A 72,089-nucleotide genomic window follows, 5' to 3' on the forward strand; every position below is an offset into this window, starting at 1 on the left:
GGAAATTACGTTAACAATGCAGCACAAGTTTTTTCCACATTTACTTTAAGAGAAAGCTTTCTTTATCCACAAGGAGAAGATTCATCTCACCACCTTAGTCTTCTAGTACATTCTCCAAAATACCCTCAACTGGGCATTTGAAAAGCTTCATAAATTAAAATCCATTTATTGCAGCTGATCTAAGGAAAACTATGCCTTTTTCTATATATGTGGATTCATAGATAAACCCTAATAAAATTAATTTGAATATTGTTAATTTCAAACTTAACGCTAACTATAAATGATGTTGAAGTTAATTATGTTATCGTATGTAAATTCAATAGTGCATAGAATTCCAGTACTTATGTTATATTCTTCATCTCCTCCAACTTCATATTTATTAGGGATATTTCAGAAAATTCAACCAAAACCCTAGCCGCCACTCCATCTCAAGCTTATGCAGCTAGGGTTGCTTCTAAGAGTTCCACAGCTGATAAAACACTAGCCACTACACTCAAGAAGGTTTCTACAATTGGAACTCACAAAGACTCTAACCAACCCAAAGAAGAGTTTGGTACATATTACAATTGCTACAAAACCCTGGTCAATATTTTATGCAAATCTAGACACTGTAACTCAAGGAATCTAGAAGATCACAACTACAAGAGTCCTAGAACACTGATGACCAATGATTCTGTCTCTATAAAAGGAAGCCATATACACAACTCTCAATATAGTGGAAAATATCTGAAACTCTCCCATGGACGTAGGTTGAATCCAACCGAACCACGTAAATATTAGTCTCTTGCCCCCCCTCTCTCTCTCTCTCTCTCTCTCTCTCTCTCTCTCTCTCTCTCTCTTCATCCACGGTTCTAGCATGGCATCAGAGCACCAAGTTCTTTCTCCCCCCTTGCTTCGCTTCCCTCCCTCAACAATCTCCTGTCATTAAGCTCACGGACAACAACTACTTACTATGGAGGTCGCAAATTGTTCATCTTGAAGACTTATGAGCTATTTCCTCCTATGGATGGTTCCTCAATATGCCCTCCTTGAACTATCATCAGTGAAGAAGACTCTAGTTCTGTATGCAAACCAAATCCTGCCTATAATTCATGGATTTGTTAGGACCAACTTCTTATGTGTTGGTTTATTGCCTCGCTCACAAAATTTGTTCAAGCTCAAGTTGTTGGGTGTTCTACCGCCAAAGCAGTCAGGCATCACCTTGAAACTACTTATCAAATACCATCTACAACGAAGATTACACAACTTTGTCTTTAGTTACAAAACATGAAATGAGGTAATAATACGATACATGACTACCTTCTTCGCATTAAGCATACTACCGATCAACTTGCGGCTGCCGATAAGATTGTTTCAGATGATGACATTTGTCTTCATGTTCTCAAGGGTTTGGGCCTGGATTATTCATCTTTTGTTACTTCTATAACCACTCGTGGCTTCCCTATCACTTTTGCTAAGTTAAAAGGAATGTTACTCACTCAAGAAATTCATCTTAAGGATGATTTACCCTATAAATCCTCTTCACCTTTGGCTAATCTAGCTCAGATAGGCAATGCTCGCCCTCCAACAGAGGAAGATCTTTTCGTGGACATTTTTATAGCTATTGTTTTCCACTTCTTGCCACTCCACCTTCACCCTCTACTGGTGGTTACAAACAACATCAGCCGTCTCTCATTAATTGCCAAAATTTATGATCGTCACGACCATAAAGCTCATGATTGCTATCAACGCCACAATCATGCTATTCAAGGTACAACCAATGCTCCCCCCCCCCCCTCGTGCATGTTTCTGAATTCTTTGGAGGCACTTATGCAGACAAAACTTGGAATCCTGACTTTGGGGCTACACATCATATCACCAATGCCCTTGATAAACTTCAAATTACTCTTTGGATCAGGTATTAGTAGGTAACAGTACAGGCTTGCCAACTCACACTAGTAACTTTTCTATTCCTACAAAGCATTCTCCTGTTTTCTCAATAAAGTTCTTTGTGTTCTTTCCATTCAGAAGAATTCATTATCCGTTTCCTAGTTTAATCGTGATAATAATGTTATTTTTGAGTTTAATCCTGACATATTTTATGTGAAGGATTGAGCAACAGGGATTTGTTTTCTCCAGGGAAGCCTTAGGAACGGGCTTTACCAGATGCACTTGGGCAACTTTTCTCCACAGACTTTCATTGGGGAACGAGCTTCTGTCTCCCAATGGCACTCCAGACTTGGCCCTCATGCTTTTAAATTAGTCCATAGTATTGTTCTCAATTTAATTACTATTACTTATGAGAAAGTTCAGTTTTTGTGTGATGCTTGTCAAAGGGAAAGAGTCATAAACTCCCCTTCTCCTCTTCTACTTCAACTTTTCCAACACCTTTGGATTTGATATATTTAGATGTGTGGGACCTTCTCCAATTGCTTCTATTGATGGATTTCGGTATTATGTTATTTTTTTGGATGCTTTTAGTAAGCATACTTGGTTGTATCCTATGCATCTAAAGTCTGAGGTTGTTGGGATTCTTCAAAAGTTTAAGATACTTGTTGAAAATTTATTTTTAATACAGACTAAAGATTTCAAAGTGATTGGGGGTGGCAAATATCGCACTGTCTCTACTTTCCTCAGTTCTTGTGGGATTAATTATAGCTTTCCTTGTCCTCACACACATGAGGAAAATGGGGTTGTCGAGCGCCGTTATTGTCATATTATTGAAATTTTAGCCTATTCGTCTTACCCTATAAAATTTTGAAACTACGCTTTTGAAACTGCAGTATTTCTCATCAATAGGACTTCTACCCCTGCTTTGGGTAATGTTTCACCCCACTCAAACTCTTTAAAGTCCATCCTGATTATGCCTCCTTAAGAATCTTTGGTTATGCATGCTACCCTTACCTTCGCCCTTACAACAAACACAAGCTAGAGTTTTGATCTAGCATGCATATCTTTTGTTAGGTACAATCCAGGCACCTGTAGCTATAGTTGCTTCAATCCTCAAACAAGTAAACTCTTAATTTCCCGTCATGTTATTTTTGATGAAAAACAGTTTTCCTTTCATTGTCAATCACCCACTAAGGTTACCCATCCATCTCAACCCCTTTTACCCTTTCTACTTGGTCCTCCTCTTGTGCTCCCTTCCCCTACTCCATCTCCTCTACCTACGGTCCCACCACCCCTATCCCCACCCTTGACGGAATCCCCTCCCCTCCCCAACACACACGTGAATCTTCCCCTGGGCCCCACACCTCACCTCATCCTTATCCTCTTCTCCTTCTTTGGATCTCGTAGTTGATCTCCCTTATGATCCTCACCCTCCATCTCCTTCCCCACTCCTCCAAACTCTTTTCGTGATACTCACCTCATGGTTACTTGCTCCAAAGCTCACCCTCTCCCTAGAGCCCTTCTTACATCAATCTCTGATAACAGCCAACTTGAGCCTACTTCTTTCACTACTACCAACAAATACCCTCACTGGCGAACGGCTATGGATGAAGAATTTAATACCCCACAAAGAATGACACTTGGTCTCTTGTTCCTCCTCCTCCTCAAACAAATGTTATTGGTTGCAGGTGGGTGTTTTGAATTAAAAGGAAGGCTAATGGTTCTATTGAAAGATACAAAGTCAGTTTGGTGGCTAAGGGGTTCAATCAACAAGAGGGTCTTGACTACAATGAAACCTTTATCCCTATTGTCAAACCCACTACTATCCGCCGTGTTTTATCTCTTGATGTCTCCCATTCTTGGCCTATTCACCAACTAGACATACAAAATGCCTTTTTACATGGCTTTCTTAATGAAACAGTGTACATAGAACTACCACAAGGGTTTGTTGATTCTCTTTATCCTAATTATGTCTGTCATCTTCACAAATCTCTTTATGGTCTCAAATAGACCCCTCGTGCTTGGTTTGACTGCGTTAGTTCTTTCTTATTAGAATTTGGTTTTGTTGGATCTAAAATTGACACTTTTCTTTTCATTCATCATGGTATTTTTGGTACACTTTATATCTTAATTTATTTGGATGACATCATTGTTACTAGAAGCTCTGAGTTGTTACTTTCTAAATTCATGATTGCTATTGCCTTCGTGTTTGCTGTAAAAAATCTTGGTCCCTTACATTATTTTCTTGGAATGTTTATATCTCCATTCTCTAATGGTCTTCATCTTTGTCAATAGTAATACATTATTGACCTTCTTCACAGAACCAACATGGGTGATTGCAAGTCTATTACCAATCATCTTTCTCCTTCTACGCAGTTGAGCAAAATTTTGGGGGAACTAATGGCTGATCCTACATTGTACATAAGTATTGTGGGGGCTCTACAATATGCTACTGTGACTCGCTCTGGCATACAATTTGCAGCCAACAAGATATGTCAGTTTATGCAAAGTCCGACTCTTGATCATTGGTCTGCTGTCAAAAGGATTTTGCAGTACTTAAAGGGTACGATATCTCATGGAATTGTGATCAACAAATCCTCCAATATGACATTAATAGCCTTTCAAATGTTGATTGGGCTAGTTGCCCTGACGATCGTAAGTCTACCTGTGGTTATGTTGTCTTCTTGGGGCCCAACATTGTATCTTGGAGTTCTCGAAAACAATCCACTGTTGCTCACTCCAGTACGGAGTCTTAATATCGAACTCTTTGCTAATGTTGGTGCTGAACTCACTTGGCTACAATCTCTCCTTCATGAGCTTCATATTTTTCTAAGTGATGCTCCTGTCCTCTGGTGTGATAATATTGGTGCAACCTATCTCACTTTAAATCTTGTCTTTCATGCTCGTACCAAACATGGTGGAGATTTGACTTCCATTTTGTTCATAATAAGGTTGCCAAAGGAAATCTTCAAGTCCGTTTCTTATCTACGAAAGATCAATTGGCTAACATCTTCACCAAGCTGCTATCTACTCCACATTTCAGCACCTTGCTGGCCAACCTCAAGGTCACTTCACTTCCCTTGAGTTTGCGGGGGCGTATTGGGGATATTTCTGAAAATTCAACCAAAACCCTAGCCGCCCCTGGCTATGGTTGCTTCTAAGAGTTCCACAACTAATCAAACACCAGCCACTACAGTCAAGAATGTTTTTACAACTGGTACTCACAAAGACTCTGACCAACCCAAAGAAGAGTTTGATAAATATTACAATTGCTACAAAACCCTGGTCAATATTTTATGTAAATCCAAACATTGTAACTTAGGGGATCTAGAAGATCACAACTACAAGAGTCCTAGAACACTGATGAACGAGGACTCTATTTGTATATAAGGAAGCCATGTACACAACTCTCAATCTAGTGGAAAATATATGAAACTCTCCCGTGGACGTAGGTTGAATTCAACCGAACCACGTAAATATTGGTCTCTTGCCTTCTCTCTCTCTCTTCATTCCACATTTCTAGCAATATTCTTATTGATATAGGAATTACATAAATAACACATAATATTTACTAGGTGGTGAAGATTCATGCCACACCATGCCAGGATTTTTAAGGTTCCCATATGTTCTCCAAAGTATTCTCTCATAAGCATTTAAGGTTTTGCTAAATTGAATTTGTTCATCATGGCTGAAGGAAAATTCAATCCGTATTAGACAGATACATAAACCTAATAATGTTAATTAAAACATCCTATTCCAAAACTTGCATGTACATTCATCCGATGATATCAAAACTAGCAAAGCAAGGATAACGTACTTGAAAATTTAACGGTGCAGAGGTTCCATAATACTTAAGAGCAGCTAAATCATAGGCTCTAGCTGCATCGTCTTCACAATTGTATCCTCCTACTCAAAAAAAATAAACAAATAAACAAACAAATAAATAAAAAATAAAAAATAAAAAGGAAACAAAGAAGAACTAGTCATGCTTGTGTGAGGAATATAAATAGTACTAGTAGCCAAGATTAACTAGATTTACTTACCCAAGTATACTGCAACACGCAGCCAGTGTCATGGTAACAGAAAGAATTAGTAACACCATTCAAAAGATTATGTAAATGACATATAGAAGATGAACCACTGAAGACAAATGCTTTACCTAGGCGACCTTTCCTTGGTTTTCCTTCAATTCTGACACTACTATCCCATAAATGAGCTTCATACCTTTTTGAAACTTTATGCCTAAAATTACACCATTGTTAGTAGTTTAAACATGCAAAAACCCTAAAAATGGAAAACATAAGCTTAAGTAAAGAGAAATCTATTCACACAAGAAAAAAATGAAGTTTCCACCTTGTAACACCGCGATGTACCGATACTTTATTCCGGAAAATCAATTCATTATCATCGCTATTTTTACATGAAGATAAGGGAAAAAGAAGTGAAAAACACAATCTTAATTGAAAGAGAAACTCTATTCACATGAGAAAAGGATGAAGATATACATATACCTTCTTACAACATTAGCACTACACTTTTTCTCCCGGAATTTCCTTGCAGCTACTGGTTGGTCTGGAGCATTAATACCACTACTGACCTCACTAGGCAAGTTCTCAGTTGTATCCATGGGCACTTCTGCCAGTGACTCAAAATTGTTGAAACTGCATGAAGAATCATGCTGAGTAGTAGTGGTAGCCACCAAGCTCTGTGCTTCCTGTTGATTAGTACTAGATGAGGAGATAAGATGTTCAGACTGATCATTTGCTTCAGTTTCATCTAAAATTGCAAAATCTTGGGGGACATCAGATTCAAGAACATCAAGAAAGGCTGCAATGGCTGCAGAATAATTAGTAGTTAGTGCCAAAGCTAAATTAAAATAGAAAACTAGGGTATGAGAGACAGCTTGTATTCACCTTCGATCTGGAAAGAGGGATCAACAACACCATTCTCTGATCCTGGTGGGAACTGAGAAGACTGAAGTGTATGTAGATGGTCATCTGAGGTAGAGTCAGGAAGAGGAGGGAAAGGCATCCCATCGTCTGAGTTCATCGAGCTCATCTGTGATAGACACTACAATTATCTCAAGTTTATCTGCAAACCAACTGGAAAGAATGGAAAAATGTAAAATGTGTAAGAGAATTTTAGCAGACATTGTGAACGATCATCAGTAACCCTAAGTGGTCAGATCTTTGAGCTTACAAGCTACTAAGATATTATGGCAGTAACCAAAGAGTAAAAGATGGGTTCCATGAAAAAAAAAATTGTAGATGATATTCCTGCAACAAATATGACACTCAAACCCATTGAATTCACCAACACACTAACACCCATTCAAATATCGAATTAAAGAGAAAGCTGTAATTTTTTCTTTTTGGGATAATTAGATCTCTACACGAAGTTTACAGAACCTCGTCTCACTTGTCTTAAATCGAAAAGATCTACCAATGAAAATCACAATCCCCTCATGGTACACATGCATCTCATTTGAGGGGTTTTCCTACAAGAAGATGACAAAGATCAGAAGCGCCTCACAGGAATTGTGTGAAAAGGAGGAAACTTACAGTTTTACTGGAAAAGAGTTGAGGAAACTCGATTGGTGAAATCCTGCAATTTTGTTACATCAGGAAGTATATATGAAAAACAGCAAATTCATTTGATTTGTTCTGAAATTGAAGAAGTGCAGAAAAAAGCTTACCGATCTGAAACTGAAAGTGAAGACAATTAAGTAGAAGAGATACTGGTGGATTATCAACGTCTCTTATCTGAGTTTTAAGTTAAACTGGATTGGATGAGAGCGAAGGATAACACGAGATGGTATTTCGTAAACAAAGAAGAAACAAGATGTGGTTGACCCACGACCCTTACTGTCAACAATTCACTGACCACAAGGCACCAGCCATTCCCTTCAGACACTCAAAAGCCCATTAGGGTTTTCTCTTGTCCTGACAAAAAGAAAAAAAGGCAAAACCAGAGCAGCAGCAGAAGATGAATCAATATGGGAATAATAGCAAATGAAGAAGAAGGAAAATGGAGAGAGGTGTCAGCTGCAACCTCGGATTCGGAGTCTCACCTGGGATCTGATGCAATAGAAGAAGGAAGGAAAATAGAGAGACGATGCTTGTAAGGATTGGATCCCTCTTAGATTAATTAGATTTTATAATCTTCCTGAAATTAATGTAACAGTCACTTTTTTTGGGTAGTTTTTAGTTGATGATCCATACTGAGCATGCGTTACTAAATAAGCAAAAGTTTAAATATCTATGAGGTATGGGATGCAGCTAATACCAGCTACATACTTTTGAAAGGTGATATATGTCCATGCCATCTATCTGAATGAAATCTGTTTTTATGAAAAAAAAAGGTGATATATCCAATCTAATATTGTGCACTAGTCATGTCCAAGAATCAATATTTATACCTATTTTTTTTTGTTTTTTTGTTTGCACATTATCCTTTCTAAGTAAAATTATGATATGTCTTCATTTAGTATTAACAGATGAGACACATAAGTGTCGTTTCTTTCGGCAAATTCTAACATGATTTTATTTGCGATAACTCGTCACTTAGTTTGCTTCTTTTGTATGGGCATGTCGGAGTTTCTAAGAACTCAATACACGAATCTAACTTGACGAATTCATGATGGACTTCACCGTTAGCCACAACCCGACCTGATGCCCTTAGTACGGTACAATATAGATGACACCCAATACCTGGAGGCAAAATCTTGACCATTGGATGCTTGGCCAGTGAACAGCCTTGTTGTAGAAGATTTGGATCTTGGAGCTGATGAACCAACCCCGATTCAATCCAATAGTAATCTGCGAGCACCCTTTTGATTTGAATTAGAAATTAGACACAAAATCCATGAAAAGTAGAATCCTTACTTGAAAGCATGAGAGCGTTCAAGTATTCACGAGGGTTGTGCTCTATTCACACTCCTTTACCACATATTTAAGAATGGTATCATTATTTAAGTATTATTTATGATCTTTCTATATTAATACTCAATAAATGCTTAGAGGTGGGCTCCATTCCTTGATATATGGTGGAGGAGTGTAAGAGAAACACAATCCTTGTGGATACCCAGAGCTACTTGTGCCACCACTCCTTAATATGGGTGATCATCGTTGGCAATTCAAGTGAAATGATTCGAAGGGTTCAAATTGAGTTGGGTCAACAAAGTATTAAAGCCGGTTCAATGGTTCAACCTTATTTAACTTCTACTTGGTTTTGATATGGTGTAGTAGCATACAAGAGAAATAGATGAACTTGTGCGACGTAGCAAGATGGAGTTGGACAGCAACTTCTAATTGAGAAGGAGTTCAATAAGTTTCTTATTTATATATGACCTATATATGTAGCAGCAGGTTCTATACGTGAAATAGGATCAATTATTAAGTGGAATCTAAAGCAGCTTGAGAATAGCAGAATCCAATTAGAAGATGAGAACCGTGGATATTGTTGACTAAAGGTTTTCAAATCAAAAGCAGAGACCTAATGGAAGAAGGGAATCGTGTATTTGGATTTACTGAATGCCGCCATTCACTCTTGAGTACAAATCAAATGACAAATCTATTAGAAATACGAATTTGATTCCTATAAAAACTCTTAATGGGTGCAGCTGATTTTTTGTTATAAGAGGTTATAAAGGGGATATCCTTTGGCAGAATATTGAGATTCAAACGATTGCAAAAAGAAGACTTGGAGAGAAGATAAGTTGGGTCGTCTGCTGATCATTTGTTACCGTGTATTGAACGAGCACAATTACGGACTATCTTCACAAAATTAAGTCCATTGTTGATTTTTTAGCGACAATCAATGACAAGGTAAATGACTCTGACTTGGTTGCATATACATTAAATGTCTTAGTCCGGATTATCTCACTTTCATCATCACTGTGGAAAATATTACCCCACCCAGTTACCTTTACCGACCTAAGGGCCAAACTACTTACTTATGAGCAATGGTTACGCCGTGGCTATGGGAACACTCAACCAATCTTAACCGATTCCCATTCCCTACCTGCATTACTTGTTACAAATCAACCTAAATTTAATCGACCTAATACTAGTATTAATTCCTATCCACACAACAACTAAAACCCACCTAGATCTTACTTCTGAAAATCATTAAATGGCCCTCCAAGATCTTAAAATTCTTATAACTGACCAAATCAAAACACCTTAAATATTAATTCCTTCAAATGTCAAATATGTGCTAAGCAAGGCCATTCGGTCAATAGATGCTATTTCCGTTATGCCCAGAGCCGAAATAATCCTAATCCACCACCTCACATTCCTTATGCTAGCTTCCATGGTACAAAATACCCAACACACTACACTACAGAATGATGCACAATGGATTTCGGATTCAGGTGCTACCAACCATATGTCATTTAATCCAGCTATACTACAGCGATTTGCCACTTACAAAGGAGAATATCAGGTTTCAGTAAGTGATGGTAAGAAATCCCTATAATTCATATAAGCTCCTCAACTTTGAAAAAAATTTCAAATCCTTTATTTCTTAATAGTATACTACTAGTTCTCCAATTATCAAAGAATTTAATTTTCATTTCTCAGCTTACACCTGACAATAATTGTTCTATTGAATTTTTTCCATGGAGTTTTCTATGTTAAGGATTTGGAGTCAAGCATAACTCTACTGAAGGGTCCAGTCAAAGATAAATTGTATTCTTTCTCAGCCAATGCTGTGCCTCCTTTAGCTCTTTATGGAAATAAAGTTCCTTTTGGTATTTGGCATCGCCAACTTGGTAATCCTTCTTCTGCAGTACTTAATCATTTGAGAAATAGTGTCTAATTTAATTCCTTTGAAACACTTAGATCCAATAAAATTTGTGATGCATGCCAACTTGGAAAATATCACAAATTACCATTTTCTATTTCAGTTAGTAGAACTACTCAACCATTACAGTTTATTCATTGTCTAGTGCTACATGCTCGCACAAAACATATAGAAGTGGACTACTATTTTGTCCGAGACTTGGTTCAGAACAAAACCCTAAAAGTGCACTTTGTTCAGTCAGATGATCAAATTGTAGATGTGTTTACTAAGGGCTTAACATCACAAGCTTTCTTCAAGCATAGAGACAAACTTTTGCACCTACCAATGCGAGTTTGAGGTGGGGGGATGAAAGACCATAATAGATCTGTTATGGTTTGAATTTAATTTTTGAATTCAATTTTCGAATTCAATTTCTGAATTCAAGTTTTTGAATTAAAATTTGGAATTCAAGTTTTTAAATTTGAATTCAAATTTGAATATTCTCTCAGCTAAATTTTGCTGTAACAACTCTTGTATAACAGCCATATTTTTTTAAAACTTATTTATAAATACATAAGACTTACCCATCAAGGTAAGCAACATACTTATCAAAATTAGAGTTTTTCTCTCCATTGTTTCAATACTAGTTATAGATTTGTTGGAAATTCTTTGCTTATTCAAGATGTGTTGGTGGTACCTTCAATTAAGAAAATTTAAATTTTACTAATTCAGGGTTTTTTTGTTAAGGATTCAATAACTTAGAAGATACTTGGGATCGGGAGTAAGAAAGAAGGACTTTATGTGTTTGATGATTCTTCTAATATTTCTAGTGCTGGGGCTTTGTTTTCCAATCGTTGTGTTGCTGCTTCTGAGGATAGATGGCATCAACGTTTAGGCCATCCTCATTCAAGAAATTCTGCGTTTTGAAGTCTAATGGGCTGATTCAATTTTCTTGTCAATCTTGCTTGAGGTATTTGAGTTATACCCAACTTATGTTGAAGTACTCAAGTTATACCCAACTGATTGTTGAGGTATTTGAGTCATACTCAACTTATTTTCTAATATGAGCCATCAGATTACTTACGATCTAACGGTGTAATGGCCCTTTGTAGGAGAGTCAAATTACCAATATAACTCAGTATTTATTCTATAAATAGTAGCTGGAAGCAGCGGTTTGGGTATTCCAATCTAGATACTCAGGGTGTATAATGGTTTAAACAACCTTGTACTTAAACACTAACTCTAACAATCTTAAAGCATTACGATATTTGTTTGCGAATTTCGTTTCGTTTGGTGAAATTCTGAAAGGAAATTGGATTTTCGAGATTCGATTAGTTTGTTAAAGCGTGACGAATATTTTGTGGATAGAATTCAAGATGTCTTCTCTGAAAAAGAAATCCAGCATCGTTTCGGGTAATCACTTTGAATATACGTTTCTTTGTTATTTCGATTTTTTTTCTTTCCCTCAAAAGGTTCTGCAAACCAGAGAAACCATACATTCTTTCAAAGTACTCTTCCAACGTTAAGTTACAGATTTGTTACATTGTGCTTTATTCAATTTTTTTGAGAGTTTTGTTCAGTGGAATTCATGTTGGTGGATTTTAGTTTCTCCGTATTGGGGAGCATCCTGAAACGTGGTCATGTTACTCTCACTATTCTTTGTTTTTCTTCTCAGTGAGGTCCAAGCTTCCAATTTCAATGGATTTGATTAGACGATTTATTAGATGAGAAGGAATCGTTGACTTCGTCTGTGAGAACATTACCAAGGCAGAGCTATTGCATCCTGATGGGCTTAGTCTTTTGGTTTTGGCTTTTCGGCCAAGCAGAGAGGACCAAGTACCAAGCTTTGGGCATGGACTCTTGATTCCAGTAAGACAAAGCTGATTCCAGTGGCGTTTTTTCGCTTCTGGATATCGCTCTCAGCCATGGGCCACTTTCGTGGCAGCGGCAATAGTTATGGGATAAGATGGCAGAAAGTAACAGTATGCTTGTAAAGTTTTGTAATGGAGAGTTGATGGGGAAGAAGCTCAGTCTCAATCACCTTCAACGTTAGGTAAGTTGCTTAGGCCTTACTTTTGCAAAACTTGAATATTTATATTTATCATGGAAAACTTTTGTTTCAATCTGAGGTCTAAGTTTTTGATGATGAGATTGATAATTTAAAGAAAGAAAAGGAAAGTTAAAACCAAAGTGCCTTAAAACTTTTTTTGGATTATTCCTATTCTTTACTTGATTTAATCAATCCATGGTCAATTTTTCAAACTGGATTCATTCAAAAAAAGACTGAGAATATCTGTTTTCTTTCCGATAATGACATGATTATAGTCAATTTTTTACATATTTTGACAAGATTAGAATCAGTTGATCAAAATTTGTGGGAATTCGACCATTGATCATCAATCAATTTTCTGAAAGATTAGTGTATTGAGATGGGAATTGTTCCTCTCTCTATTTTTTTCTCCTTCGATTTACTTTTATATTATTTTTATGTATAAAGAAATTGGTTATGAAATCTAGAATATGATTTCTCTGAAGTGGCTGGGTTTGTTAGTTGATCAAAGCCCCTTCTTGTGGTTTATATGCATGGTATATTAGATGGGTAACATTTAATTGAAATACCTCAAATTGAGCCCTTAAACCATGAAATTTGAAATAGGAGACCCATCTTGTTTGGGTTGCAATTTATTCTATGTTTCTATTATTAGTATGCAAAAGAAAGGATTCGATTAAAGTGAACAAAGTGATGGCTTTATCATTGTCGCAATCCAGAAAGAAACTGCCACTTACTCTCTTCTATTAATAATTTTTTTTTAACATTTTTTTTTTGAAGAAAAAAAGGAGGGGAAGAGAGAGAACACCTGAATGGATATATGCGTCCAATTAACATGACCAAGTTAGAGACCTTCATTGGGTCTAAAATCAATGCAAGAAAGAGAAAACAAAATTGTGGATGAAAGGATCTAAACTTGTTCTATGAACACTAATGTGTTTCAGTCTCATGACTCTTGTGTCGTTGATTCTTGGTCTTGTAAATAAAAAGGACATGTATCTAAGTTTTTTTGTTTCATATCAAGTGATTCATATCAGTTTTAAATTTTTTGGATTCTGATCGAGTGAATAATATGAATAAAGAATATATTAATTATAAAACCTACATGAACAAACTTGAAGGGTATGTCATGAAAGGTTTTGAACATAAATACTACAAAATAAGCTAGTCTTTTTATGATCTTAAATAAGCACCTAAATTATGGCACAAAAATTTGACAAAATAAGTAAAGAGCTTTGGGTTTCAAATGAGTAACTTTGATAAATTCTTTACGATAAGTCTGTGTCGAATAATGTCATAACTATTTGCTTATATGTAAATGACATGTTGATTCTTGGTTCTGATCATTCTGTAATGAGTGATATCAAAGAAACTTTAGCTAAAGAATTTGACATGACGGATCTTAGTGTTGTAGACATCATTCTTAGGATGAAAGTAAATTTTTCTGGGCAAGGAATTACCCTTAGCCAATCTAGTTATATTGAAAAACTACTTTTTGGATGGGGATACAATGGATGCAAACCAATAGAGACACCATATGATTATAAAAGCCTATATCGAAATATGGTAAAGCTGTGAATCAGTTAGAATATTCTAAACTGATTGGTAGTCTTATGTATGCAATGAGTTGCACTAGGCTAGACATAGCCTATACAGTAAGCATGTTGAGTCACTTCACATGTAATCCTAGTACAGAGCACTGGAATGCTCTCAAAAGGTTAATGACATATCTTAAGGGTACTACAAACTATGCTCTTCTTTAAATTGGACATCCTCAAATTTTGGAAGGATAATTCTGATGCATTTTATTACTCAGAAATAGAAACAACAAATATACTAGTGATTATTTTTACACTAGTGAAGTGGCTGTTAAAAGAAAATCCAATAGATGAACTTGTATTGTTTTGAGTTCTATCTTTTATAGAATCAGAATTATATTTTCTAGCCTCAGGAGAGATAAGGCAGAGAGTGGATAAAATATCTGATCCTGAATATTCCTATGATTAACTTGAAGTTTGTTTTGTGATAATCAAGCAACAACAATGATAGCTAATACCTTACTTTTTAATGGTAAGAAGAGACAAATTAGGCTAATGCATGTTGTGCTGAATTATCTAATAAAACAAGAAGTGATCACTTTAGTTGATTAATATAGAACATGGCAGATGCCTTTACAAAGGGATTGAAATACAAATCGAACATTCAAAATTGTGGGGGAGATGGGGTTAAAGACCATATAGATAGATAGGTCTTAATCCAATTATATGTTATTTTGAATTGTTCGAATTTCATCTAGTCATAGTTAGCATTCATGACAATTTGCAGATTTCAGATAATTTGGCAGCATTGTGGAGTATAAAGGTTTGTGAAAAAAAATCATTCCACATTGATGATATAACAGCCTTTGTATGAAGCTTGATTATCTTATTATTCCATTCAAGGAATATGAAAATAGTTGATATGTTTTGATGATGTTATTGTTATCTTTATATTATTCCACATCTGATGATATGTCTTCCATAGAAAGGTTTATCATTCCAAATTTGATTACATAACCAATAAACTATGTTGGACACGATAACTCTAACATTCCAAATAGAAGCATGGAATGGTTCTTTGTAAAAGAAATCATTTAGATCTTGTTCTTGTAAAGAAACTTGATGAGAATGCAAATTATGTTGAACATGATTCCAAATAGAAACATCGAATGGTTTTTTGTAAAAGAAACCATTTAGATCTTGTTCTTGTATAGAAACTTGATGAGAATGCAAATTATGTTGAACATGGTTCCAAATAGAAACATGGAATGGTTCTTTGTAAAAGAAACCATTTAGATCTTGTTCTTGTAAAGAAACTTGATGAAAATGCAAATTATGTTGAACATGATTCCAAATAGAAACATCGAATGGTTCTTTGTAAAAGAAACCATTTAGATCTTGTTCTTGTAAAGAAACTTGATGAGAACGCAAATTATGTTGAACATGATTCCAAATAGAAACATCGAATGGTTTTTTGTAAAAGAAACCATTTAGATCTTGTTATGGTATAGAAACTTGATGAGAATGCAAATTATGTTGAACATGATTTTAAATAGAAACATGGAATGGTTCTCTGTAAAAGAAACCATTTAGATCTTGTTCTTGTATAGAAACTTAATGAAAATGCAAATTATGTTGAACATGATTCCAAATAGAAACATGGAATGGTTCTTGTAAAAGAAACCGTTTAGATCTTGTTTATGTATAGAAACTTGATAAGAATGCGAATGATTTTTCAGTCATCATGTGGGTTGTACTAAGTTCTTTTAATTGAGCTAGATACTTATGCAAATGATTGAATTCATATATTATGAAATTCATATTTTGGTAGATACTTAGTTCTTTTGATTGAGCTAGATACTTATACAAATGATTGAATTCATATATTATGAAATTCATATTTTGGTAAATTTGCAATGGATGGCGAAAATGGAAGAGTGAATCCAATCCTCTGGCTTGATGGAAAGATTTACTTGACAAGTAAAATCACTCAAAGCTGTCAAGATGGATCTTGATAGGAAGTATTAACTTTAAGAGTAAATCGTTCAAGGATGCAAGGAGCAGTTGTATTGTTCTTTGGGAGAATAAGTAATTCAATCCAAGAAGAATTTCTAATTAGATTGGGTTTAGACTTGTTCTAAAACTCATGTTTTGATTCAAAGTGTTCTTTTGGATTTTATTAAATACTATTCTCTTTTGGAAAGTTATGAATGATTCTGTATTGAGTTTGAACATTATATTTCTGGGACTAATGCAAAAGTCATATGTAGAACATAAGAGGAGATTGTTGAGGCATTTAAGTCATACCCAACTTATGTTGAGGTACTCAAGTTATACCCAATTTATTGTTGAGGTATTTGAGTCATACTCAACTTATGTTCTAATATGAGCCATCATATTAGTTATGATCTAACGATGTAATGGGTTTTTGTAGGAGAGTCCAATTACCAATAGAACTTAGTATTTATAGATTCTATAAATACTAGCTGGAAGCAACGGTTTGGGTATTCTAATCTAGATTCTCAGGGTGTAATGGTTTAAGCAACCTCGTGCTTAAACCCTAACCCTAACAATAGTTGCCAGTATAGTAAAAGTTCTCATCTCCCTTATGTGACTTCTTTAACTAGAACAACTGCTCCTCTTGATCGTATCCTTTGTGACTTGTGGGGATAAAGCCTTTGTTAATAGTGTGCAACATTACAAATATTATGCGTTGTTTGTAGATGATTTTTCTTGGCTTTATGTGGTTGTACCCTCTTAGAAGAAAATCTGATTTCTTTTCAATGTTTCTTACGTTTTCAATCTTTGGTGGAAAGATAGTTTGAATCCAAAATTAAGGTGTTTTACAGTCATGGTGGGGGATAATTTTCTCTTACTGCTTTTCAAAACTCACCTTCTGTCCGATGGGATTATTCATCAAGTTTCTTGTCCCAAGATATCTGCATAAAATGGTATTGTGGAACGTAAACACAGACATTTGGACTAATTAATGTAATAATTTGGACTCTTCTATGGGCTTTGAAAACACTTTGAATTCTGTTTCTCATTTGGGCTCAAGGTCCCATTTGAGTTCTATTAATATTGATACAGTTTCTAATCCTTTTGGGCCCATAGTGATTCAAGTTGATGTTGCTGTTTTGCCCACATCTAGACCATAGATTGATAGGTTTCTCATTGCATGATTACTCGAGCAAAGGCCAGGATTCTTAAGCCAAATCCCAAATATGCTCTTTCAGTTTCCACTATACCAGTAGAGCCACGTACTATTAAAGTTGCTTTAGCTCATCCTGGATGGCATGTTTCTATCTTGGAAGAAATGCAGTCCTTAGCCAAAAATAATGCTTGGTCTTTGGTTCCAAGGACTCTTGATATGAATTTAGTAAGTTGCAAATGGGTTTTTAAAGCTAAGTAGAAGTCTGATGGGTCGTTGGAACGTTTAAAAGCTCGATTAGTGGCTAGAGGTTTTACACAACAAGAGGGTCTCAATTTTTATGAGACTTTTAGTCCTATCGTTAAGCCTAGTTCCATTCAACTTGTGTTGAGTATTGCAACAATGTAAATTGGCCCATCAAACAACTTGATGTCAAAATGCATTTTTGCATGGATTTTTAACTACCCCAGTTTATATTAATATGGGAGGCAGAGGCCTTGGTTGTAGAACCTGCCTCAGGTGCCTTGGAGGAAACATCCTTGGAGGTCCTACCCTCAATGGTGACCCCGGGAAATTACTTCCCTAAGGCTCCTAAAGGAGCACCTCCTAGACCTTTGCTAGAGACAGTAGTTGGAGGCGCAGAGCCACCTGTCTTCGTCACCTTCTCCTTCCCTTTATTGATGGAAGGTGAACCCAGGACGCTTATGACTCACTCTGGTTTCCACGTCCTCACCCTAAGAAGTCTCGTGAGAAGTAGTAGTCGGAGCCTTGTCCTTTCAGCGGCAACCTTGGCAGCCTCCTCCTTCACTTCTTAGGCGACCTCAGAAAGAGTCTTCATCTATGACTCTGGGGGGATCCTGGTGACGGGGCTGGAGGGATGGCCCAGCTCCACTACCTCTTGTCTTCTCACTCTCATTCCTCATAGCAATTTGTGAGTCTCTATGGCGTTGGAGGAGAGCTTCTCTACTAATGGTCATCTTGAGATCTACAAAGGACAAAGAATAATTATTTAGTCAAACAATTTAAGGCAGAGAATTATTTCTTGAAAATGATTTTTTTTTTTTCTTTTTAACTAATTTTAGAGTTTTTTTTATTGGTGGCCACCTTAAGTAGAGGAGAAAGGGAATGAAATATGCATACTTCTAACATTGTGGATAGAAAATCCAAGCTCATGCCTAAAGTGGCCTGGATGGACCCCAATTTAAAAAATAAAAACAAACCTGTAACAAGACAATTATCAAAAAAAAAACATAATCTTGTCCCTTGTCTATTGCACTTTTTGTCTTCAATAGAAAAAAGAATAAGACTCCTTTTCACCACGCGGAAAGACAATTATCCACTGGAATGTAGCAGCAAAATCTGGGACGTATGGAATGATCAATCCACAATAATTGAGACTATCACAATGAAAATAATTGTTGTAGACTTGTAGGTGAGAGTCATGAAGATGATAACTAAACAATAGCTTATGATTAGTTATAGTCACCAACATTTCTTCATTACACTTGAGAGGATAGCCACCCACAATTCAAAGACCCGTGGAATTGAAGATAGTAGCCAGGGAGGGCTTTGGAGGAGAGAAATCGAAACAAAAACAAAATGCCAAAGGCGAGCTGGACCTTGCATGCTAGATGTACTAGTCACAAGTAATAGTTGGGTCTTGAGAAAATTCTTTTCTATTAGTCCAGAAGCTAAGAGGAGGAAATTGGCAAACTTAAGGTGGTTAAAAGAGTCTCGCACCTACCAACGGGGGTTGGTCCAAATGGTAAGCAACTTGGTCTGCTTAAGCAAAGTTCTGGTATCGAAACCTTGTGGATATAAAAAATCCCCACTGGGAGACTCACCCACTACAGCTAAGTGTGTGACCGGGTCGAACACCGGATTAATCAGGGCAAAGCCTTGAAAACCGAGGTTGGCAAACCAAAAAAAAAAAAAAAAAGAATCCCACACCTGAAATTGACTCCATAAAAAATGAACGATGGTGAATCGGTTGTGCAGCCCTAGTTGCAATAGCAGTATTCTTCTACCCTCATTGACAATTTCATCATTGGAAAACCCTATTTGCTTTACCATTCAAATTTTCTTGTAGTCTTAAGAAAATTTTGATTAGAACACGTTGTGTTGTGATATGTTCATGTTAATGTTTGAGATTTTGTAGAGCTATTGAAACTCTAAATCGAGGTGATTTCAGAAATTGTTTAAGCATGAATATCGTTACTTTGGATCTTCATTTTATAAAATGTTTTTGATGAAATGGACATGTTATTTACTCACTATGATGGCATTATTGAACAAATGCTGCCTACCTATGCAACATTTATAGGGACTAATTATAAAAGACATTTATGGATGCCGTCATTAACCACCTATCGTGGCATTTATTAAAAATGCCTCAAAATGTCAACATACATGGGCATATGCTATCCATTGCTAAAATATGTGTAGTTATGTGTAGTTAAAAGTCAAATGTAGACCATCCACAATTATATTTCTCATAGCTATAGGGTAGCCGTAGAATATCTACAGTTATACTTTATGCATCCATGTGATATATAGCTGTGGAATCATTTGTTGCTACAATATGTATAGCTGGAAGTTAAATGCGGAACATTCGTAGTTTTATTTTTCATAGCTATGGGGCAGACGCGAAAACATCTGCAATTATATTTTCCACAACTAGAGGATATATAACTACGAAAACTCCGTCGCTATAACATGTATATCTAGAAGTTAGATGCGAAGCATCTTGCAACTAACAATTTGCATCTATAGATATAGTTACATAAATACATGTAACTAAAAAAACCCTAGTTATGAACAACATTGTATATGTGGTATTTTATGTGTAGCTACTATGCTTGCGATGGAACATGCAACAACGGATAGCAAAGTGCCAGTAATCCGCTATTAAAGGTTATTTCTATAGATTTGTTTACCTTTTATTGTAAAAAATTCCATAGTTATGTGCATGGAAAGTTATTTCGGCTAGTTTCGCCCCCTGGCGAAATGAAACCAAGGGGCGAAACGAGATATGCAATATATCGCCGAGATTTTATTGCCGAGATCTCGGCGAAATCTCGCTTTTTTTCGTAGAACTAGCGATTTCCGGCGATAAAAGCACCGTCTCAAGCCAAGTTGCAGGTTAAACACCACCGTCCATGGAAGATTTTCAGACAAAAATGGAGGAAGAAGATGAATAATAAGAAATTTTGAACCGTGAACCACACACGTGGAGACTACAAAATTATTAAAAAAAAAAAACTGACATCTCTTACCTTGAGTTGATGAGTGAGTGACATGATCTGACCATTAAGCATTATTTTTAATATTTTAAAACGTTTGTGTCAAGTCATCATTAACGTTTACATATTTATAATATATATTTATGTTATATATTATATATAAAATTGATTATATATGAGTATGATTTGACTAATCACTTTACCATATATTATTTTATATATTTTTTAAATCTGATGTTTGACGTTTTAGGGAAACAATTAATTTACCTGTCAGTGTCATTCGTCAGTTATTAAATATTTAAAACTCATAAACTATAGTGTCATATCCCATACATTCATACATTTTTAACAATTTAAATTTAATACCAATTTAGGGCGAAATATCGTCGAAATTTCGGCGATATTTTGCCGTTACGAACAAGATTTCTTTCCTTGGTTATGTGTCTTTTTTGTTGTAGTTGTTTTTCGGTAAAGTTAATAATATTCCAAGATCTCCTATCCTGATTCTCTCTTATTTATTGTTATTTTTTTTAATATTATATTACGAATTTCTTGAAAAATAATTTTTAGGGAGACAGTCCTTTTGTGCATGCACCGTACAAGTTAAGTCTAATGAAAAGACAATCGGATGAATTTTGGATTGAACTAGACAAATCCGTCTAATTACATAACTGTCACATCAATACAATGAACTTTAAAAGTAAACATAAAGGGTTAAAATATACATATAATCATTTTATTTTTTACCCAAAAATTCTTTTTATTTCATTTCATGGAGGTATACAGCGTGGCAATTTTACGTGATCTTATAATTGGATGCAAGTGCTACACAAAAATAGATAGTTTGTCTTTCTCCATTTTGTAGTGACAAAGGAAACAAAAATCATAATGAGGAGATATTAGCTTTAGATGAAAACGATTGGTAATAATTACTATTTTTTCTTTTATTATAGCTTAATTACAAGTTTATTCTCTATAAATTATTAATTTAATTTTAGACTTTACCTGTAATTACCGTGGCCCCCTACCATTAAACTCAGTTAGTTAAGTGATGAAATGGCAATTTTAATTTATTTAAAAATTCCAACATGACCTAAAGTTTATTCTACGTATTTTTACTTTATATTAAATTATATTATTACCTTAGTAATTAGGAAAAACTTAACCCTAATTTGGTAGTTATTTATTTTTTAGTGTTTTTATATTTACTTTTCAGTTTGGTGTTATTTTTTAGTTTTTATTTACTTTCCAATTTGACGCTATCAATTTTAAGAGGTTGTTACTTCTTTTAGGTTTTCATTTATTTACTATATAATTTGGCGTTATCAATTTTAGAAAGTTCCTTTTCTTAGGTGCCCTACAACAACCAAAAATAAAAGATGCCCTACAACAACTCTAACAAGCTATTGTTGAATTCTCCCCTCCCTCCCCACCAACAGAAGCCCGAAATTTATCAGGTGGGAACCCCCGGTGCCAGGACAATTCAAACTCAATGTGGATGGCTTCTATTTCTTTGATACGGATAGATCTGGCATTGGCGGAGTGGCACGGGATCATAACCATCAAGTGGTCTTTGCTTTCGGACAAGGAATGGGTTGTCTTGTATCGGAAACACTTGCCATTAGAAGAGGTCTTACTCTTGCACGTGAATTTAATTTGTCTCAAGTATGTGTGGAAAGTGATAACCAAGCGCTGGTGCTCTCCTTACAAAGCCCAACGTCTCGCCACAACTGGAAAATCACTCACTTAATCACTAACATACTACAATTAGCTACATCTTTCATTGAATGCACTTTCTTGCATATTCCCAGAGAGGCTAACATTGTGGCGGACATGCTTGCCAAAACTGTAGCAGTCTCCCAAGATCGATTTGTGTATCTACATTCCCTCCCCCCCCCCCCCCTTTTTATCTTGGGTCGTACTCTTTGATTTCCTTATGTGTAAGCTTCCTAGAGGTTTTCTTTTGAATCAATAAAGTTCATTTTCTTACAAAAAGAAAATCTCTGCATTTTGTGCAATCTGCGGAACCACAAGGGAACCAAAAAACAAGAAATGGAAAATAATTTGTTGACTACCTTTATTTGATACTTTTGCACATTTATTTCTTCCCTATCTGTCTATGTATCTACCTTTCAAACTTTTAAGTTATTCCCTAATTTTGAATTCCGGGTTTTGTACTCAAGGGTGTGAGAGGTTACCTACCTATTTGTGATCCAGCTTTTTCAGAAACCCTAGTTTTGCTGGTACTAAGTCTAAATGGACTGATGAAATGGAAATGGCACATGACACGCCGAGATGAGGGGTTTAAGCGGTGGGATTGTATCGTTGAGAGTGGGTTCGTCAGGTAAGGTCATGGCGTTGGGTGCAAAATGGGTGATTTAAGTTGGTGGAGGAAATGCATGTAGTGGTGGTGGTGGTGGCGACGGTGGTGCCGTCAGAGTTGAGAAACAACGAATCGAGAGAATAGAGAGAAAACAATAAGGGACGAAAGTAAAATTGAAATTATATAAAAATACTTGGATAAAGAAAGGTTTTACAGATAACTTTCTAGTGATGATATCATCATTTTACTTTAATCTTGAACAGTAGGGGAAGTTTATAATTGATTGTTATCAGTAATATATAGTAGATGGAATTGATTATAATTTCAAAGGGTCTTATATAATTTGTCCAATAAATAAATAAAAACATATTTTGAATCTTAAATTGTTTTAATTTTAATTTAAAACTTTCACAATCCTTGCTAAAAATTACTACATGATGGATTGGCACCCTTATAAGAAAATCCACCACTTATTTATGGACTAATTACTAACAACGGCACACCATTACTAACGACTCTCCCATAACCATCCAATATTCCACAAGCTAATACACGGTTGCCTGAAATTCATAGATAGAAGACCTCCTGGCCTGAATATCTTCATACGCTGAGATCAATTAACAGCACGTACAGTAACCTAAAATTCATAGAAAACCTTTTTGAAGATATTCATATGCTGAGGTTGCAAACGGATGGCCAAAAATAAGCTCCCATCATCGGTGGGGCTCGGTAGAATAAACATATGTCCATTAAAATAGATGTAACTGGGGCCCAGATATATCGACCGGCCCCACCCAAAATCTGCGTCGTAGATTGGCAACGATGCCCAACTGATGATCCAGAGAGGGTAGATCATTGGAATCTTAGTAACACTCACATCTGGATTCAGCTTCAAGTAATCAATCATTGATCTCAAGTAATCATCATCCATCCGCATCACGGCATCATGGATTTTCTCTGCAGCATACGATAGTGGATTCTTCATCAACTCTCCAGCAATGGCAATAGGTGTGGCAGGGAAGACGACATTGCCAAGGTAACCAGGGGGAAGCGAATGGCGTAATCTGGACCGTCCATCAACGGGGATGTAAATCTTGTCTTCCAAATCTTCTGGGTAACCTCGTGCCTTACACACAGATCGCCATAGATGTCCACTCAGAACTTCAAAAGTGGTGTAGTTTCTTCTTGTGTTCACCTCTTCCTTGGACTGGAATTGGAATTGGTATTGGAATTGGCCTTGGCCTTGAGGATGTTGAGCTGGTCACGGGTGATTTTGAGCATGGCTATCGTATCTGGGTTCTCTGCAGGGGTTTGCTTTCCTTCGGACAGGGTGGGAAGCCTGAACTCTACGTCGTGGTCGAATTTGGGAGTTGGTGGCGCCCTTGCTCGCAAGGGAGTTCGGTCGATGAAGGGTGGAAGAGTGACGTGGATGCCGCGTGCCACTTCAGACCATGACTTGATGAAGTGCAGAGACGCCATTCCATCTGCCAAGATGTGGTTCATTCCAACACCTAAGCAAACTCCACCACATTTGAAACGTGTCACCTGTTCATAGGAAACAAAAAAATAAATATTTTTTAAAAAAAAGTATTTGAAAACAAATAATTCTTTTTCTATTTGGATTCTCATACATTAAATACATACATACTTGTAAGTATGAACCACCTCTTTTACTACAAAATTAAATACGAAACGAAAAGAAAACGTCTTAAAATGTTGTTCCATGCATATTATCGAACCTACGTGCCTGCAACATGAGTAGAGGATGAGAAGAGTCGTCGGAGGAGTAGTCACCGATGGCCGGAATAAGGCTGTTGAGCTCTACGGAGGGTGTAAAATCCCCTAAATCATCAATAACCAAACTGGTCTCAGCATCCACAAACAACACGCCCTCTCCGTTGCAGTTGATATCCATGCGATCATTTTCGTCACGTCTCAACCTCCCAGCCCATGGATAGAATGCCACCAACACCTTCCTCAGAGCCTCCTTCAACACATTGGCGTCGAAGAAGTTGGAAGACCCATCTGGCCTATAGAAAGAAACATTCCTCGGATGAACGTCGCGTTGTAACATGTCGATGTTGGAGCTCCAGAGCACCTTCTGTGGTGTGTCTTGTGCTGGTCTCACCATAGTCGACTCCCTCACCTTTATCATCATCTTCTTTTTCTTCACTAGCTCACACCTGTATAATATTAATCAAGAATTAGAAAAGATCAATCATTCAATTCTCTACAAAACAGATGGAATGGAAGCTCACCTAAAACCGAGAAACAGATGATGGTAGGTTTTTCATACCATCTTTTCAATTTATATAGGACTGACGAGGTGATCTTACCTAATTCTCTTGCTATTTAATTTGAGTGTATGTCCCTCCCGTCTTTCATCCACCTCGTGCTATCACTTTTTTAATATATGAAATGTTGCTCCATGCAAATTATGGAACCTATAATATTATATATTTTTTCTCTCTTTCTTTCTTTCCACGGGCATAAACCACTCCATCTCTGATTCTCTTTCTCCTCTTTTCTTATTTCTCTTCTTTCTATTCTCTCTCCTCTCTTTGGCTTTGCGGCCACGGGCATAAACCACTCCATGCATATTATGGAACATACGTGTCTGCAACACGAGTAGAGGATGAGAAGAGTCGTCGTTAGAGTAATCACCGATGGCTGGAATAAGGCTGTTGAGCTCTATGGAGGGCATAAAATCCCCTAACTCATCAATAACCAAACTGGTCTCAGCATCCACAAGCAACACGCCCTCTCTATTGCAGTCGATATCCATGTGATCATTCTTGTCACGTCTCAACCTCCCAGCCCATGGATAGAATGCCATCAGCACCTTGCTCAGTGCCTCTTTCAACACTTTGGCATCAAAGAAGTTGGAAGACCCATTTGGCCTATAGAAGGAAACAGTCATCGGATAAATGTCATGTTGTAACACATCGATGTTGGAGCTCCAGAGCACCTTCTGTGGGCCTCTTGTGCTGGTCTCACCATAGTTAACTGCCTCACCTTTATCATCATTTTCTTCTTCACTAGCTCACAACTGTGTAACATTAATCAAGAATTAGAAAAGATCATTCATTCGATCTCTGCATGTATATGGAATACATCCATTACCTACAAAACAGATGGAATGGAAGCTCACCTAAAACCGAGAGATGGATGATGGTAGGTGATACGGGAAAAATATATCTGAACCGGGTCAACCCATGGTTCGATCGTCGACTCCGGTCAGGGCCGGCCCGATCGGTTTAGTTCCAACAAACCGGGTTCTGAGGTTAGCGTGCGGAGAAAGAAATCTCCATGTTCGTCAGACGAGGACACGTCCAGAAAACTCGGATGTGCGTGATCCATCAAAGGGAGCAGTTATCCATGCTCAAGTCAATGATCAGTCGTGCAGACTGGGATAACCGCCACACACGCAGCTTGGGATCGTGTGATCTTGCGAGATTGTTCATCATCCCACGATTGAGTATAACCGCCACGATCGGACAGTCACCGAAAGAAGGCACGATCGAGTTCAACAAACGGGATTAGAAGTTAAACTCTATATAAGTCATAACCAACGTATCAAGAAGGTAACTGAATCGTATTCCCAAAATTCGTATTCATACTTCGCTATGCATTCAGTCAGAGCCTTTGTGATCAGTTCATTAACTGACTTAGCCATCGGGGGTGGACTCCCGACCCCTACAGTCGGGCCACATCTGACAATTGTTTTGCAGGTCATTCTCCAGTGATCTAAGGGCTAAGCAAATTTTGGATGCATCATTTGGCGCCATCTGTGGGAAACACTTCAAAAAATCATGATTACCAGATCAGCAACAACAGCTGCTGTGGCTCAGCAAGAGCCAAATGCTGGTATACTGAGGGGGGGGTGATCCAATAGATATCCCTGAAGGAAGTAGAGCCCAAGAAGTTCGTGAAATTGGAGGGCAAGGAGGTAACGATCAAATAAACCCTCCGAATCCTCTCCAGCAACAGTTGGATCAAATTCAGCTCCAATTTCTGGAGATGAACCAAACGCTTCATACGTTGGTCAAGCAAGTGGTGGCGCCACAGGCCCCTGATTAGCGAGAAGTGAGAAGGCGTGCAAGACAAGACGAGGAGGTGTTTACACCACCTCCACGAGGGCATTCCCCACGAGGAGAGAGAAGGCTGCCTGAGGGCCAAAATTTTGGTCAGAATTCCAAGGAAATGCCCGGAGACAAGGCTGACAATCGAGAAGAACTGGGGAACTCCCCAGAAGAGATGAGCGAATTGAACGGCCAAAGGCGAGCACAACCCGTTCAACAACGAGGTTGGGAGTAGGAGTGCGAACTCACTCACCAACCTCAAGGCGTATGGGTCGGGACGATGTTCGGGTCACCGATGGACCTTCGGCGCATATTGGCCAAGAGCTGGGTAATATTAACCAAAGGCTCGGACAATTGTCCAGAGGAAGAATGACCGAAGACATATATTCGGTAATCAGGAGATTTTGCTTCAGGATATGCCAACGACTCATGCCGAACTGGTGCAAAAATGTCAGAAGCAAGCGGAGGTGACTGAGATTCTTGATGCTCGCCAGGGGGAGAAAAAGACCTCTACTAAAGAATAGAAGGCTCCCGAGAGAAAGCAGCAGCTGAAGTAGCAAAATCGTGATCGGGCAAGAAAGCCGCGTCCGACGTGGAGGCAACGTTCTCCCGATTAAAGCGAGTATACACCACTGAATACTCCTCGGTCAGAGATTCTGAATATCATCAAAAAGCAGGATATTCTGAAATGGCCATCGAAGGGGATGTCCAAGACTGGAGAGCGAAACATGGAAAGGTATTGTCGGTTCCATAAAGATTATGGGCATTACACTAACGATTGCAAGCACCTGAAGGCCGACATTGAGAGATTGATTTCTCAAGGTCATCTCTCCAATTTCATCAAAGGGTGACGAATGGAGTCAAGAATAGCTGCTGAGAAGAGAGATCGATCGGTAAGCCGAGAGCGTCGCTCAGAGGATGCCAAATCCAAGAAAGGAGGTGGTCGAAGCTAGTCGATCCCCAATCTTGACAATTTTCGGTGGACCCGAACCGGAGTCTCTTCGAAAGTTGAAGGCCAAGGCCAAATTTGTTGGCACGGGAGAGGCGCAAAAGCGAAAAAGACCGAATGGTGAGAGTTCGATCACCTTCGATGATGAAGACGAGAGAGGTGTATGTACACCTCATAATGATGCCATTGTCATCAAGGTAGAGATTGTGCGTCGGGAGGTGCATAGAGTTTTGGTCGACATAGGGTCGTCGGCAGATCTCTTGTCCTACGACTCTTATCAGAAGTTGAGGATCGAGAAGGATTTGATGGAACCATCGTCCACACATTTGTACGGCTTTGCTGGATCGTCAGCAATAGCCGAGGGATCAATACAACTAGACCTGTTAGTTGGAAATTTCCCAAAAGAAGCTACTATTCGAGTGAATTTCCTGGTGGTTAGGGAGCTTCCTGCTTATAATGTCATCCTCGGTAGGCCATCTCTGACAAAGCTGGGAGCGGTGGTCTACACAAAGCATATGAAGATTAAATTCCCAACTGACAAGGGAATTGGTTAGGTATCTTCTGATCAGAAGATCTCCCGACAGTGCTATGTGGCATATCTCAAGGATAAGAATGGTCCGAAAAAGGCCACGGCGTTACCGATCAAGATACGAGACAATCGAAATGAAGAAGAAATGCAGAGGCCTGAGCCAATAGAAAAGTTGGAGCAAATCCAATTGGATCCCGACGATGAAAAAAGAACAACCCACATTGGATCCGAGCAACTGGAGGAGTTCAAGTCAAAATTGAAGATTTTCCTTCGGGAAAACAGAGATGTATTCGCATGGTCAGCTAAAGACATGCCCGGAATAGATCGTGAAGTAGTAGAACACAAACTCTGGATAGATCCGAAGGCCAAACCAGTAATTCAAAGGAGAAGGAACTTTTCAATAGAAAAGCATGAGGCAATTAGAGGTGAAGTAAAAAAGGTGAAGGATTCAGGGTTCATCGAACCTATTGAATGCCCAACCTGGCTGGCCAATGTGGTAATGGTCAAGAAGCCGAATGGAAAATGGATGATGTGTACCGATTACACAGACCTCAACAAAGCCTTCCAAAGGATTGCTATCCCTTGCCTCAAATGACCTTTTGATAGATGACACGGCAGGGTACGAAACTCTGAGTTTTATGGACACCTACTCAAGGTACAACCAAGTCCTCATGAATTAAGAGGATGAAAAGTTTACTGCCTTCATGACAGATCGTGAAAGTTTCTATTATAAGGTCATGCCCTTTGGTCTGAAGAATGCTGGGGCGACCTATTAGAGGGCAGTGAATAAGATCTTCAAAGATCTGATCGGGAAGAGTATGGAGGCTTACGTGGATGATATACTAGTTAAAAGCGTGGCTCGTACAAAACATATTGCTGATCTAGCAGAGGTATTTTCGGTATTACGAAAATACCAAATGAAGCTGAATCCGGAGAAGTGCGCGTTCGGCGTATCTTCGGAAAAATTCCTGGGGTTCATGGTATCACAGAGAGGTACATAGGCAAATCCTACCAAAATACAGGCACTGATCAACATAGAACCCCCCAAAACCGTTCGGGATGTCCAGTGTCTAACTGGACGAGTGGCGGCATTAAACCGTTTCATATCACAATCGGGAGAAAAGTGTCTACCCTTCTTCAAAGCTTTGAAGGATCTGAGGGGAAGCAAAGAAACTCTTGGTAAGCATTCGAGAATTTAAAAGAAACTCTTGGTAAGCCACCTCTACTGTCCCGACCGGAGAAAGGAGAAACTCTACAAGTGTATTTGGCCACTTCATCCTCGACCGTAAGCATTGTTCTTGTTCGAGAGAAGGAAAGAAAGCAATGGCCTATCTATTATGTTAGTCATGTGCTTCTTGATGCAGAGACGTGGTATTCCCAGATCGAGAAGCAGGCTTTGGCTCTTATGGTGGCGGCCAGAAAACTAAGACTATACTTTCAGGCACATCCAATAGAGGTATTAACTAACTTTCCCATGAAAAAAGTTCTTCATAAACCTGATTTGTTTGGAAGAATGGTGTCATGGTCGGTTGAGCTTGGTGAATTCTAAGTGAATTTCAAGCCTCATACAACAATCAAAGCTCATGCATTAGCAGATTTTGTCGTGGAAACCACGACTCCGATTGAAGAAGAAACCAAACCAAGTACCCCAACCATGTGGGAAGTTTACGTTGACGGTTCAAGCAACAAGTATGGGACTGGAGCGGGAGTTCTACTCAAGAGTCCAGCGGGATTTATCATTCGGTACGCATTAAGATTCGCCTTTGAGGCAAGTAACAACGATGCTGAATACGAAGCCTTAATAGCCGGACTCCGTTTGGCGAAGGCCCTAGCAATTGCTCATGTAACTATCTTCAGCGATTTGCAACTGATTGTTAATCAAGTACAAGGAGAGTATGGCATTAAGGAGCCCCGATTGCAAAAATATCAAGAAATTGTTCGGGCACTATAGAAAGAATTCAAAGATTTAAAAGTGTGCCAGATCCTGAGGAAGGAGAACACGATAGCAAACGAACTCTCAAGATTGGCTAACGCCAAGGAAAAAACACTCGACCCTTCAGTATATATAGAAGAGTTGACTATTCCGAGCAATCAAGAAAATGAGATATCCTATATCGAAGCTGAGCGCTGTTGGATGGACCCGATCGTGGAGTACCTTCAAGACAACAAATTACCAGAGGACGCAAAGGAGGCTCGAATGGTTTGGGTACGAGCGTCAAGATTCACTATGCAAAATGGAAGGTTGTACCGAAAATTTTATGCTGGACCACTCCTCAGATGCTTAGGCCCCGAAAGATCGAGGATCGCTTTGGCGGAAGTTCATGAAGGGATTTGTGGGGCGCACATGGGCGGTCAGACCCTGGCCCACAAAATCTTAAGACTGGGTTTGTACTGGCCAAAGATGCAAGAAGCCACAATGGATTACGTTCGAGCCTGCAACAATTGTCAAGTTCATGCAATGGTATCGAAGAGGCATGCAGAAACCCTAACGTCAATTCTTTTAATGGTATGATTGGAAAATCATTATACGATACCATGACTTGACTTGACAACATCGTAAAACCAAAGACGCATGACTTGACTTATCAATTATTAGTAATCCGTTCCTTTTCAATAGAATCCTTTTCTTTTCTGGTCCCACAACAACACAACACTAACAGTGGGTCCCACAGTCTATCTTTTCACGATTTCACATTGACGTGTGACCAAGGTTCGACATGTCAGCCTATGTCGCCGTGTCGGACCCTGGCAACACGGCAACTCGGGCGACATGTCGCCAAAAGTCAAGCGACTTTTGGTTGGGGTTCGATTTTTCATCAAACCCCTGTTTCGAAGGGTATTTCAGGTCATTTTGACCTGAAATTTGACGTGTAGCCTAATTTGAGGCCAATAAACACATTGGGAGTGTTATTTTGACCTAAAACATCACCTAAACTAATGTTCTTAATCGACCCATGTCCTACTGTATGTGGACGAAAGCCCTGAAACTAAAAATCTAAAAACTCATAAAAACTAAATCATCTAAAGTCTACAATTCATTGTATAAATACATAGAATCATCCAACCATATAAAGTACAAATACATAGAGTCATCCAATGGTCCAACTATATAAAATCTCGAACTCTCAATACCAAATACTATGCCTAGGTGGATCGAACTCCTGTGACTCAGACTGCCTCCAGTGATGCTCCCCCAACAATCTCACATAATGATCCCATATCATACGATATTGATAGTGTTCCAGATAATCATTAACTGCACATCTATATCAGTGATCATCCGCCCCCAAGAATGGTTACCTGTTTGATGAAAAAACTCCCAGATCTGTGAAAAATACCGCTTGATCTACAGAAACGTGATATCCGACAATAATGAAGCAATATGTACTCGTAGATGTCGAAGATCGGACCAAAATATGGTGAAAAGTGCGAAAAATGAGAGAGAAGCTCTGGAGAAGGGAGAGAGAAAATGTAAAAAAATCAAGTGAGAAATTCGGGCGAAATTCTCCTGAATCCCCCTATTTATCGCCAGGGGGTGTCGTGTCGCCCCCCCCCCTCCTAGCAACACCTCGACATATCGCCCCGTGTCCGACAATTGTGTCGACGATAAATCGCCAACACAAGGTACCATGCGTGTGACTCGATTTACTTTTTGATCCCACACCACCGGTAGTGACTATTAGTGAGTCCCACTTTCTGTCTTTTACGGTCTTTTTTCAGTTATTGTTCATTAGAAGATAATGCTGTGGGTCTCACCTTCAAATTTTTCAGGTTTTGTGCAACCAAACCATCTTTCTTCATTTACCAAAAAAAAACACCATCTTTCTTCAATTATTGCTCATTAGAAAATGATGTGAGTCCCACTTTCTATATTTTCAGGTTTTCACATCCTTTTTCTCCGACAACTAAACCATCTTTCTTCAATTATGCTCATTAGATAATGATGTGAGTCCCACTTTCTATATTTTCAGGTTTTCACTTTACTTATTCTCCAGCAACTACACCATCTTTCTTCAATTATTGCTCATTAGATAATGAGAGAACCAACAACGCCCACTTACCGCCGCTCCTTGGGTCTCGATAGACAATATCAGATGAGATTAGAAAGATTTGATTCGATTCACCTATATACTATTCTTTTGTCTTTGGTGCTGCATTGGAATTTTTTGGTAGTTGTTGGTTTGTAATTTCAATATTCGATTGAACCTCTCCTTGTATTAGAGTACTTGGCTTGATTATTTTGTTTTGGTAAAAAAAAAAAAAAAAATTCTAGGTTTGTCTCTTTGTGCCTGATAAAAGATCCGCCCGCATAATATTTAAATCTAAAATAGTTATTATATTTGCCTCAATTCTTTGATTTATAATATATTATATATCAATGACACTTTTTTATCGTTAAGAAATTATAGTTATGTGTCGATGTAATATAAGTTTATATATATATACTTAAATGGAAAATCCTATATTTTATTACGTCTATTGTCTACAACTATTTTTTTTTTTTTTTTACAATTTTACATTATTTATGATCTTCCATCATTTTTTTCTTTCTTTCTCCTTATTTTTCTTTCACGATGGGAGATACTATTGAAATTGAGTAAACAAAAACTTAAAAAAGACTACCGGTATTAATCATAAGGAGCTGACGAATATATGATAACATGGGGAGACATCATAGCATTCATTTTTTTGTTTGTATGGAAACGATTTCTTTTCATTCAAATGAAACAGAGGCTAACACTGGATCACGGTTACAAAGCTCCTGAATCTAGGAAGAGGATACTGGCCAAGAGGTCTTAGCAGAAACAGACCTGGCCTCATGTGCTAGAGTATGGTCAACCCCATTTGAGACTCTAGAAATAAGAGAAAAGAAGCAAGTAGAACAGCCTAAGGCTAGTTCTTTACAATCTTGAATTAACTCCATTACCTGGAAAGGCTCGGATAATTCATGACCCAACAACATCCTTTGGAGGCCTAGACAATCTGTTTTGATATCCACCTGCAGAAAATCATTATCTAGTGCCCATCGAAGTGCTTCTCTGACTGCAATGGTCTCCCCTTCCATTGCCGATGAGGCAAGTTTAGGTTCCGACATTGCTATAACTACCATTCTTTTATGTACTCTGATAAAACCAATACCCCCAAGTCCAGTGTTGTCATCAAATGCAGCATCACAAAAAATTGTAAGTGTCTCAGATTGTAAGTTACCAACCTCTCCTTTTTCTATATTCCGATTCCTATCAGCTGAGCCACCATTACCTTGTATCACCCAAAATTCATGGAACGCTAACATCGCCCTTCACGCCACATCTAATGGTATAAGCGATCCCTTTCCAAAAGTTTGTTCATTTCTTGCTAACCAAAGATGCCAACAAACAAAAGAGATTTGACAGAAAATTTCCTTACTTTGTTGCTTGGATGGGAAGAAGCTCGGATTCCAGAAACATAATACCTTGGTAGAGAGTACTCATCTTGACATTGGATTACAAACTCTAAGTCACATGCACACTAGACCGCTCTTGAGAAGGAGCATTCGAAGAGCAAATGGCTAATGGACTCCACCGATGTTGCACACCATTTGCATTGTATCTCTACTTTAAAATGTCTTTTCTTCAAGTTTTCAGCTGTAGCAAGCCCCTCACCACATACTTGATACAAGAAATTTTTTTATCTTTGGTAAGGTGATGCTATTCCATAATTTCTTCCAATCCTTTTCCCTTAAGTCCTCCCATGCTTTTCGCCGTGAAGTTGATGGTTGCATAGCATAATTTTGGTATCTCTTATTCAAGAGCATATTATAGGCTGATTTGGTAGAAAATTCCCTAGATTTGGTTGCTCCCCAGATGAGCCGATCCTCCCTTTCTATGAAAGACAAATTAATCTTTTTAATAGCCATCACTTCTTGTGAACTGAACAAGTGCTCCAAAAGGTTATTCTTCCATGTTCAAGTACTTGGATTAATAAGCTCTTCCACCTTTGAAATTGATGTAAGAAAAGGCTTGGAGGTTGTGATCTTAAAATTTGGTAGAGATGGTATCCATTTTGTCTCCCAAATATTAATTTGATCCCTTTTACCCACTTGCCAGCATAGCCCATCAACTAACACTTCCCGGCCCACCATAATGTTTTTCCATGCCCACGAAGACCCATTTCTCAATCTAGCTTCAAGAAAATTTCCCCTAGGGAAGTAAATAGCTTGCATAAATCTAGCCCAAAGAGAGTTGGGATACTTCCACAAATGCCATGCCACTTTAGCTAAGAGAGCTCTATTATGAAGATTGGGGTCCCTCAAGCCTAATCCACCCTTTTCTTTTGATCTACATAGACAAGTCCAAGAAATCCAATGTATCCATTTCTCATCACCTTGTTGACCCCAAATGCAATTTGCCATTGCCTTTCTAACTTCATCATAATGAGAAGAAGGGAGATTAAAATGAGAAGTTGCATAAGTAGAAAGGGAACCTGCAATTGATTTAACCAAAGTGGTTTTCCCCTCAGCCGAAAGTAGCAAATTTTTCCAACCCTTGATACGAGCACAAGTCTTAGAGGTTAACTTCTTGAACACTTCCGCCTTAGACACACCAAACTTGGTAGGCAAACCCAAATATTTCCCCTATCCATTGCCATACTTCATCTTTAATATTCTTGAGAACCAAGCTTTGAAGCGCCTAGGAATATTAGGGCTAAAAGTCAGAGAAGATTTTTGGAGATTGATTGCTTGCCCATTGGCTTTACAATAAACCTCCAAATATTTCTTCAATTCAAACACCGTATCCAAATTAACCTCAGAAAAAAGTAAACAATCATTATCAAAAAGCAAATGTGAAATTGGGGGAGCCCGATTCTTCACCCGGATGACTCTCACAAGCTTTTGAGCCTCTGCATGATGTATAAGTGAGGAAAGGACTTGTGAGCATAAAATAAAAATATATGGAGATAAGGGGTCACCTTGCCTTATGCCTCGTGTAGGAGTGAATGTACCTCGCTCCGCTCCATTGACCAACAAAGAATATAACACAAATGTAATACAAGACATAATCATCTTAACCCAATGAGTTGCAAAACCCATCCGGAGAAGAGTTCCCTCAATAAAAGACCATTCTAAGCGGTCATATGCCTTTGTCATATCCAACTTCAAGGCCAAGAATTGTTTCTTTCCTTTTTTCCTTCGCTTGATATAATGGAAGAGTTCATGAGCAATGAAGACATTATTTGAAATCACCCTATCTAGGATAAGCGCTGATTGCATGGGAGAAATAAAAGACCCCAAGTGAGCCTTCAATCTGTTAGCCATAACTTTTGAAATCAATCTGACAACTACTCCACATAGGCTTATCGGTCTAAATTGCTCTGCCACTTTTGGGGAATGTGTTTTAGGAATAAGACACACCCAAGTTCTATTCAGCTCCTCATTTAGTGTACCTGTTTGGAAAAAAAATTATAAGCTATATTCAAAATATCATTTTTATACAGTTGCCAAAAGTTTTGAAAGAAAATGGGTGGGAATTCGTCAAGTCCTGGGGCCTTAAGAGGGCCCATCTCTTGAAGTGCTGCATAAAATTCTGCTTCAAAAGGGAAAGCCACTAGCAAATTATTCATCTCTACAAGTATCACCTCGGTCACATGCTGCAATGCCGTCTCAATATGTTGCTGTTCAACCCCTTTAGAGGAAACCACACCACTAAAAGGAGTCAATAAATCAGCATACACTTCATCAACAGACTCAGACCATTCACCATTAGCCTTTTTAATCTGAAGAATCCGATTTTGATGTCTTCTTTGAACTGTAGTAGCATGGAAAAAGGAAGAGTTACGGTCACCCTTGCGAATCCATTCAATTCTAGATTTTTGCCTCCATAACATATCCTCTCTATTAAGCTCTTCCTCAAGCTGATTAGGTACTTCAAATTCAGATCTAAGCCCAACTTGATTTCCTGTACTAGATTGTATGGTATGCAGCTCCTGCTTTAGCCTTTTGATCTTTGTTTGAATATGACCAAAAATTTATTTGTTCCTGCAAGTATTTAATTTCTTCTTCAAGACCTTTGCTGGCTCTCCATTAGCAGGTATACCCCAAGCTTCCTCAACAACTTCTTGGCAGTGAGTATCTCTTAACCAAGTAGCCTCAAAACGAAAAAGTTTATGCCCTTTAAAGCGACCCCCTTCCAAACCCAAAATTATGGGATTATGGTCTAAAGCATAAGAAAATTTAACAAATATAGTAGCATTAGCATATTGAATTCTCCATTCGGGATTTCCTAGAGCTCGATCAAGACATCTTAATATTAGTAGCACCCAATCTTCTGTTTGACCAAGTGAAATGAGGTCCTTGATATCCCAAATCCATCAGTCTGCTTTCATCAATCATAATTCTAAAAGCATGCATCTCCTTACCTCTTGCTCGGTTACCCCCAATTTTCTCCACCCACATCAAGTGGGAATTAAAATCTCCCACACAACACCATGCTTCATCCCTTCCCACGCTTAAATTGATTAGCTGATCCCAAACAATGTCTTCCTTCCCTTAAAGGATCACCGTATACAAATGGTGTAAAAAGCATGGGAACCATTTGGACACACCACTAGTGTGTCAATAATATTGTTATTAGCTAAAGCAACTGTAACATTCACTCCTTTGTTCCAAAATAAAATTAATCCACCCATGACCACGAGCATTAATTGAGAAACACTCATCAAATGAAGAGTTCTTTTAACCTGTATTGCCTTCTAAGAATTGCATTTGGATTCCATAATGAAAACCAAATCAGGGGAGTCAGACCGCACCATACTCTGGAGAGCACAAACTGTGCATGGGTTCCCCAGCCCACAACAGTTCCAAGATAAGAGTTTCATGGTTGCGCTGGTGACTGCTTCTCCCCAGTCACCACAAGATTCAACGTTAAAAAAGACTCAACTTGAGCAACGATTTCTTGGCCAATGATAGTATTCTTCTCCACTATCCCCTTCTTTTTGCAAGGTCTTCCTTTCTTTGATTTAGTCACAGGCTTGGAAAGAGTTGAGATATTCAGGGAACATGGATAATGTAAGGTATCAGGAAGCAGAACGATGGGTAAATGGACTTTTGCTACTTCAGGTTTTAATGGTGGGCTCGATTTGAAGAGTGGCAGATGAAGGAAGTATTGAGGTTGATGTGGTTAAGGTAGAAGGGCTTGGGTTTATATGCAATGTATGGGTTGGATCAACACTTGATATGGGCTTGAATCAGCATTTGATGGGTGGGAGCAGGGCGGCCCGCATGGATGCAACACTTGAAGGACATTGCGGATGGGCTGCTGGTTGGATGTGTGATTTGAGGATTTGATACAGGTATTTGAGCTACCGTTGGTGGTCCTGAGTTGGGGGGGGAGAGAGGGCCCCGTTTTGGGAAAAAAACCCCCCCCCAGGGGGGGGGGGGGCGCCCCCCCCGGGGGGCACCCCCCCCCCCCCCCCCCCCCCCCCCCCCCCCCCAAAAAAAAAAAAAAACCCCCCCCAATTGCCGCTCATGGCCCATCTCTTGAAGTGCTGCAAGGTACTATCCAGATTCAGAAAATCAAAGTGATGGGGGACAAGCTGAAACAGATTCTGAACACTCTTTTTTACGTGGCCATAATTCATCCAATAAGACCCATCTGGCCTATTGAAGGAAACATTCATCGGATAAACGTCGCGTTGTAACATGTCGATGTTGGAGCTCCAGAGATCCTTTTGTGGTGCGTCTTGTGCTGGTCTCACCATAGTCGACTCCCTCACCTTTATCATCGTCATCTTCTTCTTCTTCACTAGCTCACACCTGTGTAATATTAATCAAGAATTAGAAAAGATCAATCATCCAATTCTCTACAAAACAGATGGAATGGAAGCCTACCTAAAACCAAGAGACAGATGATGGTAGGTTTTTCATACCATCTTTTCAATTTATATAAGACTGACGAGGTGATCTTACATAATTCTCTTGCTATTCAATTTGAGTGTATGTCCCTCCACTCATTTATCCTTTTGAGTTTTTTTCATGGTGCCGACTTTCTGTAACAATCAAGCGGGTACACACATTGCCTCTAATCCGGTGTTTTATGAAAAAACTAATTAAACATATTGAAGTTAATTATCATTTTTTTAGTGAGAATGTTTAGAATGGAACTATAGAAAACCCTTATGTAATAAGTGAAAACTAGTTTGCAGATGTCTTCACCAAAGCCTTGTCAAAAGGATTGTTTCAAGTTGCATTAAGCAAGTTATATCAGATGATGTCTTCGATCCAACTTGAGGGTGAATATTATGAATGTAATTTGTTAGTCTCCCAACTCTATAAAGAAACTAATAGAGAGAAAAAGTCATATTATAATTTAATTTTTTGTGGAACTCTTAATATATATATATATATTTTATTGTACATTACTATTTTCTATTTAAAGATAATGAAATCTCACTCCATAAATAAGTTGATTAGAATTTTCTTGCCGTGGATATAGGTTTCACAATGAATGTTGAACCACGTTTATTATTGGATTCTTAAGTGTGAATATGTTTATGATAAATTTAACATTGGATATAAATTCTTGACTACCCATTGGAAATATTTTGAACTACCACAATTGAATTTTTCTAACATCAAATTACATATAATTACTTTCCTGTTAAAAATAAAATGACTATTTACCCATGGGGTGAATGAAAATATAAGTCTTTTATTTTATCAAACTACTACACTTAAGTTTTTCAAGTTTACAAACAAACTCCTCAATACACTACGTGAATGGAGACTTTTGAAAAATCATGGCTTCATCTCGATCTTGCAGCTATAGTGGCTCCCACCAGTCTATTATACAATTATTTCATGAAATCAAAAGACCAAAAATAAAGATAAAGAATGGTCCCATACTTTCAAAACTTTCGTAACCTAAAAGCATGCCTTCCGGATTGGCACGGATCTTTGTCAATGGATGAAACATCAGAACCAACTAGAGTAAAATCGAAGTTACAACCTGTCGCTCCATGACTCTCATCTCTCTATAACTCGAAACTTCTCAGCTGCTACTCCATCAATTCCTCAGATCCACAAACTTCGAATCTAACAGCATCAGCAAAACCCTAAACTCCCAAGCCCTAGCTCATAGTTCATATAAAAAAATCCATTAATAGATTTCATAGACCTTTTATTAAGTCTTTTGGTAATTTTTATATAATCCTTGCTGTGGTTTATGTCTTGAAATAGGTGAAAGATAAAGCTATCCGAACTAATGATTTTAAAATGACTGTGAATTTTGTCAAATCTTAAATTTATATCAGGTTTGGCATACCTAAGGTAATGATTAGTGATAGAGACACCCATTTCTACAGTCAAGTGATTGAAGCATTGTTCCGCAAGTATAATGTCACTCATCGTGTTTCTATTGCATACCATATACAAACGAATGGACAAGCTAAGATGTTAAACCGAGAAGTCAAATCCATTCTTGAGAAAACAAGATGGAACATAAAGTATTTTGTATTGTGAAGCAATGAAATATGGAGATAAAAAAAAATTTGAAGAGCTCTGATAGTTTCAATTACAAAATTTGGAAGAAATTTGCAATGATGCCTATGAGAATTCAACAATTTACAAAGATATGACAAAAACTTTCCATGATCAGCAATTTTAATAATTAGACCGAAAAGTATAAAGAATTTTTATTAATCAATAAAAACTAAATATGCTAAGACAAATAGGGGAATTAGTAATTTTAGGAAATTCAAAGGATTCATCATTAATTTCATGAGAATCTAAAAGAAGTAATTATAATGTTCCTTCTTTATGATTACATGATTCGTCTCTCTTGTCTTTCATGCATATAATTTTCTTATCGTTCTCTCTCAACTTTCCTTTCTTGTCAGGATTTTGCCTGAGAGCAGTGTTGTTCTAAGCAATGAACATCTGGACCCTTTGTATGTGATTCACCTAATCTGACGATTTACATGTGGTTTACTTGTATGGTCCAAATTTAATTTGGATAGAACAAAGAATCTGTGCAGTTCACCCACTCGGTGACGTATATTAGTAATTTTGTTCCCACACCCCAATAGTAACAAGCTACCTTTCCACAAGAAAGAAGAAGAAGAAGAATCTGTGCAATTTGCTGCTTCGGACAGTGTTGTCTGCTAAGTCAAATCCCTCCTATCACAAAAATAAAGTTTCAATTTTTTTTTCTTTCCCAAATAAAATAGAAAAAGAAAATCTTCTTTACAATCCACCAAATCTTTCTTGGGTCCTAATTAAATTCTGATCCACGTGTCTTTTTCTTCATCTCTCGTACTTACCTTCAATTCCATGGATTTATTTCCATCACCTACTATTCTCAATTCATGCCAGTTTATTTTTGTTATCTAATTTTAAAATATTTTTGTGCAAATAGTAATATTCTATTTTCTTGTGTCCTAATTAAATCCACTCTTTCTCTTCATCTCTCCCACATACCTTCAATTGAATCCGGGATCATCACCCCTATTTATAGTTAGAGAGGAGAAAAAGAAATGGACGTTGACTTATCTCCCTTGCCATTTTGTCAAAGGACTTATCGTCCATATTAATGAGGTTGTTTCAAGTAACTTAAAGATTAGGAGAAAGAGAGCTCACTTAGTCAAATATAGTGGTTGAAAGGAAATCTTTTCCACATGTTTGTCAACAAACATGATCCCTCCATTAATGAGGAGGACTTTACAGGGAAAACATATGTGGTGGTGGAGGTGGTGACGAGGGAATAGAGAGAGAGAGAAAACATTAAGGGACGAGGGAAAAACTTGGAATTATAAAAAAATACTTAGAATAAAGAAAAGTAAAATGGGTATTTCAGATAATTTCTAGTGATGCTGATGATGATACTTTAATCTTGAAGACTAGGGAAAAGTTTATAATTGATTATTTCTCAGAAATAGTAGATATAATTGATTATAATTTCAAGGGATCTATATATAATTTGCCCAATAAATAAGCAGACATATTTTAAATCTTAAATTGTTTTAATTTTCATTTAAAACTTTCACAGTCCTTGTTATAAGAATTACTACAACATGATGGATTAACACAGACTCACATCCTCTGTAATTCCTTTTCCTACAATTCCCTATAATTAACGACATACATACACGCTTGCCTGAAATTCATAGATAGAAGACCGACCTCGGGCTCCGGGCTCCGGGCTCCTGGCCTGAGATCAATTAACGACACGTACAGAGTTACCTAAAATTCATAGAAAACCTTTTTGAAGAGCTCCATATGCTGAGATTGCAAACAGATGGCCACAGAAAAGCTCCCATCATCGGTGGGGCTCGGTCGAATAATCATAAAACCATCAAAATTGAGGAAACTGAGACCCATATATATGGACCGGCCCCATCCAAAATCTGGGTCGTAAATTGGCAACCGTGCCCAACTGTTGATACAAATAGGGGTGAGCGTTGGAATCGTTTTAAGATTCAAATCCGGATTCAGCTCAAAGTAATCAATCATTGATCTCAAGTAATCATCATCCATCCGCATCATGGTATCATGGATTATCCCTGCAGCATACGATAGTGGATTCTTCGTCAACTCTCCAGCAATGGCAATCGGATTGGCAGGGAAGATGACATTGCCAAGGTAACCGGGGGGAGGCGAATGGCGTAATCTGGACCGTCCATCAACGGGGATGAAAATCTTAGTTTCCAAATCTTCTGGGTAACCTCGTGCCTTACACACAGATCGCCAGAGATGTCCACTCAGAACTTCAAAAGTGGTGTAGTTTCTTCTTGTGTTCAGCTCCTCCTTGGAATTGGAACTGGAATTGGCCTTGGCCTTGAGGATGTTGAGCTGGTCACGGGTCATTTTGAGCATGGCTATCGTATATGGGTTCTCTGCAGCAGGGGTTTGTTTTCCTTTGGAAAGGATGGGAAGCCTGAACTCCATGTCGTGGTCGAATTTGGGAGTTGGCGGCTCCCTTGCTCGCAAGGGAGTTCGATCGATGAAGGGTGGAAGAGAGACGTCGATGCCACGAGCCACTTCAGACCATGAGTTGATGAAGTGCAAAGACGCTATTCCATCTGCCAAGATGTGGTGTAATCCAACACCTAAGCAAACTCCACCGCATTTAAAATGTGTCACCTGTTCATTAGAAACCAAAAAAAAAAAAGTATATGAAAACTTCCATTTCAATTTTCATACATTATAAATAAATCATACGTACAAGGAATGAATCATCTTTAAATATTTCTACTACAAAATTAAGTACGAAAAGAAAACATCTTAAAATGTTGCTCCATGGAAGCTACGTGCCTGCAACACGAGTATTGGATGAGAAGGGTCGTCGTCAGAGTAACCACCGATGGCTGGAATAAGGCTTTTAAGCTCTATGGAGGGCATAAAATCCCCTAAATCATCCAAAACCAAACCTGTCTCAGCCTCCACAAACAACACGCCCTCTCCGTTGCAGTTGATATCTGTGCGACCATTGTCGTCACGTCTCAACCTCCCAGCCCACGGATAGAATGCCACCAGCACCTTGCTCAGAGCCTCTTTCAACACTTTGGCATCGAAGAAGTTGGAAGACCCATCTGGCCTATAAAAGTAAACAGTACTCACAGATATGTCGCGTTGTAACAAGTCGATGTTGGAGCTCCGGAGCACCTTATGTGGTGTGTCTTGTGCTGGTCTCACCATAGTCGACTCCCTCACCTTTATCATCATCTTTTTCTTCTTCTTCACTAGCTCACACCTGTGTAACACTAATCAAGAATTAGAAAAGATCAATCATCCAATTCTCTACAAAACAGATGGAATGGAAGCTCACCTAAAACCGAGAGACAGACGATGGTTGGTTTTTCATTCCATCTTTTCAATTTATTTAGGACAGACGATGGTAGGTGAACCTACCTAATTAACGCGCTATTTAATTTGAGCGTATTTCCCTCCACTCATTTATCCTTGAGTTCTTTATCCAAAAAAAAGTTATCCTTGACTTTTTTTCATGGTGCTCAGTTAAGTTGGGTTTAATTTCTTGACTGTCCACTTGAGTCCACTTGAGTGAGAAATATTTCCAACTATCACAAATTGACTTTTTCTAACATCAAGTTACTTATAGTTACTTTTCTATTGACTTTAAAATTGAAATGACTATTTTGAACATAGGGTGAAGGAAAATATAAGTCTTTTATTTTATGAGACCTCACATAATTTTTTCAAATTTACAAACAAACTCCTTGGTACATAGGGTTGCAACAAGGCCGAGCTAGGTTGGGCTCTTACAATCTCAAGCCCAACCCTATGTTCTAGTCTGAGCTCATTCCCGCCCTAGCCCTAATTCAAGGCTTCGGATTATTGTTTCTAACCATTACCGCCCTAGATTGGCCCTAATTGGGCCGGGTTGGGATGGACTTGCCCTAATTAGCCCTGATTGGCCATGGCCATGTCCCTATCCCTGACCCTGATTGGCCATGGTCATGTCCCTATCCCTGACCTTGATTGGCCTTGTCCCTAGCCTTGATTTGCCTTGTCTTGACCCTGACCTTGATTGGCCCTGTCCCAGACCCTGATTGACCCTAATTGGTCTTGTTCCTTGCCTTAATTGGTCCTATCCTTAAACCTAAAATATCAAATGTAAATTTATAAAAATAAAAAATAAAAATACATAAAAATATCACAAGTAAACTAAAAATAAAATTTATAAAAATATAAGATGATTCAAGCTCCTAGAAAATGATAAAATAGTCAATAAGTTGATAGTGTTGTTTTAAACATAAATAAATTCACACTCCATAATTATATATTGAGCTCTGAAAGTCTCCCATTGCTTTTGATTATGGAAATTGAAAACATCTCCCATTACTTTGGTGATGAAAATTGAAAACATTTCCCTTTGATATCCTTATTCAATAAAAAAAATCCATATTCAAAACCTTGTTTACAAGTAAATCAATGATAATTTAGTATTTGTATTTTTTTTCTTTGTTAAAGAAAAAATGATATTTTATAAACACAACTATCTATCCTTAATAAGTTTTTTCTCCTTAATAAGGTTTTTCTGAAATATCACATTGGAGGCAAAAGAAAAATGTCAATATTCATGATGAGAAGTTGAGGTGTAGATTTGTTAGATATTAATTCTCTATATACTAGTTTTTATTATTTATAATATATTATCTCGCATTAGTCAACAAAGAAAAGAAAGAGTGAGTGTTTTTTGTGAACTAAAAATGACTTGGTTCAAAAAATAAAAATTAAATAATATATAAAGAAAACTTATAATCTAATATGATCAAAATGATAGAAGGTCAAAATCGAGACTTATAGTTATACAAATGTAAATATGAAGATTAGGGTAAAAATCTAGTAAATGATCATGATCAAATTAACATTAAGACTAGAGGAAAAATTAGGGTTAAGATTAGGGGCAAAATCAGATGAATGCTTATTACATTGATAATGAGGATATAATTTATTTTTATTAATTTTCTACAAATAAGATCATATTTTTAAAATTTGACATGTGTCAAGATTAATTCACCTCCATATGGGTGGAAGGTCTAGACTCAAATGGCTCCATCTCGATCTTGCAGCTATAGTGGCTCTCACCATTCTATTATACAATTATTTCATCAAATCAAAAGACCAAAAATGAAGATAAAGAATGGTCATATACTTTCAAAACCATCGTAATTTAAGAGTATACCTTCCGGATTGGCACAGATCTGTGTCAATGGATGAAACATCAGAACCAACAGAGTAAAATTGAAGTTGCAACCTGTCGCTCCATGACTCTCATCTCTCTATAACTCGAAACTCCTCAGCTGTTACTCCATCAATTCCTCAGATCCACAAACTTCGAATCAAACAACATCAGCAGAACCCTAAACTTCCAAGCCCTAGCTCATAGTTCATATAAAAAAATCCACAAAATCTCCACCATTTCCGATGAATGAAACCTCGACCGAATCAAAATCAAAAGCCTTAACCATCAGAGAACAAAGGTGATTCCAAAACAGAAGCTTCGCAGTAGATTCTCGACCATTTCAAAGAACTTTAACCGTCTTCTTCTTCTTCTCTTTTGTTTTCCACTATTTTTCAACCACCATCCTCGATCCTCTCTCTCTCTAATCTGTGTATCTATATGCTTTTAGGAATGGTTTCGATACTAGTTTTGTTGTCTTTCTGCTGATCTCAACTAAGGCGAGGGCTGGAGACAAAGGAGTTTATATAGTAAAACTTACTTCTCCATGGCTTTTTCCATCGCAATGGAAGGGTCGAATTGTGAGAGCCACTATAGCTACAAGATCATAATGAAGCCATGAATTTTTAGAAGCCTCCATCCAAAGAGTGAATCTACAGTTTTTTTTTTTGTAAATTTGAAGAAATTTAGTCAGGTTTGATAAAATAAAAGGCTTATATTTTCCTTTATCATGGGCAAAACGGTGTTTCAATTTTAAAGTTAACAAAACTGTAATCGTGGTTAACCTGATATTTTGAAAACAATCAGTTGTGAGTTATTTGTAATATTTCTCACTTAAGAGAGTAATCAAGAATTTAGGTCTAACTTAAGTGGACGCCATGAAAAAAAACACTCAACTTCTTTTCAACGCACCAAATCTTTTCTTGTTTCCTAATTAAAGTCCCATCTACCTAACCTTTATCTTCATCTCTCTCACTACCTTCAATTCCACAGGATTTATTTCCAACAACTACTATTCTCCATTCAAACCCTCTCTCTCTCTCTTTTTCTTTTTTTTTTTTCTTTTTGTGTGTGTATAAGTAGAAATAGTCCTACCAATCCAATTCACTTCCGGCTGCAATCTTGTTTTTATTTCACCTCCATATTGTAATCTTTATTTAAGGAAAGGCATTTGAATTGTAGGTGATTCTTGAAGAAAATACAGTTGTAAAGAAACATTAAATCATTAATAGATTTCATGGACCTTTTCTTAATTTTTTTGGTAATTTTTATATAATTCTTGCTGTAGATTATGTCTCGAAATAGGTAGAAGCTAAAGCTACCCGAACTAATGATTCTAAAATGGCTGTGGATATTGTCAAATCTTAGATTTTTGTGAGGTTCGGCATATCTAAGGCAATGATTAGTGATAGAGACACTCATTTCTACAATCAAGTGATTGAAGCATTGTTCCGCAAGTATAATGTCACTCATCATGTTTCCATTACATACAATCTACAGACTAATAGACAAGCTAAAATGTCATACCGAAAAGTCAAATCCATTCTTAAGAAAACAAGATGGAACATAGAGTATTTTGAGTTGTGAAGCAATGAAATATGAAGACGAAGAAATTGAAGAACAATGAAAGCTTCAACTACAAAAGTTGGAAGAAATTCGCAATGATGCCTATGAGAATTCAACAATTTACAAAGATAAGACAAAAGCTTTCCATGATCAGCAATTGCGAGTTGAAATCTAATGTTTATATACAAATAAAATATTCAAAGTTAATGGTCATCGGTTAAAACCTTTTTATGAATGAAGATTTTCAGGTGCATAATGTTGAAATTGAACTTGATATTCAAGAATATACGGAATGAAAATGCACTATACCTAGCCAAAGATGTTAAATGAAGGCGTTATTGAGAGGCAACCCAATTTTCTTAACTTTAATTTGTTTCCCTCTTTTCAATTGATTTCATTAGTTAATTGTTATTATTTTATATTGTTAGAAATTTTGAATTTTTTTTTTTAAAACTATATTGTTTTGAACTCAACACCTTTCGCTTAATTATTCAGCTTCAGTCCATTGTTCTATATATTAGGAGAGTATTTTTAGATTCTCTTATTTCCATGAAAATGAGAACATTGTTAGATTAAGTATGAATGAGGGGATTATATTTATGTTTTTGGTGGGTAATTTTTTTCAATTTTTTTTTTAATGATATTTTATTTTATGAGTTCAATGGATTACATGACCAATAATTATAGGTGGAATTCAATTTTGATGAATCGTGATCAAATAAATTCTTTGAAATCATGTGTTAGTGAAATACTGTTTTGATTTCTAATTTAGAGGCAAAGATGCTAGAGATTTATATACACAAATAATTTTTATAAGTTGTTGAGCCTAAAAGCATATATCATTGGTTTTGTTATGTTTTTTTTTTTTTTTCTTTTTTTTGTTTTTTTTCTTTTGGTTACCATCTTTCATGGTTGAATATTTCTAGAACTTGTTTAGTTTTGAATGTTAAATTGGATTAAATGCATACAAATTAATGATAAGGATACCTAGGATTTACCGCTTTTTAGTTTTCTTTTGATAATTAATCATTGATTATTGCCTTAAGGAATTCACTTTGAACCTGACCTTTTCTTTTGATAATGCACTACATATAAATCTTATTAATCACTTTTGTTATTTTCACTCTGGTGAACCCAATTCGAAAGATGGTATTGAGTTACTAATATGGAATGTCAATTAATAATGAGAAAGAAGGGAAAGTGCTGCCAAACTTGATGCACCTTGTACCAAAAGTTCAAAAAAAAAAAAAAAAAAAAAAAAAAAAAACAAAGCAAAACAAAAAGAGCAAAAAGAGTGAGGAAGAAGAAAAAAAATTGGAGAAGAATGAGGGGAAAAAAATGAAAAGAATCAATTGCTTGAGAAGTAATATCTTGCGCTAAATACCTCATTTTTCCCAATGCATGCTATTTTGCCTTTTTGTTTTATGGCTTCTATAAAATTTTGAGAATCTGATAGAAATTGATTGTGACATGTCATTGTTGATTCAACTCATTCCTTTGATTTCACTTTACCCCAGTTTTCTTTCTTTTTTTTTCTTTTTTTCTTTTTTTTTTTGGCACCTTACCTAAAGTCCCATTAAAACCAGTTAAAAAAAATCTTGGATGGGTGTGTTTGATTCAATACTTAGTGGTGAATGTGTGATTTCATTGCAAGCACAAAGAATAATTTGTGAGATTACAGTTGTTGAGGTAATCCATATTAATAAGTTCTTAATTTTGTTTTTTTTGAGTTCGGTTTTTTTGAGTTCGGTTCAATTGTAAAAACCCTAGATCATGGATGTAATTTGGGGAACTTGAATTTTCTGTTTTACATTGTAACCTAGAAACTTTGGGGGCTTGGCTAGGGGGTTGGGGTTGTTACCCTTGTCCAAGTTGCATCTCAAATTGAAGAAGCTAGGGATGGGTGTTCTTAGACTATTGTTGCAATCAAAATATTGAGGAGTGGACTGAGTAATATAGAAAACCCTAGTGGGGTATTCTATCGTGGACGTAGTGCTACTTGACCAAACCACATCAATTTGGTGTCTTGTAGCTGATTTATTTTTTGTTGCATAATTAGAGTGTTTGATTACAAAGTGGTGGGACACTATCGGGTAGATCCAGCTACATTGTGGCATATGGTGAACGTCTAAGTGTAAAGTTGGTAATTATGAGATCATCCTAACCATACTTGACTTGTGATATAAGAGAAGAGTTGCCATATTAAAAAAAATTTAAACACACTAAGGTTTCAAAGTCAACTTGGGAATAACAAGCCTAATACTTCTCATAGTCATTTGACCATTGAGAGCCCGAACTTCAATGCTGCGCTTTTAATGCGCAGCATGTGAAGCCAATGGTCGAGATCGAAATCTCGACCGTGATTTCGATCTTGATCGTCCATTTCGGTATGTTTATAAATCAAAGTGGACGGTCGTTGAGATTTCGATCTCGACCGTAGGCTTCACGGTGCTGCGCATTTAATGCACAGCACTGAAGCTCGAGCCATCCACTGAGGCCGTCTATGTGTGTTTCTATTCGTAGAATTCTGCCTCAAAATCTAAAAGCAGAAATCTTCAAAGAAAGAGTTACAAAGGATTCTTGGCTTCCTCTTATGGCTTGTAAGGTTGATTGGAAGGGAAGACTCCTTTCCTGGGTGCATCAGGGGAGCTTAGATCATTAACTGTGGCGAAGTACCCGCGTTTGGCCCACGCGGAAGTCTCAAGTTGCGAACCCCACTTAAATGTCGGCAAAATGTCGCTGACATATCGTGGTTTCGGTGGTGTCAACAGCCACCATGACGACATTTCATACCTTGGTTATCATTACTTTTCTTATTTTTTTATGGAAAAGAAATATATACCAAACCAAGGAAGAGAAACATACAAACAGACTTCATCGAATTTCACATCGTAGATATGTTTTTGACACAATAAGACAGCAAGACCAATAGAAGTATAAGAATGAATGCTAATTCTCGTCAACAGTTAAAGGCGATCACTAAACAAATCCTTCTGAAGATTTCACTGTTTTTCAGAGAATCATTGAAAATGAAGAATACAAGTAGTTCCAAATGCGAAGAGAAATCGAAATTAATAAACTCCAGTTGGAAACTTCAGACGGTAAAAAAAATCTCATATTTCACCATCCCATAGCTCTTCGAGGCTCTTATACGGGCTGCATGTTTCATGGACCATAAATTCTCCTCGTAGAAGCCTTTTCTGCACGCATTCCAGGCAAAACAGATAGGAGAATAAGCCCTTTAACCAATACTATATAAGATACTAAGAGAGGGAGTAATATTGTATTTTACCTGATGGATTTTAGAGAACTTGGAGAAGAGATCTTCAGGAATGCACCAGTCAAATAAACTGATGTTCTCCTTGAGTCGAGACTCAGTTACGCTTTTCGGGAGGACACTATGGCCACTTTGAATACCCCAGCGAAGAGCTACTTGTGCAGGTGATTTGTTAAGTTTTTCAGCAATTTCAATAAGTATAGGATCCTTCAAGGTCTCACCTTTAATCCAAGACCCAGGAGACCCCAATGGAGAATAGGCCTGTCAGAAAATTATGTCTGAAGATGTAAGAATTCATCCAGAGAAACCATTTGAAATCCATGTTTTAAGTTTTGCTACTCCATATATACAACTCTACAACACCTACATCAATCCAACCAAGTGAAGTAAATCAGGTCTAAAGTTACCGACAAATGGACGCCTTTAGACTTGCATAAATTGTGTAAGGCAGGCTGTTGCCACTCTGGATGGCATTCCACCTGGTTCACCGATGGTGGCACCTTCGCAGATGTGAGTAGGCTTTCCAGTTTCTTAGTTGAGAAGTTGCTCACTCCAATAGCCCGTGCTTTCCCAGACGCAAACAAGTTCTCCATGGCACTCCATGTCTCTGGAAGACACAGTGGAGCCATGCCTTCTGGGTCAAACCCACTTGCACCAGGCTTCAATCGAAATGGCCAATGCATCTACAACACAACAAGCCTTAGACAGTTTTGTAACACAAATGAGCTACATACACAAGCATAAAAAATGCAATACTTTTCCACAGTCCAAGCGCTAAAGGTTGTTTGGTTAGCATTTTGATCTTTCTTTCCTCTTAAGAATTAAGGTGACTACAAAAATTATGTAACTCTTTGGCTCAGATGTCTCTGGAATTCCTTTATTCCCTCTTCCCAAACTAAGTAAATAGTATTTTCTTTTTAGTAAAAATAGAAACTGGTGCCCAAGACTTAAATTTTCACACACAGGCTGAAACATCCTTGCAGGGAATTAATATTTTAGCAAAATAAACAATTCAAACTACTCAGACTACAAGAGAACATGAAAGAATGAAATGGAAAGCATACAAGGTATAGGTCGACATAGTCTAGCTGCAGGTCTTCTAACGTCTTGCTCAGTGCCTTGCAGACATCCTCCGGCGCATGGTCAGTGCACCTGTATGAATGCAAACTCTATATTAGTAGTAAATTATCAGAACTTCTCTTCAATTCATGGATTGCATAATGCATAGTATATGCTTCTGCTTCATAGAGCTGGTTCTGGAATGACATAGTTCTCCCAATTTTTAAGATTTCAAAAGTTATAAGAAGTCATTAGTGATAGCCAGAAATAATGCCCTAGTTCCATCAATGCAGGGCAGCAGAAAGCAGAAAAAAGAATGCCCTTGTTCAGTCATAGATTAAGAAATCAGAACTTTTTACCATAGCTTGGATGTGATCCAAATGTCACTACGCTTCACTACACCAGTGGAGAATAGTTCCTTCAAAGCCAACCCGACCTGCAGGCAGAAAATGGATGTGGAAGATGTATAATCTGGGAAGCATACATAAATAAATGAAATTAATCGTTTTTTATCGGGATCATGTTCAAAAGTAAAATTAACATTCTTTCTGGGTGTTTATGAATTTCCATGAAGACAAATAATTTGGATTGGAAAAAAGGAATGCCTGGAAAGGACTTCCTTCAAACACAAAGATCATAGGCATTACCTCCTTTTCATTTCCATAGACACTTGCACAATCAATATGTCTATAACCAACCTGCAGATTTTTAATCCAATCAAGCATGGTCAGTGATTAACATGGAACAATTAAATATTGGAAAAAGTATTGATAAGCCCACTTCTCATACATTCAGATAATCAAGCAAAGTTCATCACTGATTATAGTCATTCATAAAAGGTGCTGGGCAGTGCATATGACATCATTGATATTGATAAGCATGATTAGCTAAATAGGCCAACCAAATCTTAGATGTGGATTCTATATGAGATATCGAACTTTGATATCTAAATCAACAACAAATGCTGCCATCAATTAAAAATTAGATGCCCAATTGAGCACTTCAAACTCAATTTGTGTGACTATTTCAGCATTTAAGACTTAAACTTTAGCTACAGATGAAATACAGTCAGATAAGATTATATTTTAGCCAGAGACCCTCTAGCAGTTGTAAGCTTCTCTGTCTCAGGCTGCATTTACAAACTAAGTGGAAATTATATTGATCAACTACTGCTGGAAACTACTTGCTTATGAGCAATGGTGATCAAGTTCTTCTCTCCCAACCTGGCTCATACATGCACGTTAAAGCTTGTATAATTAAAAAAAAAAAAAAAACAAATCAACATAACTTACATGAAAGAGGGGCCAGAACACCACAAATGGCTTTAGACAGCCAAACCTGTTCCAGTAATGTCTCTAATACATAAATTAGCTATTTCTGTTCGATCCAAACTCCTACATCCCCTCTGCAGTTGTAAATGATTAGATTATCATGTTCCTCTATCCAATTATAGTAGCTCTCTTTACCCTGAAGGGAAAAGTATGGAAACAAAGGTTCCCACAAAGATCAAAGAACATGAAATCTTATGGGGAACTCTTATCATTTTTAACCATAGAAGTTAAGTGTGACTGAGAAAAGGAAAACCCGTAGGATACTTGGCCATTGAAAATACAGTCCATATTATGCACCATTGGTGTAATTTGACCCTGTTACTCTTACAGTACAAAACCCAACCCTAGTTACATATTCCATGTCTAAATTGATGAGTTCGTGCCACTTCTTTCTTCGTTCTTCTTCATCCTCTTCCTGCAACCCCTTTCCTTCAACTCTGACCCACCTATGATGATGACATCTTTTAAGCGTACAGATACAACAATCAAACTGAAGGTATGAAAAAGGGGACATGACCACTGTTACTTCATCTACATTTTCAAGTCTACTAGCAGATGTCGAATTCTGTTCAATTTTTTATGCTGTTTGATGGTATATGCTTTCTAACGGAAAGAAAAAATTATGTTCAAGTTTTATTTTCATTAACTACATTGTCAAGTCTATTTCATACAGTTAACTAAAAGGCTGACTTACGAGACTCCTGAGTCCAACCAGCAATGGATTATGAATGGGGAATAAGTTGAATGGTTCTTCTGATTTTAGACAACTGATTGTAATCCTAGGTCTCCAAATCAATTGCTTCTTTTTCCTCATTTTCCTCCCTACTAGTGCTGCTGTTTTCTTTGCCGAAGATGTTACAAACATGCATTCTCAGAGAGATGAGTTGCTGTGAAGAAGAAGAAAACCAGAAAAATGAAGATTTTGCAGAGTCTGACCAGCTGTGTTGCTCATGATCCACTGTATAGTGCTTCTCCTTAAAAGGGAGTCCATGGTTGCAGAGCGACCTGGTTTCTCCCTTCTCTGGCTTTCTTTTCCCTTTCAAACACTTTCATATTCTTTTATTATTTTTCTGATATTGCCCTCTTCTTCTTCATGCCAAATTCCCAATATATGTATGTGCTTCTTTTTTTTCTGGGGAAGGGGGAGAGAGAATGGGGGAGGGTGGAAACATAAGAAAGGGAAGGAATGAATTAATGAACCTTAACAGCAGCGATGATTGCATCTCCAACGGCACCAGGGGTACTTTTCCAAGTGCCTAATCCAACCGACGGTATCTTGGCTCCCGTGTTTAGTATGAAATGTGAGGGCCCATGCTCTGACATCTTATTCTTCTATATAAAACAAAACAAACAAATGTTCATGGAAGACGAAATATTATACACCATGACCACCACATCCAATAATAACAGAGAAGAAATATTTGGGGCAATACATGTTATAAACTATGAAGTAGTTTAGACAAAAAGGGGAGGGGTTGGGTGGGTGGAGAAGCAAGACTGAAAAGTAAAAAGAGAAATTAGACCAATGATAGTCGCCTAAAGAGAACATTTGGCATTGTGCCATGAAAAGAGAATCTCCTAATGAGAACCTCTAAGACTAAGACTGAGATTGATGCCACTTGTGTGGTTTAGACTGAAGGTGTCCTCTCTACAAGTAGAACTTAGGTCTGGGTTAATAAAGGGGGGGGGGAAAATGAAATAAAAATTGAAATGCATAATGTCATGATACTTTGGTGTGGTAAATGGATGCATGATGATTTATCTTATTTGCTTACATGGTTGACTATATAGTTTACTGTGCTCTCAAAGCTCATTATTATAAATGTTGGCAAGTCCACATATACATGACAAGGGCAAGGGTGCTGCTACCCAAGAATACAGTTAAAGCAGAGAATGGAGATTTCTTTTTGCAACTGACGTTTTGTTAAACTAAATTGTGGAATGTATATATTTCTTTTGAGGTTGTATGTATTTAATTAGGTACTGGGTGAAAACTCAAATGTAAGTAAAAAAGGACTATGGACCGTATACATAAGTATATGAGTCAAACAGATTATCTATCTTGTCCTTGGATATGTTTAGTTTAACATGTTTTTAGTGGATCTTTAACAGGTTGATACTAAGAGGAACTGTCACATGCCCCGGTTGGGTGTTTGTAATGTGGGCCCCACGAAGTCTTAAGAACCGGGGTCGTGACAGAGCTGGTAACAGGGATGGCTTCATCCATGCTTTGATGGTCATGCATGCACTCCACTAATTAAATCAACATTTTTCAGTTTTGTTCAATTTTCTGGATTCTATACATGCTTCTAGTTAATGCATCATAACTGTTTAGGTTGTTTATGTTGTACATTTTCAGTTTTCCAGTTCTCTAATCAACAAGCAGTAAGTGCAACAATCTCTTTAATTTGTCTTTACAATCAGCAGCAGTTACAAATTCGGATATAGTCCTAGACTGATCTGGTTACTTGGTTACTCTATCTTCAGTTCATAGGATTAGCTGCATTTCATAAAAAAAATCTGATATACTCCATTGCATAAATGACAAGAAGCTAGTCTTTTGGTGCTACAGTCAGACTCACTCAAAACAAAATCATATGTTTTGATCAAGCCCCATTTCTTCTTCTTGTTTCATTCTTTGTCATTAGTGGGTACCAGTTCGCACTTAAACTTATCAAGCCCAAATTTCTAGTTTGCATATTGTTCTTATAGCCTGACCAACCCCTAATCTTTAACACCATGTTTTAGTGTATTCCTTATCTTAACCTACAATCACTCAGCCCTAACCCACAACCCTTTTAAGAAGACAAACAGAAACTTGCTGCCTGTCACCCCACTTTTGAAATGGTCAAGTAAACAGCCAAGAACTGTGTCATTTCTTATGAGGACTTGAGGAGATATCATTTGGATCTAACAGTACAACTGGACAGAAGAAGAATAAGAAGCAAGACCATTGAAACAGGTCTGTATGGATCAGCACTGGACCAGGCCAACCTGAGCCAGTACAGCCAGCAGAGATGGCCTAGTAGAAGGGCCAAGAAGCTCCCCACAATTCTGGCATTCCCATTAGCTATTCTAACATGATTTTCCCTATATTTCTATAGCACTATTTGGAAGTTATGATGTTCTTCTCTTCGCTTTTGGCACCAATGTTGTTGGACATTTTTTTAACTGTGTAATATGACCTCATTCAAACTGATAGAGGCCAAGAAGGCTGAAAATGCAATCTATGGTAAGAATTTATAAATCCAGCCTTCATCATTTGCAGTTTGGTATCCATACTTTCTCTCTTATTTCATTGGTAAGCCTCTCCGGAGATGCCTAACTTTTTATTCCAATTGATCTCCATTGGAAACACCATTTTCATTGCACATTTCTCCAACATTTGCTTATCTTAATAGTCAAAAACCACTTTAGAGCCGTTCTATACCCTTCTTTTCTGTGCGCATTTGTGTCTGTGGGTTGGGGGGAAGAGGGGAAGGGACATGTAATATAATTTATTGAGAAAGATACCCGAAAGCTTGCACAAGGAAAGGATACAAAGACCCTTTACCATTCAAGCATCCATTACTCAGGGGATCCTAAATGACATCAGCTAATTAACTGTGTTAAGGAATGGTTAGTGGAGTTCCGAAACCTCTTGTTGTTAATCATTAAAAAGTGGTATTACAGTACCGTATCAACAACTGGGAATCATCAAATTTGGATCGGAATCTGCCATGACTGACCTTGATTCAGGCTGACATGGCCAATTCATGAAAAGAAAACCTAGGATTGCTGAGTTTTCAGATCTAAGGGCCAATTATGTCTTGGGACTGATTTGATCCCCTGAGGTGTTGGACGGGATGAAGCAATACTATCTCCCTTAGTTTTTGGTTGCAAGTCATCCAGCGAAAACCTTACTGGATCTTAGCTCCATGTTTGTATCCAAACAGTCTTATGCTCAGTCATCTCCTACTATTAGCTTCCTTCACATTAATCAACCAGATTTAAGAGTTCTAGTCCACAGCCAGCCTGGCTTGTGGGAAAGAAACTAGACAAGAACATGAAGCTTAGAAGAATCACTCGATCTTTTAACTGTCACGGATGAGCTCTGTGATTAGATGTTCTAATCCGTATGAACAATAACAACAACAAAATCAAACAATTCACAACACGCATCTCCTCCTACCTTAGATTTTATAACAATTTTTGTATGTATAGCGTAATCTTTCACGGAAATTACACAATTGCTCAATAAGAGTCATTTCTTTTTTGGGCAGAAGACAAAGAGAAAGAGTACCTGGAGATTGCTCTGAGACGCTATTAGCAAAGTGGATCCGATCGAAGCATGCAACTGCAACTCAGAAAAAGGGTAACGAAACTTCAGAAGAAAAGCTAGAGGGGATTTATCTACTGCATCAATCTTTCCACATTCGCTCAAATCTAAATCTGTTAAAATTTTTCCATTTTAGTTTCTTATGGCTTTTCTCCCTGACTATTTCTTCCATATTTTAATGTCCTTAGAATCCGCGCCAAAAATACAAATCCCCTAAAAACTCTCCATAACTCTTTTTTTTTTTTTTTTTATTTGTAGAAAAACTCTCCATAACTATACGACTGTAATTAGCTAGAGTGAGTAATCCACGGTTAAGTGTGTGAAAACATTTTTACCCTTAAATTAGTATAAATACACATGTTCATCATCTAGCGAAGCACATGACCAAACTTGAGCTTCTAAGCGCTTGATGCTCAAGTTCGTCTTTGGATGAATCTCGTCACCTCTGTTAGAGGAGAACAATGTGCTCCCCTTACACTTCCCCACCAAATAATAGTGGCAAGGCCCACATGAGATAGTTGTGGTCCCATTTTATTTTCTTTCTTTCTTTTTTTTTTAAGATAATAATTTGGGGTCCTATCTATGATTTATTTTATTAGTAAGCATAGGTGGGCGGGATGCATTAGGATAACACATACTTCTCCCCTAACGAGGAGATGATTCAGACTCTTTGGATGCTAGACGCATGCTTTCTTCTTTATCTCATCTAACTCGAGTTATTTCCCTCCCTCTTATATCTAACTCCATCATCTCTTTCTGCCTTCTCCCTCCTATGCTCCGGCACCAAATTCAACAAGCCCCTCTGTGAACCCCCTTCTCCTCGTTCGATTGTTGTTTGAAATTTTTTCCTATACAAATTTTTGTATCGATAGTGTTACTTCAAAAACCTGATTGCTGCCTCTATCTACTACCTTTGTCTGGCATGAACCTGCAAGACAACGTGTCAGACTAGGCGTGGTTGGGAGAACGCCTCCAATGATCGAGTCAAAAGTGAATTCATAGTCTAACATGTCAAAATAAAGAGTGAACTCATAGTCTAAATAAAATTACCCTAAAAAAGTGACTTAGGTCGAACCTCAAGGGGTCCAAATAGAAATTACCCTAAAAATAATATAAAAAGTGAACTCATAGTCTAACATGTTCAAAATGACTCAAAAGTTAAAATTAGGCTTTACATCAAGGTTAATGTGAAGATCAAGGTAAAACTTAATGATAGAATTAGCCTCAAGATTAAAGATAAAATTAGCAATAAGGTTACCAAAATTAAGGTCAGGATCAGGGCCAAAATCAAGGTTAGGACAAACAAATCAAGAACGAGTCGGGAAAGGCCCAGTGAGCCAAAGAGTAATCTCATGCCTACCCTTAGCCCTAGTAAGACAGAATATTTTGGCCCTGACCCCCTCAAGGCCCAAGATCTTGAGCCCAAGCCCTATTTGGGCTTAGGGCGAGTCAGGGCCATCAGAGTCAAACTTGCACCCCTAGTAATAGTTGTCAACTTTAAACATGTAAAACTTGTGCAAGTTCTTTGCACTCTGGAAAAATAGAAAACACACACAAATCTAAAGCGAATGTGATGAAAATCATGAAATAGTAGCAAGATATGGGATTTTTACTTGCAGCAGCCGCTGCTGCCTGCAACTAACAGAGGCGATTATGCCATGTGTCCCAAAAATAATCCAATGGTATAAGCTAAACTTATAGGGATGCATATATAAATATAGCTTTTTCTTTTGACATTATAGTGTGTTTAATATTTTGGAATCCACAAAACAAAAACCCTGTTTTATTTGATCCTAACCACTATATAGGGGTGTCAATGGTGCGGTTTGGGGTGGTTTCGGGCTGAAAAACACTTAGCCCAAACACGGTCCATTAGCAAAATAACGGTTTCTGGCCGGTTTAGGTTTGGTGCAGTTTGGATTCAGGCTAACGGTTTAGACTCGAGTTGACTAATGGTTTATGGTGTGCAAGAAAATGAACAAGAAGAAACAATTGAGCATTCTACAACAAAAGCAAAATTTCTATGGAAAGCAAAGTTGTTATTGGTTAATTTCCATTAAAAAAAACCCACCCATTTTATAGAAATCAGGAACTTAGATATTAAGTAATAAAATGACTATTCAATCTTTGAATTCATGCTTACTTTTTTTAATTATCTATATTAATTACCTAGTGGTTATATAATTATTCAAATATTATTTAATGTAAAATTACAAAACGAGTTATAACGGGTTGTGGTTTCGTTTATGGTTGGTGTGGGCTCTGCCACCCTCAGCCCATTAAGGTTCGGTTTGGACCGGTTCGAACTATAATGGATCAATGCGGTTCTGTTTTAATAGTTCGAGCTACAAATTGACACCCCTACCACTATTACTCCAAAAGCCCTTGATAGAATTAAATAAAAATGCTCTCTTCTTTCCTCACTTGCGTGTCATTGTTTTTCTTTTTCTCTCTCAAACACCTTATTGATGTGAGTCTCCGGGAAAAAATCATCTGCTGTGCACATCTCTTTGCTGTGCACAGCAGTGCACTACCACAGTGTGCCATGTGGAATATGCTAAACAAATGGCTAAGATTAAAAATCTGATTTTAAATGAAGGAACTCAGTTTTAAGACTCATTTATTCAGTACCCGCCCATTTTGAAACCCCTTTGCTTATATTCGTAAAAGCTCACTTCAAAGTTCAAACGCTTCAACTCCTTGACTTCCCTCTCCTCCATCGTTTTTGTTCCTGTTTCTTTCTTCTTCCTGCTGTTACTCTTTTAGAGCTCTTTTCTTCATTTCTTCTCCTCGTTTCTTCTCCTAAATGACATTGTATTCCGAAAATCATCTTCAATCGTAAAAGCACCCAACGTGAAAAAAGAAGAAAAAAAACAGCATAAACCCAAAACGCTCCAACATCTGCAATGCAGATCTTGCAGATTCTTTTTTTCTTTTTCTTTCCCACATACGCTTCCTTAAATGTGATGGATAAGGAAAATCCAGATCCTATACCGCATTCTTTATAGAATTCTTTCAACATATTCATTATGAGTCAGAAAAGCACATCAGAGAACTTAGAAAACATATTGTTCCAGCATATTGAGTGCCCAAAAGAAAAGGAAAAAGAAGAAAGGAAAAATACTGTGCACACTTTACAGCATATTGTTGTTCTTTTTTGCTGTTAACTTTGTTTTTATTATTGGGTTTTCAACCAGAGGATGAAGATGGAGGACCGACTACCAAACGTGTTTGAACTGGGTTTCTAGAAATGGGTGGATATTTAGTAAATGGGTCTCAAAACTGGGTTCCCTTCACTTAAAATTAGATTTTTACTTAGCCTTTTGTTTAGCATATTCCATGTGGCGCGCTGTGGTGATGCACTGCACAACAAGCGATTTTTTTCTGTGAATCTCCACCATAATTTCAAAAATCTTTATCTATTACATTAGATAAAGATAAAAAAAAATCATGAATTTTTTTCCTATTTCAACCTATGTAGGTCCACCCAACTGGTAGCAGGCCATATTTTTTCAGTTTCTTTCCTTCGATATCTTCTTCACTAAAAACTGGTAGTTTTATTTTATAAATGGGATAATTTATTACTAATAAAACCTTATTATTTACGAAATTACTGTTGCCCTTTCCTTATAACGGTGTTAAGTTGCCATTAAGTTTGAATATGTAATGTCTAATTTGCCCTTCATTAAAATTAAGAAATCAAAAGACGATGCTACTCCATTTATAAAACCAGATTAAATATCAAATGTACCCTAAACTTCATTTATTTTGAATTAATGAAATGGGCAAAATCTAAATCCGATTTGGTTTCCCAGCTTCACAAAACTTCATCTATTTTGAATTAAAGAAATAAGCAAAATCCAAAACCGATTTGGTTTCCCACCTTCACTAAACTTCATTTATTTTGAATTAAAGAAATGAACAAAAAATCCAAATCCAATTTGGTTTCCCACCCTCACTAAACTTCATTTATTTTGAAAAAAATTTAGGTGATATTCAATTTCCAATTTGAGTTGAATTCGATTTTCCTTCCTCTACGATTTCTATTTGAGTTTTATTCAATCATTATTTCTTTATTTGGTAGTTTTTTTTTTTTTTTTTTTTGTGTGAGAATAAAACGGATTATAGTTTTTTTTTTCTACAGTTAATTAAGGGTACTAGTGTAACTTGACAAAAGGGTAAATAAGTAAAGAGATAAGTATAAGGGTATTTTGAGGTTTTTAAGAAAATATAAAGATGCCACATTATCAGTTAACTAGGGGTGTCAACGGTTCGGGCTGGGCCTAACGGTTTCGGGCTAAAAAGCACTCAGCCCAAACACGGCCCATTAAGAAAATAACGATTTCGGGCCGGTTTTGGGCCGGTGCGATTTGGGTTCGGGCTGACTAACGGTTTGGGCTAACGGTTTCGAATTGGGTTTACTAACGGTTTGGGTTCGGGTTTACTAGTGGTATGTTTTGAGTACTTTATTGATGTGTGGAATTCATCAAGAGCATGTAAATACATATAAGCATTAAATTCTCTTCAAATTTCTTGTGTTGGGTGTTCAAAACCAAAAACTCTTTTTCTACAAAAAAAATAAAAATTATAGAACTAATATACAAAAGAAATCTAGCATCTTGATGAATTTTAGTGGGTTGTATTTACCTATTCACCTTTCCCTTCTTAATACTTGTAAAATTGGATCAAAATAAAACATTAAAATATTTTCAAATGATAATACATTTGCTAAATATTTACTAAACCCATCTTCCAAATGGCGAAGGCTTTGATAGACTTGTCATTTGCATATTCAAAGCAAAACAATTAAGAAAACAAATAGAAATTTGGGGGTTTTCTTGGCTTTTACATTTAGATTTATTTTATTTTATTTATTTATAACGGGTTTAACTGGTTGGTTTGGGTTCGGGCTGGTTTCGGGCCAAACGGTTCGGGCTAATGGGCCGTACACGGGCTAACCCGGCCCAGCCCGAACCGTTGTGGGCTGAGGTTGTTCAGCTCAAACACAACCCATTAAACTTCGGTGCGGGCCGATTCGGTCCGGTTTTAACGGTTCGAGTTAGGTTTTGACACCCCTACAGTTAACCAACGGAACTTAACGGTAGGGGGACAATAGTAATTATAGACAAAGTTGAAGGTTGAATTAGTAATTTTGAAAAGTACAGGGGGATACAGTAGTAATAAAATCAAAGTACAGGAGCCAATAGTAATTATTCCTTTATAAATTTATTCTGTAAATCTGTGTGGTTTAGGATCGGATAAAACTAAGGATTATTTTATGAATTAAAAAAGAAAAAACTTTAATATAAAATTAAAAAATTTGTATTTATATATATATATATATATTCTTATCAATTTATTTAATACCATTTGAACGGTTTGTATATAGGTGGCATAATTGCACGAAAATAGGGATAGAAGAAAACTAGGGCAAATTTAATTATCAATCAGAGATGGACACATACTGTTCATCAATTTTGGAAAGGGGGAACTTAATGGGATACTGGATACTATGTTTTTTGGCCTACAGTTAGGCATGCATATTGTGAAAGCTAATGGGATAAAAGTTGAAGAAATTTGGACCAATCATCATCAAATAACAAAACTCTTAACAAAACCCGTCAACAGCGAGGTGGTCTTTTGAGGAATTACCAAAGTTAATGGACTTATCTGAAACAACAAAACATGTAATTTATGTTAATTTCTCTAACCCAGTGCTCCAATTGTGTTTGAAAACTTTGCTTATGTTGCAACCACACAGCTGGATATTTGTAGTAGTACATCACGTACAATATGTAATTGCCGACATCACTAAATTTCATTTAATTAAAGTTTTTCTTCACAAAAAAAAAAAATCAATGTTTCCTCGTTGATGATAGAGATGGGCTCTTTGAACCGAAAAACAATAAAAAGAAATAGAAGTGGGCTCTTCCAACTAAAAGACAAAAATATTTGGTCAGTTATTTATTACATTTAAGAGATATATATATAATATCCTTTCTTTTTCTCGTACGATAAAAATATATGTTCAACGAAATTACCATTGAGGACAAATGAACCCCTGCAAGATCCAGCTCTACAGCAGCGTTCAGGATTAGCACAGGGTCTTGGTTGGGTCCTGCTTGGTAAATTGCACATGACCGTTCAGCCACATATTTCGGACCAATCCAGATCGAGATTGACGTAATTCGCATTAAATTCCTGCACTGGCAGGAAACTGTCACCCTCCAATGTGGTTGCTTCTGATTTTGATAGCCAATATAATATTAGAAACTTAAAATCCAGATGATAAATGTGATGAACACACTTGCAGACCAGAAGCTCTCCCTGGCTCTGCATTCAGATCATCACCTTCATGGCTGCATTCAAACCAGTGAAGCTTCTCGACCATTGCGAAGTTGCTCCACCGCCGGGCTCTGTTCCTCCGACATGCGTCGCTTTCCCTCTTACCTTCTTCGATGTAATCTGGTTACCACTACCACCAGTGGAAATTCTGTATTTCTATGAATTTCCCTACCCAAAATCACAGTTTCTTCAATCTCTCCTTCCACGCCTCAAACAGTCACTCTCTTCCACCCTGGTTCACTTCTACCCATTATCAGGAAAACTCTCATGGCCTCTCGAAACTAACCAGCCCATGATCAGTTACACTGAAGGAGACTCTGTTTCTTTCACCGTTGCTGAGTCCGACGCTGATTTCTGTCATCTCTCCTCCAGTCACCTCAAATACGCCATTGAATCACACCCACTAGTGCCTAAATTGACAACATCTGGACATGTTCTCCCCATTTTAGCAACTCAAGTTACGGTTTTCCCAAATGCAGGCATCTGTATTGGCTTCGCAAGAAGCCATTCGTGTTGCGATGGAAGAGGCTTCAACCACTTCATGAAAACATGGGCTTCGATCTCCAAGTTTGAAGCTCCAGCTCCATCTCCTTCACTTGAGTTATTACCGCTCTTAGATAGGACTCTGATGGAGAAGCACGATGATGGCATGTCAAACTTGTTCTTGAGCAAGTTGGACGGATTTTTTGGTTCTGAATCAGTTTCTGGTAATAAAATTTTTAGAGGGAAGCAATTGGATCTCCAACCCAACATGGTTCGAGCTACGTTTGAGTTAAATGAAGCTAAGACTAGGAGACTCAAGGAATGGGTATTTGCGCAGTACAAGAACGATGAGAAAACACAGACAAAATCAATTCCTCCTTCCAGATTGGTGGCAATTTGCGCTTACAGTTGGATCTGTATGCTTAAAGCAGAAGCCAAAGCAGGTGAGTTCAATACTAGCAATATTACTATGCTTGCGCTTAACGTGGATTGCAGAGCTCGGATGGATCCTCCAATCCCAGAAACATACTTGGGTAATTGCGTCAGACCTTACATGGCGATTGCTGACAAGACTCATCTGATGCGAGGAGGAGTAGCTATTGCAGCCCAGCTGCTAGGAGATGCAATTCAGGAGATGGAGAAAGGGATTTTGACAGGGATGGGGCGTGCCATTTCAACCATGTGTGATATTTTTTTTTCCGATAACACTGCTGATAGTGATACGTCTGCTGGTCGACAATTGACAGTTGCTGGGTCTCCACAGTTTGGGTATTATAAGACAGATTTTGGGTTTGGGAGGCCAAAGAAGGTGGAGATGACATCCATTGATAAAACTGGAGCCATGTTTTTCAAAGACAATAGCATGGGGGATGGGGGGTTTGAATTGGATTTAGTTCTCAGTAAACCAGAGATGGATGTCTATGTTTCTGAGTTTGTTGATGGGCTTAATGCTCTTGATGGCACTTGTTAAAACATGTTCCACTGTTGGGGCTTTCTCCCCGTTTGATATAGATGGTTTATGTCTCTGGTTAGTCAAGAGGTAGTGTTAGATTAAGTAGTTAGGTTTTCATGATTAAGTCGTTAGGGTTTCAACTTTCATGTTGGAAAGATGGATCTTCTTAGATCTTTCTTTTTCTTTCTTTATTCCTTATATTATTGTACCAAGCTGTATTGCTCTCTGTTGTAGCACTCATATTTCTTCATATATATAAAGATTATTTACTTATTCTGAAGAACAGTATTCTGCTTTCTCTGTTACGAGTTTATTCACCACGTAGTTACGGAGATGTCGTCCAGCAACTCGATGGTCGAGCACAGAGAGAAGAGATCTGCAGGTGGGCTCGATTGGCACCGGCGGAGATAGCGACAGCCATTTTCTCAACCTGGGTCAGCGCTTGCTTGCGCTCTCTGAAGCACAATCCACATCTCAGTTTTCATTCTACAATCCGGATGTTTTGGATGCAACCTCACCCGAATTGGAATAAAAAACCACTCGAGTAGCTTCTAACTGATCAGAACTAGAACCCTGGAAACGATAATGAAATCGAAATATAAGTCTGATTTTTCAATAGGAAAGTCCAGTGCAGTAGTCAAAAGAACATTTATCAATAATGGCGCTTGTGTTTGGACTACTTAAATTGCAGAGATGAGAACAAAAGATTGTTTATACTGCGTTTGTTTGCTGGAATAAAGGTGGGGTGGAAAAATTCTTGAAAAGTGTGTAGATTTCTTATTTTTCCATTAAGTCCCAAAATTGTAGATTGTTTGGTTGCTTGGAGTGGGAAAGTGAGAAACAAATTTCCTTGAATCAAGGAAACCTGTGCTGATGTGGAAGCTCAACTTTCCCACCCCAAGCTATTTTAAAACCCCACATATTTGGTGGGACTTAGTGGGAAAGTTGGGAAAAGTAAAAAGTGCGACCCACCACTATTACTTTTTCACAAAACTCTTTCATTTCCTTTTTTCTCCCTCACCCCATTAGACAAGGGACCAACGTGTTTTTTTTTCCCACCTCTTTTTTCCCACCCCACCTTTGCAAACAAACATAACCTGATGGAATTCACCTAGTTTGTTTTTTTGGGATGAATTTCGTCCGTGTTTCTAATTGAAACGAAGTCGAGTAGAGTATACAAATGGAGAGGCTCTGATAGTACAAAAAAGCCAGTCTTGATTCACTTTGTGAAGTCGTTTGTGGGAATTTCTTGGAGATACCTTTCCCTGACAACAGCTTTCTTTAGGGCCATTCGATCAAAGCATCCTACCATGCCCCCAAATTAAAGGAGGTTTACTGTGCGATATACAGGGTTTTGAAGCCTGGATGGTCATGACTGATAAGTATAATGGGGAAATCCTACTACACATTGAGGTCATTCAAGGGATTGAGAGAGGTGATGTAGTTCCTGGGTTAATGAGGAGTGTTGATCGTAGACGTAATGAAACACAAGAATTGCATAAAAGATAGCAAGAAGACACACAAATTGATTACGGAATTGGGTCAATGTGATCTACATCACCGAGACTCAAAAGAGAGTCCAATTCCAATATGAGAAGTTTGAAATTCTTATAAATTTAGGGTAGAATAAATGCAATAGAAAAGGATAATCATGGTGAACCAATCTGCGCCTCCGTCACCCGAGAACGCACACCAATCGCAGGAAAAATCCCCTTGAGTTATAGCGGCAGCACCTCCATCGAAGCTAGATTGCACGAACGAGAGAGAGAGAGAGAGAGAGAGAGAAGAGGGGGGGGAAAAAACCCTTGAAATGAACCCACGCTTGATCTTCTTCTTACCTCTTTCAAACCAACCCAAATGATATATATACAAGGCAATTAATCAAACCAGTTCACCCAATGGTTCACCCAAATGATAAATTACAGATTAACCCTTACAAATCTCCTCCCTAATCTGTAAGCATAATTTTCCATATAGTAACCGGACTACAACCATCATCATCCAAGTGTTCCTGTAAGACAAAAAGAAAAAGAAACCAACAGTACCATGCAAAATACCTAAACATGCAACAATAAAATGATTCATTGCAAGCACACCATGCAACAAATGCAACAGGTAGAGAAGCCATAAACCACAACTCAAGTGTCCACAACTCAAACCAAACAATCATGGAGAGCAAACATGCACAAACAAGGCATGTATCTAAAAAATAGAGATAAAAACGAACAAGAATTGTAAAAGATTGGGCAGCATCTCCTCTAAAAATGCAACATATGCAAAACCTGATAAAACAAACAAAAATACCTGGACATCACCATACCAATGACAAATGGAAAAACAAAGAATACACTCCTACAAGATGTGTTAAACCATCACATTGACTTACCCATACCAGCAAAAGCATAACAATATATATGATTTAAAAAACAAGTAAGACTTAAAACAAAACAAGTATAATCTTTCAAAGAAGAACATGGTGATACCCAAAGACAAATTAGGTTAACAGAGCATCACCACCATCACAATGAACAACCTGGATCCAGACAAATAGATAATATTGCCAAAACAAGCCATGAATCTACACAAATGCTCACAATATAAGCCAAGTCAAGTCTAATACATATCATATGATACATAAGAGAACTTAACAACTAAAGGAAAAATATTTTAACAATTCAATCTTTAAAATATATATAAACCATGACAATAATCAATGAATGTTTACGGGGCCCGGGCGAACCGGGGAAAGTCGACGTACCCACGGATTTGGGGGGACGGTTCAAAGTTGCCCAAATAGCGAAATAATTTTGGTGTCCTCCCCACTTTTTTCCGTTTGTCTTTATCTTGTCCCGGCCTGCCCGCCTAAAGAAATTTTAACTGAATAGAACCCAACAGGTTAAATATCTAGTGATTCTTGTCAAAGAATAAACTTAGACAAATAAGAATAAACATCTCCCCCTCAACCAAGTAGATCCCAAAACCTAAGAATTCCTAACAGATCCAAATACTTCAATTTCAAAAATTTTGATTTAAAAAATTTTCCCAAAAAAATAAGACATGCAACCAATATGTAAATCACATAACAGCAGATATAAGGTACAAAAAAATAAATGAGAAACTAGAAGCAAGCTGTCAAACCTATAAATGCAAAACACAATGCTAAACTCATATATTAAGTCTTATATATCAATGCAAAGGGAGTACACATGAAACCACAATATGATTCATTTTATGAGTCATATTTTCAATTCAGTTGTTAAAATGCCTAAAGAAGTTGCAAATAATTCTTTTTTCTATATTAATGTAAAGAAAGACAACAAGTATCCAATTACCCAAAAACATAATGAAGGGAGTAACCCAAGATAGCAAACATTCTTATAGATTTATATTTAACAACAAGATGAAAAAAATATCAAGATAAACCCAAAGACAATCACTCTCCTAACTCTATCATTGGTACACTACTCAACTAGGATCTCACCACCCACAAACCACGAGGAGGACTCTAGTCAACTACTAGACAAATCCAAGTCACCTAGAGTAGATACCAACCAAAGATAAAGAAAAGAAGTCAATCATGTAAGACTCAACAACTACATTGACCCCAAAAGACCACACTAGTGAAACACAAAATGGACTAAACTCCAACCACCTATGATGATGCATAAACATAATGCACACAAGCTATAAAATTTCAACTGCTAACATGACATAACCTAGCAAGCAACATTGGTGTAAATCAACCTACTAGACAACAACATAAATCCGAGACACCTTAAAGTAAATACTCCCACTCAAACCATACAAGATGATAGAGCCATACCCCCTGAATCACATGTGAACCCCAACAACATGTGAGGACACCCCTTAACAACACTTTGTGTCAAAACCAACACTATCTAGGCTGAAAAATGGAGACCAAAACATCTCCAAAAATCAGGGATACATCTAATGCCATACCAAGTGAAATAGGAACCCATCATGTGTGTGCAACCAATTGTGCTAAAACCAATCTCACACATGTCAACACCACACATTATCACTCAAGCATTCCAAATCTCACTCAAACAAGCACACCAATGCAAATATAAGCACATATGAGAGTACATTAAAACAATAATAATCAATCAATCATGCCAACACTATCATAATTGGTCAAGACTTCACACACCATAAAGCATAGCTTAACCAATATTAGTAGAAGGCAAGGCACAAAAATGATGTCTCAATTTTTTTTTTTTAATTTTAAATAATCAACTTCCTTATACAAGCATAACACATTTAAAATAAAATAGACCACCCTTTTAACAATAACAAAGGAACAAAATAGGATAACAAAAGTGTACACCTAATGGTAACCCAAGTAACTAGGTCTTCAAAGCAAGGTTTATGTTTCCAAATAAAGCACCTAGGTCCTCAAAGGTTCTCATATTTGGACTTCAATAAGAAAATCCAAGTACTCCTAGAATAGTCATCAATTAAGGATAAAAAATAGGAGTTACCTCCATAAGACATGACTGATGATAAATGTGATGAACACACTTGCAGATCAGAAGCTCTTCTCTGCATTTCATGATCTTCACCTTCATGGCTGCATTCAAACAGGTGAAGCATCTCGACCAGTGCGAAGTTGCTCCACCGCCTGGCTCTGTTCCTCCGACTTGCGTTGCTTTCCCTCTTAGCTTCTTCGATGTAATCTGGTTACCACTACCACCAGTGGAAAATCTGTATTTCTATGAATTTACCTACCCAAAATCACAATTTCTTGAATCTCTCCTTCCACGCCTCAAACAATCACTCTCTTCCACCCTGGTTCACTTCTACCCATTATCAGGAAAACTCTCATGGCCTCTCGAAACCAACCAGCCCATGATCAGTTACACTGAAGGAGACTGTTTCTTTCACCGTTGCTGAGTCCGACGCTGATTTCTATCATCTCTCCTCCAGTCACCTCAAATACGCCATTGAATCACACCCACTAGTGCCTAAATTGACAACATCTGGACCTGTTCTCCCCATTTTAGCAATTCAAATTACCGTTTTCCCAAATGCAGGCATCTGTATTGGCTTCACAAGAAGCATGCAACTCAGAAAAAGGGTAAGGAAACGTCAGAAGAAAAGCTAGAGGGGATTTATCTACTGCACCATTCTTTCCACATTCGCTCAAATCTGTTAAAACTTTCCCATTTTAGTTTCTGATGGCTTTTCTCCCTGACTATTTCTTCCATATTTTCAATGTCCTTAGAATCCGCGCCAAAAATACAAATCCCCTAAATAGTTTCCATAACTATAAGACTGTAATTAGAAACCACGGTTAAGTGTGTGAAAACATTTTAACTCTTAGATTGGTATAAATACACATGTTCTTAGATTGGTATAAATACACATGTTCAATCATCTAGCGAAGCACATGACCAAACTTGAGCTTCTTAGTGCTTGATGCTCAAGTTTGTCTTTGGATGAATCTGGCCACCTCCCAGTTAGAAGAGAACAATATGTTCCGCTAACACTTTCCCTCAAGATAATAGTGGCAAGTGCCCACGTGAAGATGTGTATATATATATGATTTTATTTTATTAGTATTCATAGGTGGGTGGGAAGCGTTAGGATAACACATACTTCTCCCCTAACGAGGTGGTGATCCAGATTCTTTGGATGCTAGACGCGTGCTTTCTTCTTTATCTCATCTAAATCGAGTTCTTTCCTTCCCTCTTATATCTAACTCCATCATCTCTTTCTGCCTTCTCCCTCCTTTGCTCCAGCACCAATTTGACAAGCCCCTCTGTGAACCCCCTTCTCCTCCTTTGATTGTTGTTTGAAATTTTTTCCTATACAAATTTTTGTATTGGTAGTGTTACTTCAAAAACCTGATTGCTGCCTCTAACTGCTACCTTTGTCTGGCATGAACCTACAAGACAATGTGTCAGACCATGCGTGGTTGGGAGAACACCTCTGATGATCGAGTCAAAAGTGAACTCATAGTCTAACATGTTCAAAATGACTCAAAGTTAAAATTAGGGTCTACATCATGGTTAATATGAAGATCAAGGTAAAACTTAATGATAGAATTAGTGTCAAGATTAAGGATAAAATTAGCATTAAGTTTAAGACCAAAATTAGGGTCAAGATCAGGGTTAGGGTTAGGACAAAAAATTAGGGACGAGTTGTGAAAAGCACAGTGGACCAAAAAATAATCTCATACTTAACCTTAGCCCTAGTCAGGGCCATAATATTTTGGCCTTGACCTGCCCTCAAAGCCAAATCTTGAGCAAGCCCTATTTAGGCTTAGGGCGGGTCAGGACTGTCAAAGTCAAACTTACACTCCTAGTAATAGTTGTCATCTTTAAACATGTAAAACTTATGCAAGTTCTTTGCACTGTTTTTCCAAGTAGAGGGAGAGAGTAGTAGTAGAACTGGAGAAAGAAAAGTTAGAAGAAAAAAACGAAAAAGTTGGTTATAATTTAACAATAGCAATCATTATATCGTTTTTGAACCAAAAAAATTATTATATCATAACACTTTGTTAGAAATCAATGATCGGTTCATGAGCTAAAAAAGTAGGATTTTTTATTTATTGCGGCAGTCCACGGTGTAGATTTTGCCACATATGCAAAAAACAATTGAACGGTGTGGAGTTAAAGGGCGAGGGTTTAGTTGTAAATATGATTTTTTGCTTTTAAATTCAAGGGTTTTAAAAATTTGTAAATTTACGAAATAGAACCCCTCACTCCGACAACCCGGAGCCCCCCACCGACCCGCAGGCAAGGAGGCACCGCGGCGGCAGGAAGAGCACCAAAATCAAAAAAAGGGGAGAGAGCAAGGAAGCGCACCACGCGGGAAAGGAGCAGAAAGGCAAGAGACCGCCCCGAGCCAAAGAGTCCCACAACCGAACCATTAGGGTAACATAAGTATTTGTGAAACCCTCTCTTTTCCTTGGTATGTCATCTTCTCCCTGTTTCTTCAATTCTTTTCCAACTTTGTTGCTATTGTCAACCTTATTGTGCCACGGTAGGAGGAGAGGGGAAAACAGTTTTTCTCAATGGCAATGGAATATTAATAGGAATGAGTTAGAAGGTGGTTTGCCAAAGACGAAGGGTCCTTAGGTAAATAATTAGGTTAAATTGTTTTGGTACTCCCTTCTCCATTGACGCCGCAATAGCCCGCCAGAGGAGTCGGTGGAGAGAATGGACATCTCTTTCGCTCTCCGGGGCTTGCAAAATAGGGATTTAACTAGGGCGAAACCAGAAAATGGATCACAGACGACGGGTAGAGTGAGGGGTTCTATTTCGTAAATTTACAAACTTTTAAAACCCTTATATGTAAAAACAAAAAATCATATTTACAACTAAACCCTCACCCTTTAACTCCACACCGTTCGATTGTTTTTTGCATGTGGCAAAATCTACACCGTGGGCAGCAGCTGCCGCAAATAAAAATCCAAAAAAATATTCGTTGGAGGGGGAATACGAAAATTTTATTTAACTTTCATTTCAATTTCAACTAATTATTTATTAATATTGTATTTACAATTGAAAATTATAATTTTAGACATCATTTATTAGTGATAT

General features: G+C 37.5%; 3 protein-coding genes and 2 pseudogenes across 5 annotated transcripts; 1 reads left to right on the plus strand and 4 right to left on the minus strand.

Annotated features, from left to right (window-relative positions):
- Nucleotides 1-23,368: 23,368 nt before the first annotated feature.
- LOC149001544 (shikimate O-hydroxycinnamoyltransferase-like) lies at nucleotides 23,369-25,297 on the minus strand (annotated as a pseudogene). The gene is made up of 2 exons (XR_016170256.1): nucleotides 24,705-25,297; nucleotides 23,369-24,502 (listed from the first exon to the last, which is right to left on the minus strand). The product of XR_016170256.1 is annotated as a shikimate O-hydroxycinnamoyltransferase-like (transcript).
- On the minus strand, nucleotides 25,130-25,877 carry LOC149001545 (hydroxycinnamoyl CoA quinate transferase pseudogene; annotated as a pseudogene).
- A 15,612-nt stretch (nucleotides 25,878-41,489) lies between these two features.
- On the minus strand, nucleotides 41,490-43,399 carry LOC149001546 (shikimate O-hydroxycinnamoyltransferase-like). Of its 2 annotated transcripts, XM_089138919.1 has the most exons (3): nucleotides 43,316-43,399; nucleotides 42,802-43,240; nucleotides 41,490-42,630 (listed from the first exon to the last, which is right to left on the minus strand). In XM_089138919.1, the coding sequence occupies exons 2-3, from the start codon at nucleotides 43,210-43,212 to the stop codon at nucleotides 41,731-41,733; spliced, it is 1,311 nt and encodes a 436-aa protein (XP_088995045.1). In that variant the 5' UTR covers nucleotides 43,213-43,240; nucleotides 43,316-43,399; the 3' UTR covers nucleotides 41,490-41,730. The 2 variants fall into 2 exon arrangements, with proteins under 2 accessions (XP_088995045.1, XP_088995043.1); XM_089138917.1 differs by lacking the exon at nucleotides 43,316-43,399 and having other exon boundaries at nucleotides 42,802-43,309.
- A 6,254-nt stretch (nucleotides 43,400-49,653) lies between these two features.
- On the minus strand, nucleotides 49,654-56,844 carry LOC149001547 (NADPH-dependent aldo-keto reductase, chloroplastic-like). The gene is made up of 8 exons (XM_089137613.1): nucleotides 56,706-56,844; nucleotides 53,624-53,755; nucleotides 51,740-51,790; nucleotides 51,452-51,528; nucleotides 51,098-51,185; nucleotides 50,441-50,716; nucleotides 50,049-50,294; nucleotides 49,654-49,956 (listed from the first exon to the last, which is right to left on the minus strand). The coding sequence occupies exons 2-8, from the start codon at nucleotides 53,744-53,746 to the stop codon at nucleotides 49,870-49,872; spliced, it is 948 nt and encodes a 315-aa protein (XP_088993739.1). The 5' UTR covers nucleotides 53,747-53,755; nucleotides 56,706-56,844; the 3' UTR covers nucleotides 49,654-49,869.
- A 6,203-nt stretch (nucleotides 56,845-63,047) lies between these two features.
- Nucleotides 63,048-64,762, plus strand: LOC149001548 (coumaroyl-CoA:anthocyanidin 3-O-glucoside-6''-O-coumaroyltransferase 1-like). Its single transcript, XM_089137691.1, has one exon. The coding sequence runs from the start codon at nucleotides 63,097-63,099 to the stop codon at nucleotides 64,537-64,539; it is 1,443 nt and encodes a 480-aa protein (XP_088993817.1). The 5' UTR covers nucleotides 63,048-63,096; the 3' UTR covers nucleotides 64,540-64,762.
- Nucleotides 64,763-72,089: the final 7,327 nt, after the last annotated feature.

The sequence above is a fragment of the Hakea prostrata genome, chromosome 10 (assembly GCF_041222555.1).
Source record: "Hakea prostrata isolate BN-2017 chromosome 10, UWA_Hpros_2, whole genome shotgun sequence".
Lineage (NCBI taxonomy): Eukaryota > Viridiplantae > Streptophyta > Magnoliopsida > Proteales > Proteaceae > Hakea > Hakea prostrata.

Coding starts and splice junctions, on each gene's coding strand:
- LOC149001546 (XM_089138919.1), bottom strand. CDS start 43,212: ATGATGATAAAGGTGAGGGAGTCGACTATGGTGAGACCAGCACAAGAC. Junction 42,631..42,801: donor ATCCAATACTCGTGTTGCAG/GCACGTAGCTTC, acceptor TCTAATGAACAG/GTGACACATTTTAAATGCGG.
- LOC149001547 (XM_089137613.1), bottom strand. CDS start 53,746: ATGTCAGAGCATGGGCCCTCACATTTCATACTAAACACGGGAGCCAAG. Junction 51,791..53,623: donor CAATCATCGCTGCTGTTAAG/GTTCATTAATTC, acceptor AAAAATCTGCAG/GTTGGTTATAGACATATTGA. Junction 50,295..50,440: donor CTAAAGGCGTCCATTTGTCG/GTAACTTTAGAC, acceptor ATTTTCTGACAG/GCCTATTCTCCATTGGGGTC.
- LOC149001548 (XM_089137691.1), top strand. CDS start 63,097: ATGGCTGCATTCAAACCAGTGAAGCTTCTCGACCATTGCGAAGTTGCT.